Source organism: Petromyzon marinus, chromosome 79 (genome assembly GCF_048934315.1).
Source record: "Petromyzon marinus isolate PM22_M1 ecotype Great Lakes invasive population chromosome 79, UKy_Petmar_22M1.pri1.0, whole genome shotgun sequence".
NCBI classification, from domain to species: domain Eukaryota; kingdom Metazoa; phylum Chordata; class Hyperoartia; order Petromyzontiformes; family Petromyzontidae; genus Petromyzon; species Petromyzon marinus.
This window is the reverse complement of record NC_133745.1, coordinates 24,722,052-24,794,140: the sequence shown is the minus strand read 5'-3', so window position 1 is coordinate 24,794,140 and position 72,089 is coordinate 24,722,052. Positions and strand designations below refer to the sequence as shown.

The 72,089-nt window shown below is 45.9% G+C and overlaps 2 protein-coding genes across 5 annotated transcripts; both read right to left on the bottom strand.

Moving 5' to 3' along the window:
- Nucleotides 1-23,977: 23,977 nt before the first annotated feature.
- On the bottom strand, nucleotides 23,978-30,573 carry LOC142907502 (uncharacterized). The gene is made up of 2 exons (XM_076057087.1): nucleotides 30,341-30,573; nucleotides 23,978-27,293 (listed from the first exon to the last, which is right to left on the bottom strand). The coding sequence occupies exons 1-2, from the start codon at nucleotides 30,522-30,524 to the stop codon at nucleotides 26,638-26,640; spliced, it is 840 nt and encodes a 279-aa protein (XP_075913202.1). The 5' UTR covers nucleotides 30,525-30,573; the 3' UTR covers nucleotides 23,978-26,637.
- A 6,815-nt stretch (nucleotides 30,574-37,388) lies between these two features.
- LOC142907501 (NACHT, LRR and PYD domains-containing protein 3-like) lies at nucleotides 37,389-69,820 on the bottom strand. Of its 4 annotated transcripts, none has more exons than XM_076057084.1 (11): nucleotides 69,722-69,820; nucleotides 67,752-67,876; nucleotides 66,403-66,535; nucleotides 57,247-57,632; nucleotides 55,633-55,695; nucleotides 53,737-55,417; nucleotides 46,546-46,632; nucleotides 42,396-42,479; nucleotides 41,742-41,828; nucleotides 40,107-40,190; nucleotides 37,389-39,503 (listed from the first exon to the last, which is right to left on the bottom strand). In XM_076057084.1, the coding sequence occupies exons 4-11, from the start codon at nucleotides 57,608-57,610 to the stop codon at nucleotides 39,422-39,424; spliced, it is 2,532 nt and encodes an 843-aa protein (XP_075913199.1). In that variant the 5' UTR covers nucleotides 57,611-57,632; nucleotides 66,403-66,535; nucleotides 67,752-67,876; nucleotides 69,722-69,820; the 3' UTR covers nucleotides 37,389-39,421. The 4 variants fall into 4 exon arrangements, with proteins under 4 accessions (XP_075913199.1, XP_075913200.1, XP_075913198.1 ...); XM_076057085.1 differs by having other exon boundaries at nucleotides 66,403-66,508; nucleotides 69,722-69,819; XM_076057083.1 differs by lacking the exons at nucleotides 66,403-66,535; nucleotides 67,752-67,876; nucleotides 69,722-69,820 and adding an exon at nucleotides 58,093-59,713.
- Between the last annotated feature and the right edge of the window lie 2,269 nt (nucleotides 69,821-72,089).

Here is a 72,089-nt window from a genome sequence, read left to right as displayed (position 1 = left end):
TGTATGCTTTGACTTCAACGTAACTATTTCTGTAGCAGTTACAAGCGAATGCCTTCATTTAGCTATTTCAATGCTAAATTCTATGCTAATTCCTTTTAACAATGGGTGCCTCTGCGGATGTGTATGCTTTAACTTTTAACATAGCTATTTCTGTGACCAGTCACAAGCTAATCATTCAGCCTTTTCAATGCTAAATTTTATGCTAATTCCTTCGTCAAGGCTCTTTGTTCCTCTCACACAGCTTAAAAGCCGTGATCTGAACGTGGCTCTCTCACTCCAGCGCTGTCCTACCAGACAGTCTCGCTCCCTTCACCTGATGAAGGCCGCTTGTGTTGTGGCCGAAACGTCGTGAGAATATTATTGTTATTTTATTTTATCAATTTATTATTTTATTCTCATTCTACGTGACTTTACCGAAAGAACCAAAGAAGATAAATCAGGATTACTTGTTTTACAGATGAAAAAATAGATCAGTAGACAGGGGCTGTATGCGTTTCTACGTTGTAATTTATATTCTGCACAAAGGCGACTCCACAGCAGCTGTGGCGAGGCAAGGCCGGCGATCACGAGAGCCAGATGACAGCAGATAACTCGAGAGAAGCACGCGTTATCGTCTAGCTGTGGGTGTGCTCAACTGCGCGTGTGTTTGTGGCTAAATGCGAGAATGTGGATCGGTGTGTTATTAAATTACGAGGCTGCAATAAGATCCTTGTATGTATGTCGACCTTCTGTTGCACCGTGCTTAGCCAACCGTGATAATCGGACATTACTCAATTGTATTTTACATCGAGCAATCAGCACCCCTACGTGCAGAGCAAAGCCGCTTGCAGGTGAAATGCTGAGTCGCCTTCTTATTGTGCAAAAAAAAAAGTTGCCACTGGGGGTGCCCTTTAGAAGTTCAAAGGGGATTGCATTCCTCGCAAACCACGTGGCCCAGCTTTGCCCTTGAGAGGCAGTCGCGCCGTCCAGGCATCCCAGTGTCAGCGCTGTCACCACCGTCACTATCATCATCACCGTCATTATCGTCACCATCGTCACCACCGTGACTATCGTCATCACCGTCACTATCATCACCACCAACACCATCGTTACCACCGTCACCACTTTCACCATCGTTACCACCGTCACCAACGTCACCACCCACACCATCGTTACCACCATCACCCTCCACGTGTAGGATTCACGGCATTTAAAGGGACAGGGAGTCATCTTAGATGAAAAACCATACATAGGTGTGCAGCATGCATGCACCCACCCTCTCCAACTTATCTAGACCAACAGCTCAGAAAAACTGAATTTGTGACCAAGTTGTCGTGTAGACCGGCGGTCCCCAACCTTTTTGGCACCAGGGACCAATTTCGTGGAAGACATTTTTTTCACGGAGTGGGGGGGGGTCATCATTGGGCCTTTCCCCCTTTTCAAAGAAGCTCTCCAGCGACGTTTCTTTTTTGCTCATTTTGGCGAGGGTTAGCTTGTGGGCTTTATACCAAAACTGTGACTGAGACAAGTGCGCAGTGCGGGAGAGAGGCGTGGACGGAAGTGGTAAATACAATAATGGGCAGGCCACGCGCAGACTATAATAAGTTACGGATTCCGACTTCTCATAAGGAGCGCGCAACCGAGATCCCTGGCATGCGCAGTTGACAGTAGGGTTCGCGCTCCTATGAGAATCTAATGCCGCCGCTGATCTGACAGGAGGCGGATCTCAGACGGTAATGCAAGCGATGGGGAGCGGCTGTAAATACAGATGAAGCTTCGCTCGCTCGCCCACCGCTCGCCTCCTGCTGTGCAGCCCGGTTCCTAACAGGCCACGGACCGGTACCGGTCCGCGGCCCGGGGGTTGGGGACCCCTGGTTTAAACCACAGACTCAAAGCGTTGAGAACACGTGGCTGTCCCAGCAACAGGCAGCAGTGAGACAAAGACAACTGTGGACCGGTTTCGTCTAATTAGGACTCATTAGTGCAGGACGGTAATCAATACTTTCTCTTGCCATATGCCTCTGGCAGCCCCATATATGGAGATGACCTTTACACTATGGTGACCCCATAGACAGTTGTCTAAAGGTAACAGTAATCAAATCTGTAAATGATGAGAAAACCAATCACAACAAATATAAATTATGCAGGCTGGAAACAATAGATTTCACAATGGTATCAGTGAAAATAGTATACTTGTTTTTTTACGGTAAAGTCACGTTTACACGTTCAGATACAAAAACACTCTGCATGTACCCTCCCCGAGCGAATCTAAGTAATTAAATATAAAACAAAAACAGCACCATGCATTACTGCTCTACTTTGTAGTCGCGAAAGTCTAGTGTGACAAGTCTTGATCAAATCGTGTTTATGCATATACACGTGCCTGAGTAAACATTTTAACGATGATAATCCTCTACAATTAAAAAAAACATCGCATTAATAAGATCTGTGTGTGGGAATATTTACAAGGCCTAAAAGTTGCACAGCGCATACGACTTAGGGGTCTACAGCTGTATGCACTGCCGTGCAGTTGAAATCCTTTAAATTGTGAGAAAAAATCACACGCGGGCAGAGTTATTTGTGGTTGGCGCACTGCTTTATGAACCACATATGTATTAGACAGTCACCCACAGAAGTGGATATAACAGAGCTACCTCTAATTACAAATGTAATTTTCTTCTTGATTTCCCTGCATCTGCCCTCATTCCCCTCCACCAAATAAAAAATTCTTCTGCACGAGTTATTTTCAATCTCCCCTTTAATTCTCACACTTTGCCTCTCCTCCTTCAACTCCAATGGCTTCTCGTTCACTACCGCTGTCTTTTAAAATACCTGTCGCTGGTCTTTAAACCTCTCCATGGACTTGCCCTACATAATTTTGCCTCTTTCATCTCCTTCCATGTCCTCTCTCGTCCTCTTTGATCCCAATTTTCTATCTCTGTCCCTCCTCTTTGTGCCAAATCTCATTTATGGTCCCTCTACTTAACCTTCTTCCATTCCTCCCTTAAAGCCCCACCTCTTCTCCATTGCCCATTATCTACCTCTTCTCTCCCCTTAAGCCTCCACTCCTTCTCGTCCCTACTCTTCTCCGATCCCATTACTGTCTATCGCTGTCACTTATTCCTCAAACTTTATACACCCCTGCCATCTAAATCATTCCATTCTGTCACTGCCTTGTGCTTGTTATGTCAAGAGAGAAGGCACTCTATAAATATACACCAAAGCCACCACCGCCACCACCGTCACCCACCGCCACCAAGAAAAGGAACAGATTTATTTGTTGGGTCTGGAAGCGGCCAAAGTGCAAGTCGGCCATGAAAAATTTTTACATTTAAAATTACACCGCTACCAATTAAAACATTAAACACAAACACAAAGGTTGTCTGTATAACCTCAACGGACTCCTGAGGCAAGTGCTTTTAGCGAGCAACTATGAAAGCCAGCATGGTACACAATGGGGAGGGTGGCCAGCACCATGCCTGGCCGCCTATATCTCCTGAGTAGTGATGTTTACACACCGCACCAGGTACTCATTGGAGGCTGAGTCGACCTCGGGTTAGCCCAAAACCACTTTAGTTCATCGGTACTGGTGTTGCCAAGTTCATAGCGCAATACGCGAAACACTATACAATTACCGGATAATACGCATACCCACACAGGCTTGTGCACACAGGCTTGTGCATGTGTGGGTGGGTTATTTATACAGCAGTATGCAGCATGGCAGTCAGTCGGCACCTTCCGCAATGCACGTTTGTTATTCATGAGGGTGCACATCCTGATGTATTCATTGGCTGATCACCCGAAGCCACCGTGTGAGCTGAGAGTTTCTCGATCTTACCGGGTACTCGATAGAGCTGAGAAATGCACTGCGGTCAATACTCAGTCATCATTTAGAGGTAGAGACCCAGAGATGAAGAGAATCCTTAGCAGCCCGTACATATTAATGGATAGCAGTGATGGTCCCAGCTGCTGACTTGTACACCAGGGGTGAAGAATTGAGACAAGGCTGTGGTCCCAAGATAATTTCACTCCTTCCATTTGTTTTGTATTGAGTGGCATCCTGACGGACACGACACGGTTCAGACGCGGCCACCAGCTCAAAAAACACGTACAGAACAAACCCTGCGCAGAGAAGCATGCAGAGACGCGTGCTCGAAATCACACCAAGACAGAGGAACGCGCAGATGAGAGAACATACACAGAGGTAAGATCCCTCCTCATGTTGACCATGAGAAGGAAAGAGCAACACGCAGATGAAAACGTTTCTGGAAGTGACGATGGCTGATGATCAAGAGTAACTTGGAGGGGAGGAGGAGGTGGGAAGCTCATGCACAGGAGGTGCTGGGGCCGATTGTCACAGCGCAGGCGTCACGAGAAGTGACGTTGGTTTGGGGAGGCCTTCATCAAACAGTGGATTTACCACTGGTGATGATGCCCATAATGATGATGAATGCATGGGCAGTCCACTCACATTCGTGCATAATCAGGTGCACGTCCACTCCCCTAGTCACCCCTCCACTAATCTCACTCCCCGAGTCACCCCTCCACTCACCTCACCCCCATTCCCCGAGTCACTCTCACCTCGACTTCTCCACTCTATCGCCAGTCGCCCTGAAGAGGCCCAACTCCGGAGCCTGCCCCAGTGCCACGTTCACTCTCAGCACGAACATCGTGCGGTGCCAATGGACTCGTGTCCTTTGTTGATGAAGGCCATTTAATAAAATAATGATAATTAATTATGCACACACACAGGTCACCAAAGTAGCCTCAATAGACATGTTAGGGCAAGTTGTGGAGCCTTGTGCTGTGGAACACACGAGGGGGTGGTATGTATTTTGTATGTTGAACTTCTTTTGCACGGTACATAGCCAACCGTGCTAATCGGAGGTGCAGGGGAAGGGCAACAAAGTAAGCACAAAAAGTAGTTCTAAAGAAATGAGTTTTCAATCTAGATGTAAAAGTGCACAGCTCCAGTGGCTTCTAATATCAGAAGGAAGAGCGTTCGAGACAGAAGCAGAAGCGCTGTTGAAAGCGTGATGCAGCGACCGCCTTTGTTCGATGGTTCGCCAAAATCCGCTGTGGGGATGTGACGTGGCCAACACCATGCACGCGGCCACCTTTGTATCTCCCAATTGCTGATGTTTATTATAGACACTGCACCAGGTACTCTTTAGAGGGTGAGTCGACCGAGGGAAGGTCCAGGACTGGGTCACACAGACACACACACACAGAAAAAGATGCCCTATGTCAAATCCAGAGGCTTCTAAGAAAATGGAGGTGTAAGATGGACACAGCTATTACATGGATGAAGGTGTAATACAGATATTTGTGTTAAGGTGGTGCTGCTCACCTGAAAACAATAACAAAAATCCCACCACTCATTCATCTGTTTAATCTTTGATTGGAAAACGCTGGGCGAGACCTGCGACATTCGAGTGAGCTCACCTACTCGCTCACAAACACACAACACTCAACCCAGTCAATCAACATGTTACACACCCTAAATATGACCCGCCTTGTCCTGGGGAAGACCTGCAACATGCTACTGAGCTCACCTCTTCACTCACCTACTCACCCACTATTGCTATGTCATCCACACACCCACACACTCGCTTATCTTAACAGACCTCAATAATTGACATTTAGCTCCTGAAGATATTGCTACATGCAATAAAACGCGAGTGTGTGAGTGATTGAGTGATTGATTGAATGTGTAAGTGAGCGTCTGGTTGCGTAAATGAGTGAGCATGTGAGTGCGTGTGTGAGTGTGTAAGGTGAACGGTAGTGTATCGGCGAATGTGCTGTGCTACAAATCTGGTGATCCGAGTTCAAACCTCGCTCACCAGTCTATGGGTCTCTGTATAAGTCTTTACCTCTCTGTAAGTCTATGGGTCTCTGTGTAAGTCTATACCTCTCTCTAAGTCTATGCGTGTCTGTGAGTCTACAGGTCAGGTAAGTTTACTGGTCTCTGTGTGAGTCCATGGGTCTCAATGTGAGTTCATGGGTATCTGTTATCATCATCTGTGTTTGAATGAGTCGATGGCTCTGTGTGATTGACTCCAAGTCTCTCTGTTCGAGTGAGTTTATGGCTTTCTGTGCGAGTCTATGTCTACGTGACTTTACCGAAATAACCAAAGAGTAATTCCTGCAGTCACGAAAGTGCCAAATCAAGTTGGAGTCTATGTCTCTCTGTGTAAGTGAGTACAACATATCCTTGCTTAACGCGGGGGTTGCGTTGTCGAAAATTGCTGCTTAAAGCTATTTTACGTCAAGCAGAAAACTTTTCTACAAGGAAAAACGGTAAAGGGGGAGACTCCATTTTAGCACAATATAACTTTTATAATTATTTTTAATTGAGAGTACAGTACACTGTTTTCTATGTTTATTTTAAATGTGTTGTGTATATGTAGAAGATCTATATTATAATCTTTATTTATACTGGAGGAATCTAAAAAGCCCTTTTTCACAGATTTCCAGTTGGGATGGTACAGAAAGTTACAAGAACAAACGATGCAACAACACAATCGAAGTGAAAAGTATAGGAAAGGTAAGCAAATCACAAAAAAATAAAAATAAACTATTTTTATCTTACCTAGTAAAGCCCTCTAAGCTATTAGCTTCTATTTCAGAAGCGAACTGGCCACAAATTATAGATGAATGAAGTAGCTTATGACGTGGAAATTTATAGCAGCCAAATAATAATAAAAAATTGTGTTACATTCATCAATATACATACAAAGGACGTGAAAGGGAGATATGATGAGTGAAAACTATAAGGGAGTGAGTGAGATGACACTACACACAGATGCTGGAACAAAGGCTGAGGAAGAGGATGACACGCCACGTAACAAAGTGCACACCGGTACAGCATCAGCTCCCAGCAATACAGAACAACGCTGCCAACACCCACACCACTCATAAGAGCAGCCCGTCATGTGCTACTCGAGTTATAGTGGGTGTGGTGTGCGCTAAGCGAAACACATTACATAAAAGACGAGGATGTACTGCATATAGTCCTCTACGTGAGTGAGTCTATGTCTCTCTGTGTGAGTCTGTGCGAGTGACTCTATGGTTCTCTGTGTGGGTTAATCAATGGTTCTCTGTTTGAGTGAGTCTATGTGTCTCCATGTGAGTGAGTCTATGGCTCTGTGTCAGTGAGACTTTGGCTCTCTGTGTGAGTGCTCTCTCTGAGTGAGTCTATGGCTCTCTGTGGGAGTAAGTGGGTCTCTAAGGCCACCACCATCTTGCTCCCTGCCCAGTGCGTCCACCTGGTTGAGCTGCAGGAGTCTATTGTCCACCGCTCCAGACCGCACAGATATCCAGACGTCCACCTCCAGCACAGACACCGGCAGATTCTTAAAATTGGTTGTGGAAGTAAGGACACGAGAGGGGTAATAGTCAACCACCATTACCACCATCAATACCACCATTACAACCACCAAAATCACCGCTATCGTTAACACAACCATCAATATCACCACCTCCACCACAACGATCACAATCAAAATTACAATCACAATACTCTTTGGTTCTTTCGGTAAAGTCATGTCGGTAGAAAAAATAATAGATCACGACGTTTCGATCGCAACACAAGCAACCATCATCAGGTGAAAAAATATAGCGAGAAAGCTGCTGAAACACGAAGTTATATTGGCTTGAGATAAGCTCAGCCCAAGGGTAAGTGGGCGGGGCTAGAGGTAGAATTTGCATGTAAATACAACACCACATCGTGGAAAAGGAAAGAGAGACACAGACACCGAGAGGCATCCACACACAGAGAGAGGCACACACAAAGAGACACACGAGAGACACATATAGAGAAAAACACACCGGCAGAGAGAGATACCCACACAGACAGATGCAGAGAGAGATAGACACAGAGAGAATTACATAATTGCCCATGAATTACTATGGTGTGACAATGCCAATTACCAATGTCAAAGGGAACATCAATGAATGGTAAATGTGGGGTAATATCCCCAGAGGAGCATGTAGACTACATAAAAAATTAAAATAATCAGGCAATATAATATCACATATGGGTTCAGTTTAAAGTTTACTTATGACAAATAATACTGAAATAATTGTGCTCCATAGATTATCTTAATGGTTAAGTTACATAAACATCACGGAATCACTTAAGCTGACCATTTAAAAAGACATTAATTCCAAGATGTTGAGCAAAGGAAATTGTATGGAAGTTCATCTCACACCAAGTACATGTTACTATAAAGCTAAATCTGCATAGTTCTCGATCAGCAAAGTCGCAAACATGTTTTACCACAAGCAAGGAGTTCGGTGTAAAGCTGTTAAGCAAATTAACCACTGCACACGGTTGTAAAGCTCTCTGCCTCAAAGACAGCACTTTACCAAGTGTCACGACGCAGCTGCACACGCCACATGACAATAGGCGGAGTGAGTGAATCTAAGGAGACACTGACCCTGTCAAAGGGGATTCATGTCTAAAGCATTTGTGGCTGGTGCTACACATTTCTAACGTGATTAGCCATTTAGCTGATCTATCATTTGTGGACAGGTCGCTTCTGGAAAACAGCCACATAGCTCAGTGGGTCTCACCTGGTAAAATAAAAAATAGTTTATAGAGTTCGTTCTACCTTAACGCGTGTTTTCATAACGCCATTTGGATATGGCACGATGGATGTATTAGGGAACACGTTTTATAACACGGATGCTAAGTGGTTGAGTCAACAGAACCACGTCGCGCGAGTAGGAATGTGCGGTTGTACGGCTGCCTGGGCACAGCGTCACACGAGGCATTGGGATGCTGCTGGATGCTTCCTGATGCTCCCCACGCGCCTCAGTCTTTGTTCAGCCGACACACGCATCTCACGCTGTTATCACGGACTGTGCTTTACCCTGTATTAGTCATTGTAACGAGGGAGTTTACACAACGCGGTGTTATTCAGCAACGCAACTATCGCGTTATAGAACACTGCAGTAAATATTGTCGCGGTGTGGAAGGAGCAATGAACGTCATCTTGTGGCATGGAAAGGCATCGCAGCCCTAGCGAGCAGCCAGAGACAAAGCCTGCACGCACGGCAAAGTTGTGATTGACCCGGGGACTATTAGCAAGTGACACGTATGGACTAATGGTTACTCTAAATGACGATGTTGACGTTGGTTATAACGTGCTACAAATATGCTGAACGCAACATCGCATTAGCTCTGACAAATAGCGGACTTTTTTTAAGTTATCGTTTACAATGGTTAATTTGTATATCATGCCAAGTGAGTAATTTGCGTGTGGACCCTGACAGCGGCACTCAATGTCCAACTCTTGCGAATGCTCTCAGGGGATCTTTACCGTGCGCTGCGTTCACTCACTCAGCCCCAATCTCCCTGTCGTGAACTCACCACTCACCCACTCACTCACCTCACCCTTCAACTCACTCACCCTCCTCACCTATTAATTCTCCTCATTAACTCACTCACCCTGCAATCCACTCCCTCACCCCCCCCTCCATCACCCGGCACTCACCGCCTGTCCGTGACCACCTCTCCCGTGCCTACAACCACAAACACCACCACCACCTCTCCCGTGCCTACAACCACAAACACCACCACCACCTCTCCCGTGCCTACAACCACAAACACCACCACCACCTCTCCCGTGCCTACAACCACAAACACCACCACCACCTCTCCCGTGCCTACAACCACAAACACCACCACCACCTCTCCCGTGCCTACAACCACAAACACCACCACCACCTCTCCCGTGCCTACAACCACAAACACCACCACCACCACCTCCTGCTCCTGCTGCTGTCGCGGTCTCCGCGTGGCGCCGCGGGCCCAGGGGGAGGCCTCGCGGCCCAAGAGCGGCGCCACGGCTCCCCCCCTCCCGCTCCTGGCCCCTCCCCCTCGTCCCTCCTGGCCCCTCCCTCTCGTCCCTCCTGGCCCCTCCCCCCCTCCCGCTCCTGGCCCCTCCCCCTCGTCCCTCCTGGCCCCTCCCCCTCGTCCCTCCTGGCCCCTCCCCCTCGTCCCTCCTGGCCCCTCCCCCTCGTCCCCCCTGGCCCCTCCCCCTCGTTCCTCCTGGCCCCTCCCCCTCGTCCAGCCTGGCCCCTCCCCCTCGTCCCTCCTGGCCCCTCCCCCTCGTCCCTCCTCCTTCCGCTCGCGACGTGGAGTGATCTCGCCCCCCCACCGCCCATTGTAAGAATGGCGGGAAGCGGTCGCGGGGCCGACCGTGCGCCGCCTCTCGCGTGATTGGCTCGCTTCGCGTCACGTGGGGCAGGCGGAAGAAGAGTATGGGGGAGGATTTTATTTTTCAATTTAAAGCTTTCGTGACTGCAATGATTCATCTTCTTTGGTTCTTTCGGTAAAGTCACGTAGAATGAGAATAAAATAATAAATTGATAAAATAAAATAACACAATAATATTCTCACGACGTTTCGGCCACAACACAAGCGGCCTTCATCAGGTGAAGGGAGCGAGACTGTCTGGTAGGACAGCGCTGGAGTGAGAGAGCCACGTTCAGATCACGGCTTTTAAGCTGTGTGAGAGGAACAAAGAGCCTTTACGAAGGAATTAGCATAAAATTTAGCATTGAAAAGGCTGAATGATTAGCTTGTGACTGGTCACAGAAATAGCTATGTTAAAAGTTAAAGCATACACCTCCGCAGAGGCACCCATTGTTAAAAGGAATTAGCATAGAATTTAGCATTGAAATAGCTAAATTAAGGCATTCGCTTGTAACTGCTACAGAAATAGTTACGTTGAAGTCAGAGCATACACATTCACCGAGGCACTTAGTACAAATCAAAACAGGAGAATTTAGCATTGAAATAACTAGGCGAATTTAGCATTGAGCTATTCACAGTACTATATAGTGAACCAATAAAAACTAAAATATAAATTACCTTCATGTTATCAATAAACTCTATATTCTCCAATCAGCTAAGCTACCAACCATAAGTCGTTATATATCACAGTGCTATATGGCGAAAAAATGGGTGGATTCTTACCCTCAAATTTCCGTACCACGGATAGCTACGGGCCCCGTTCAGATGGACGAGTTCGTCCATGGTCGGAACAGAGGAGGGGGAGAGAGACAGCTGCGAAACCCTAGTATACTCCATGTTGTAAACCATACCATTAACCGTGGTGTGAGAGGTATTAAGAGGCAATGCTGGCGAAAGAGCTGCGGTCTGAAGGTCATCGTAAAATTACAATTAATTAAGAACAGAAATGATTTAACACATCTTTCCAGTGGTTACTAAGCCTGAATCCATCTTCTCGGTTGAAATTGTCTCTGTGCTTGTATATGTGAATGGCCTCATGAACGAATCTCTCATGGTAGCCAGTTGGTTTGCAAAGAACCTCCGTCTTGGAGAAGTCAATGTCATGTGAGCCCACTGAATTGTAACAGTGATCTGCCACGGCAGAGGAGTTCGTCTTACCGTGTTTCAAGTCTGCTTTATGTTCGCGGATGCGGTCCGAGATATGTCTTTTGGTTTCTCCAATGTAGCTACTACCACAGAGGCACTTTAGTTTGTAAACGCCCGGGTACTGTATGTCTGGAAGAGCATCTTTTACAGATGGAACTAAATCACGGATTTTGTGTACTGTGTTGAATCGGACCTGGATCTTGTGTTTATTCAGGATTTTGGAGATCTTTTTAGTAACCCCTGCAATGTAGGGTAAGGTGATGGTTTTGAGTGGCTCCACAAGAGGATCCTTCTTCATGACTGGAGTGATGGCTTTGCGGATTGTGTAGTCGGAGTAGCCATTAGCCCTGAGAGCCTGGTGTACGTGCTTGAGTTCACTGGTAATGTGTTCCTGGTCGGAAATGCATTGGGCTCTATGGTATAGAGTCTTGATGAGGCAGTTCTTCTGGGATGGATGGTGGTGGGAATCCGGTTTCAAGTAAGCATCTGTATGGGTAGCTTTCCTGTAGACAGAGTGGCTCATTGAACCATCATGTCTCCTTTTAATTAAGACATCCAGAAAGGGTAGTTTGCCATCTTTTTCGACCTCCATGGTAAATCTGATGGCTGGGTGTATGGAATTGATGTGGTCGCGGAATTGGTCTAGAGCAGGCTGGCCATGTGGCCAGATGACAAAGGTGTCATCAACGTACCTCTTCCATAAGGTCGGGCGTAGAGTGGCAGTCTGGATGGCGTCAGTTTCAAATTTTTCCATGAATACGTTGGCTACAACCGGAGATAGGGGGGAGCCCATTGGGGTGCCCTCAGTTTGTTTGTAGAAAGTTCCATTCCAGGTGAAGTATGTGTTGGTTAAGCAATGTCTCACCAGGGGGGGTACATCAGTATGCAGTCCTTGATGAACCAGGTCTTCAATGATAGTGATGGTGTCAGGTACCGGGACTTTGGTGAACAAGGACACCACATCAAAACTGACAAGCAGGTCGTTTGGGGACAGGGAAATGTCTTTGATTGTCGATACCAGGTGAGTAGAATTTAGTACCGCAGAGGTGGTTTTTCCAGTGAAAGGTCGCAGTATATCAGCCAGAAAACGTGCCAGTTTGTAGGTGGGGGAGCTGATAGTAGAGACGATGGGACGAAGGGGTGTATCTTCTTTGTGTATCTTTGGAAGGCCATATAATCTTGGTGGTCTGGCAGCAGAGGGTTTCAACAAGAACTGTTTGTTCTCATCAATTAATGCTGTTGAATCAGAGATAATTTTGTTCGTTTTGGTGACCAGGCTGTTGGTGGGATCTCTTTTTATTTTTGTATAGCTGCCATCGTTGAGTAGTTCTTGAATTGGGGGAGGAGCTGCGCGGTTAGGGGCGGGGCCGTGGAGTCACGTGGTTGGCAATGATTGACAATAAGTGGGCAGGGATGACTGTTACGTCATAGTGTACGTCACATCCGGTATAGACGTTAGTATAAATAACGCCCCTTCGTGACGTGCATCACACTTGCCTCTGTCCCGCGTGCCGTCAACACGAGCTGAGCATGGCGCTGCTGATCGTTGGCGTTCTGCTCTTGGCCCTGCTTGGGATGGGGATCTTCATTTATCTTCGTTTTACGCTTTCCATCTCAGACTTTCACCGCGAGACCACGACGCTGCAAAGGGAGATGATGGGCCAGCAGAATGTGGAGCTCTGTCAGAAGAACAAGACGATCCATCTGAAGCTACAGCAGCAGTAGGAGGAGTTAATGGATAACCGAGAGACTCTCCAGAGAGAGAACAGGGGCCTGGTTCAACAGCTTAAAGAGCACCAGTTGGAGCTGGAGTCCACGAGAGTGCCTTGCTGCGAGCGTGCGTCTCTCCGTGCGGATTTTCTCCGAGACTGCAATGCAGCACAGCGGCAAATGTCGCTGCGCTGTAAAAAGGAAGGTCTCCGTAGGTCGCTGCGCATCCACCTGAGGGAGTTGAACTTCCTGAATCCACAGAGAGGGCAGAAGCAGTTTAGGCTGCGCGGGAAGCTGGCGCGTCACGAGGAAAAGTGGCACGGCGAAGAGAAGATGCGCAAAGAGTGCCGGCATCTCAGTAGACAGCTGAAAGAGCTGAAATGCGCCAATTCTCAAATGTACAAAGATGCCACCACCACCAACGCCACTGCCACCGCCGCTGCCACAGCTGCCACCACCGCCACCAAGCTCAAGAAATGAAGAGATGTATTAATTGGGTCCGAAAATGGCTGAAACGCAAGTCGACCATTTAAAAACATTGGGGCAATTTTGAAAATGACACCGCCCCAATTAAAACATTATTCACAAAGACAAACGTTCCCCGTATAGAATCATGAGACTATTTGGGCAAGTTGCTATTAGCAAGGAGCAGCACCTAAGAAGGCCTCCACAATACAATCACAAGCACAAACACAAAGGTCCCCCATGTAGCCTCAACACACTGTTGGGGAAAGTGTTGTACAATATATATTTATCTATGTTTAACTTATTTTGCATCACATGTAGTCAACCATACCAATGGGAGGTGTTGTTAATGAATAGTACAACTTTTGGATTCCATTACAGAGAATCGTTAGTAAGTCGAACAGTTCATAAGTCTGAATAAAATAGTGTACTGTATTTAAAGTCACATACTGGAAGTGTTGTAAAATGTATTACGGTTTAACCAAAAATTGGAAGCATTGTTAAAGTCATAACACGGAATATTATACATTTGCAAATAATACTGTAATAAATACTGTATGGTAAACAAAAAATAAAGTTACGTAAATAGAAAAAAATGTTTTTATTGTCACTTACCTTGAGTCTGGATGTGGGCCCGTTTGTCGGGAGGGGGCATAATGAGTCCCCATAACTGCACACGGGGGGGTTGGGGGTGAACGCCCGCAAGCACACAAACACACAACAGCGACAGTCATCCCCCGAATAGCCTAACCAGAATGTTGGGGCAAGTGCTGTTAGCCAGCAGCGCCTATGAAGGCTGGAATGTCGCACGAGGGGGTGCGTGGACAGCACCACGCCCGGCTGCCTTTGTCTCCCCAGTGGTGATATTTACACACCACACCAGGCACTTATTTGAGGCTGAGTCGATCGACGGAAAGCCCAGCAACCATTAATATAATCGTTAAAGGTGTTGGTCGTGAGTGGGAATCGAACTGGGATCGGTGGGATGGTAGACAGTGTTCACCATTGCACTATCTCTCTCCACACACACACTCACAGGGGTATATGCGTCCGTCCACACACGCACAACAACAAGACAATAATCGCCGTTTGCCCCTAAGTGGCAGTAACATCACCACAGCGCTTGTGCGGTGCTTGGTGCATTTTGAGGTCACTTGAAGTGTCGAAGGCTGGCTGGCAGGAAGTCATGAATAGACACAGGTACCATGGGTTGACTTAAGGTGATGACGGGCAGATGCAAAAGCCATGCTCCCCACTGTGCCAACTTTCAGTGTTTCAGTCGTATAAGCGCTCTGCTCATTGTTATGAGTGTCGCTCCGCTGCCCTACGCTATTGCTGGAGGGCAACTGCCTCCACCTCCCCAGTAGAGTCTTTCATGAACCTCCTCCACATAGGCCTATCGCGACACTGCTGCTACCAGTCATCAGCAAGTTCAATCAGCTCCACATCCTTCTGTACCACATCAGTCCATCTCTTCTGTAGCCCATGCCGCGCCTGTTTAGCATGATCTATCCGCCCAAATTGAAGCTGCTTGGGGATGCGGTGACAGTGCAAATAGACTTCATGACCCAGCCAATGGAGCCTGACTTGTCGGAAGGGCCCACTGATGAGCCTTTGTCCAGATATTTCAGGAAATTTTGGCCTCCTCACACAGTCCAGTCTGGTTAAACCCTGGATAGATCGTAGGCAGGCTATGGACCGAATGTTTCAAATCATTGCAGATAATCCTATAGAGAGAAATAAGGGAAGGCATAACTGTGGTCCGGAAGACATGAAGGTTTGTATGGAGTAACAGATCAGGTAGCTTCCATACAATGTTATGCAGCTGATGAAAATATAATGCTGCTCGAATTATTTTAAATGAGACCTCGGCTCCCAAAACGGACTTGATCATCAGCACACTGCCCAAGTACGGAAATATCTCCACTGTCTCCACAACTGCCTCAAAATACATGGGGAATTGAGGGAGGGGAGCATTTTGATGATGTAAAATACCCAGGGAGGTGATTTGTTTTTGTGGGGCTGATGGTAACGGCCCATATTTTAGTAGCATGTTCCGTGTTTAGATGGAGTGTCTCCAACTCCTCCTTAGAGTGGGCAGTAATCACCAGATCATCCGCATTCATAAAATGGTTTAACAATAGAGAGCCATACCATGACCGGACTCGTGCATCGATCAGCCTCCCATTATATCTATACCAGATTTAAATTCTACTGGTACATCCATGGAAATCGTCTCATTACTAAGTAGTCAACGAAATATGTTAAGTCGTGTTGGGGCCAGAGGACATCCATGTCGCACATTACTCACATATTCTATCATCCCTTAACTCCATTATATCGATTTCCCATGAGACACAGCAGTTGTTTTTCTATTGTTTATATATGCTTTTCATTACAGTAACTCTGTTTTTATTTAGCTTTTGTTATTTTGGTGATCCAGGTCTCTCTTGCAAATGAGAATCATCCTAGTCTCTTTAGTTCTCGCCTGTTTTAACTAAATAAATTACTACTTACTCACTCCATTATGAACTCACCCACTTCCCTTACTTTATGACTCACATAAATACGTCCTCTCCTTCCTCATGAGTCATATATTGACCTGATAACCTAGGCAATCACCTGATCATTCACTGTGCCAACATCACTCATGCACTGTTCTCACAATCTCACCAATGACCTACTCATCCCATCACTCACTGCCTTACTCACCATCCGCTTCCCTCATTGACCCACTGGTAAAATGGAAATACGCAGTCTAACACTCACGTGTTTAAAGAAGCTCCTTCGCACGTTAGCTTTTCTAGATGATTTATTTCACGATAACGTATTTACAACGCAAAAGTACGACTCACATGAACCTTACCTCGTACAGTACCCTGCATCTGTTTCCACCCATCAACACTGACACCACTATAACCTTTGCCATTTAAGAGAAAGGAAGTAGAAGACGGTTGAGTCTGCTGGAAGAATGTACCAGGGAAACTGCTGGAAGCTGCCAGGGCGAGGCTGAGTGGGTAGAAAAGGGAGAGCGAGGCCCGCAATTGGGGCGCTAGCTCGGAGACTGAAGGACGACTGCAGGTGGATGACATAGGGGCCGACTGTTGGATATCTACATGGTGGAAACCATTAAGAAAGACTGTTCGAGATGAATGTAGTGGAAAACACTGGGGCTGCAGATAGTCATACCCTTGTGAAGCGTGTGAGTTGCACTCTCTTCTCAAAAATGGAACCTGCAAAGAAGCTTCTGGTGGCAGTGGTGGGATACAGTCTACAAGTTCAAGAAGGAAGACCCGCCGAAGAGCTCCTGCAGAGGACGAGTCATCAACCCTAAGCGCTCCGGGTTTTTGAGACTCGGCAAATGGCGCGAGTGAGAGCCGGACCCCGTTGGCAGCCAAGTTCCCGATGGAAGTGGATGCTCCGCTAAAGACCCAAGAACCAGCATCGCCGAACAAAGAAAATTGGCGGCAGCTGTTGGACAGGTTGGACCACCTTACCTCAGTGGTGGATCGACTGATAATTTCGATGATGAAGAAAAGAGAAAAGGAAGGAACAGGTAGTGCACGGCTTAAGCCAGATCAATCTCCACCATGGACCGCAATGGCGAGGAGAAAGTGCCATAGGGCAGCAGCCATCGCTTCCCCCCGTCGAGCAGCAGGCGGGAACCAATCAAATGACTCAACCACAACTAGAAGCTGTTCAACAGACCTTAACCACCATGCAGAAAAATACGGGAGGCGATTGGATTGCATTCATCAAAAGATTTGAAGCAGCTGTCAGAGTCAGCCGATTGATTGACGACGAAGTGCTACGATTGCTTCCTACGGTGTTGGATGACAGAGCACTATTGGCCTTCTTTATGATCCCGGAAAATCAACCTGCCACAACCCAACACGGTTGTCAAGGGATGGCCGATGTTTTCTGTCCTGCGTCCAGCACAAGGCAGCAATGTTCGGCCTGGAGAAGAGGAGAGAGCGAGCCACTGATGGCTTATAGAAGTACCTTGCAAGCGGTTGCAGATGTGGCATTTTCAACGATGGACATGACAACCTGAAACGTGCTAGTGGTGGAGCGGCTACAAACTCTTCTCTATCAAAGTGGCATTACATTGCCGATTGTGCCAGAGAGGGAGCAAACTTCAATGTAGTTTGCTAAATGCCTCTGGGCACACACAGATCCCAGGGCACCATGTGAAGTAGCAGCCCATGTGACAAGGGTGATGGAGAATGGAGGAGCAGGAGGACCAACGGAGCCAACAGGGACAGCAACAACAGGGACCGCCGCAATGCCCAGCATGGAGGGTGATCTGCAGGCGACCTTGAAAGAGATGGCTGTTGCCATCCAGGGGTTCAACGATTCAAGGTGTCAACTACAGCATCAGCGACCATGGCACAACCACGGAGGAATCCAGGACCATGCGGTGATATATTGCTACAACTGCGGGAGGTCGGGCCACATCGCGAGCGGTTGCCGAGGGGAAGTCATCCCGAGACAACCAAGAAACACCCAGGGGTGTCGCCTGTACACCCAGCCAGATCACACGTGCACCTCATTTCCAAAACCCTCATCACCAACATCACTAGCACACCACTCGATCACATCGACCTGGAGTGAAACAACAGGGAAAATTGGGCCAACATCTCGGGATAAGTGGAAAAAGTTAGTGAGATCGGTCGTAGCAGCAGCGACAGGAGCAGCATGGTGTAAACCGACCCTCCCTGACTCGCCGAGACAGGTGATGTCAATAAACACAGCAATGATAGAAAATGATGTACCACCCGCAGATCATGATCTTGGGCTGATAAGGACCGAATGAATCCGATTGCAAAAATAGGATGAAATTATAGTCATTGGCTGCACAGGCAGCTGAATGTGCTCAAACTGGTCAAAAGGGGGAGCCATTCATCCCATGGCGAGGTCTCCTGATGAGGTGGGACATGAAGATGCAGCGTTGTTGCCTAGTGGTGCAAAAACCCTTGCAAAACAGTTGCTACTAGAAGTGCACGCCAAACAACAAATGCACTTGGTCCACCGAAACACATTGCTCACACTGCAGGCTCGATATTTTTGGCCAGTGATGTCAAAAGATGTACGCGAGCGGGTAATCATTGTCAGGAGTGTGCAAAAAGGAAACCTGCTCCCCATCCTATACAGCCTCCAATGCAGTCGATCGCAGTGGTGAGGGTAAACGAACTAGTAACGTTGGATATCCTGGGTGCATTTCCTAAAACAGCAAGGATAAAAAAAAAATATTTGCTCGAGGGGATGGAGTATTGCACACACTGGCTCGTTGCATGGCCAATACATGACCAAACGGCTGCAATAATAGCAGAAGCCTTTCTCCATGGCTATGTATTGGACAAGGGCCCCACTGAGAAACGTCTAACAGGCCAGGGTCAGAATTTTTCTACTAATCTGTTGCGAGAGGTTTGTAATATCGTGGGTACTAAGAAAATTCGAACGCCACCGTACCACCTGCAGTGTGATGGACAAGTAGATAGGCTTAACCGCACGCTGTCTGCAATGTTGTGCCATGTTGTAAATGGTGATCAGATGGACTGGGACTTGCACATCCCAGGGGTCCTAGGGGCATATTGTAGAGTGCCACATGCATCGGCCGGGCTCTTCCCCTTCGTTTGGATGTAGGGGAGAGACCCTGAGCCACCTATTGAGGACCAACTGGTGGCTTTCCCTGATAAAGTTGTGTCGTCGCCAACCTCCCTCAGACTGCCACTAAAAAAGCTATGTGAAGCTCGTGAAGCCGCGATAGCAGAGTCAGGCAGATCGCAAATAGCAAACAAACGGTTGCGGAAAAGAACGGAGACGCCTGTACCCTTTGAACAGGTTGATCGGGCCTGGTTACACTGTCCTGAGGTCCGGGTTAGAAAATCCGCCAAACTACACCATCCTTTGCAAAGCCCAGTGGAATTGTTAAAATCCTCTGCCCGCAAAGTGTTCGCATCCAAATCGGACGCCAGAGATGGGTGGTTAATCCGAGTCACCCTAAACCAGGGGTCGGGAACCTATGGCTCGCGAGCCAGATGTGGCTCTTTTGATGATTGCATATGGCTCGCAGATAAAACAAAATATTCTCACTTGTTTTAATCCATCCATCGATTTTTCACTGCGCATGTCCTGTTCAGGGCTGCAGGAGCAATTGTCCATTATTTTAATTGGATGATACTGGCCTACGTTTGCCGTTGCTGGGTAAAACAGGTAAACGCCCCCTTTTGAATCAGTCTGAGACTGCGTCTGCTCGGTCATTAGCTCAAAGCTAACCCTTCGACGAAGAAGATGGCGAAAAGAAAAAAAGACGACGAGTATCGTACATTTCAGGACGAATGGACCGAAGAATTCGCCTTTGTGGAGAGAGCGGGTTCTGCGGTGTGTCTAATTTGCAATGACAAAATTACATCGTTGAAACGGTCGAATGTAAAGCGGCACTTCGACACGCGCCACGCTACCTTTGCATCAAAATACCCTGCGGGAGACAGCAGAAAGAAAGCGTGCCAAGAGCTTCTGAGCAGGGTGCAAGCTAGCCAGCAGCAACTCCGCGTATGGACCCGGCAAGGTGACTATAATTCGGCTAGCTTTGCTGGTTCTTTAGCAATAGTGAGGAACGGAAAACCATTCACAGATGGCGAGTATGCTAAAACGTTCATGCTGGATGTAGCCAATGAACTTTTTGATGATCTTCCGAACAAAGACAAGATAATCAAACGGATACAAGACATGCCTCTGTCGGCAAGAACTGTTCATGATCGTACCATCGTGATGGCAAACAAAGTGGAGGAAACGCAAGTGAAGGACATAAATGCAGCGCCGTTCTTTTCTCTGGCTTTGGATGAGTCAACAGACGTGATCCATTTGTCGCAGTTCAGCGTGATTGCAAGATATGCTGTTGGTGACACACTGCGCGAAGAAAGTCTTGCTGTTCTGCCATTAAAAGGGTCCACAAGAGGTGAGGATTTATTCAAGTCTTTCATGGAGTTTGCTCAAGAAAAAAGTCTACCTATGGATAAACTTCTCTCAGTGTGTACTGATGGTGCTCCGTGTATGGTGGGGAAAAACAAAAGATTTGTGGCACTTCTCCGTGAACATGAAAATAGACCCATCCTAAGTTTCCATTGCATTATACACCAGGAGGCACTTTGTGCTCAGATGTGTGACAGGCAGTTTGGCGAAGTGATGTCGCTGGTCATTCGTGTGATCAACTTTATTGTTGCCCAAGCCTTAAATGATCGCCAGTTTAAAACACTGCTGGATGAAGTTGTAAATAACTATCCTGGTCTGCTTTTGCACAGCAATGTGCGTTGGTTGTCAAGAGGGAAGGTGCTTAGCCGTTTTGCGGCTTGCCTGAACGAAATCCGGACTTTCCTTGAAATGAAAGGCGTCGGGCATCCTGAGCTAGCCGACACCGAGTGGCTCCTCAAGTTTTACTATCTCGTAGATCTGACTGAACATCTGAACCAGCTCAACGTGAAAATGCAAGGCATTGGAAATACAGTGTTATCCCTTCAACAAGCTGTATTTGCTTTTGAAAACAAGCTGGAGCTTTTTATCACGGATCTTGAAACAGGTCGTTTACTACATTTTGAAAAACTGAGCCAATTTAAAGATGCATGCACAGCAAGTGAGCCCATTCAAAACCTTGATCTCCACCAGCTAGCTGGCTGCACATCCAGTCTCCTACAGTCCTTCAAAGCACGCTTTGGAGAATTTCGTGAGCACACTCGTCTTTTTAAGTTCATCACCCATCCAAACGAGTGTTCACTGAACACAGCCGACCTGAATTACATCCCTGGTGTCTCCGTCAGAGATTTTGAAGCAGAAGTGGCTGACCTGAAGGCCTCAGACATGTGGGTGAATAAGTTCAAGTCACTGAATGAAGATTTGGAAAGAATCACACGACAGAAAGCGGAGTTGGCGAGCAAGCACATGTGGACAGAAATGAAAAAACTCCAACCCGAAGACCAGCTGATTCTCAAAACTTGGAACGCGCTTCCTGTCACATACCACACACTGCAGCGTGTGAGTATTGCTGTATTGACCATGTTTGGATCTACGTATGCATGTGAGCAGTCATTCTCACATCTTAAAAACATCAAGTCCAACCTACGATCACGTTTAACGGATGAAAGCCTCAACGCTTGCATGAAGCTTAACCTCACCAAGTACCAACCCGACTACAAAGTACCAACCCGACTACAAAGACATCAGCAAATCCATGCAGCACCAGAAGTCGCATTAATGGTGAGTGTTATAACAACATTATTTAAAAGAATAAATTCAGAGGCTTATTATACTGACATTTAGTTGAATTCACTTTTAAAATATATTATATGGCTCTCACTGAAATAAATTTCCAAATGTTTTGCTTTCATGGCTCTCTTAGTCAAAAAGGTTCCCGACCCCTGCCCTAAACCATATAGAGAACTGACGTCACAAGGGATCGTTCAGGCTCAAAAAGGCCGTGTCCAGGGGCGTCATGACGAATGCCAGGGAGGGGAGCATCCTCCTCACAGAAAGTGCCCCCGCACTCTCCTCTCAGGATCGACCGGAATGAAGATGGCCACGATGAGGGAGGCCGACGGACTAATTTCGAGAGGTGCCGAGGAGTGTCACCGGGTCGAATGTGCTGCTCGACCACACCTACAGTACATATTGATGGCTTGTTGTAAATGTAGGGCTAATGATGTTGCGTATTGTTTGCCTAAGAATGTACACCTTCAATAGGGCAGCCCACGTAAGAGTTTGGTGATGATACTGAATGGTCAAGTTGGGTTGTAATGTCTTCCCCCCTTTGATTCAAGCGCCTATGTTAAGCATTAACCCAGAGGTTAAATGTTTTGTACTCCATGCCCACATCATTGAATCCCGTGTGCGATCCCATTGATTGCCACATAGAGTTCCCTATTACTGGTAGGAACGAAGTTGTAAACTGAGTGTACCAGCCTGCAATAGATGAGTGTACCAGCTTGCAATAGATTAATGCGTCCGTCCGTCCGTCCCCTTTCAATACTTTAACGAAGTGAAATCTCGTGCTATTGGGGTGTAAAAATAAAATTGCGCAAAATTCCAATGTTCCTACCAGCCCACCCTGCAGGGACCTGTTAAATTAGAGTTTTAGCCGGGACAGATATTTTTATGGGCAGAAGAGGGTGGTGTAGGGTACTGTACATGGCAAAAGTTATAGTGGTGTCAGTGGAGATGGGTGGAAACAGGTGCATGGTACCGTACGAGGGAAGGTTCGAGGTACAAGACGGTAAAGTCTGCTGGAATAATCTTAAATTAAAGCTTTCATGAATGCAGGGATTCATACTCTTTGGTGGAGACGATAGCACAGAGTGGTGTTCCTTCTTTATGACTCTGATATTTCCATCCTACCTGCCTATATCAGCTGTTATTTCCGACTCTTTGTGTCTCTCTCTATGCCTCTCTCTTAGATCTCTCATGCTCACATGTCCTTTGGATTGCACTCTCATGCCTTTGGATTCCACCACTCTTCGATATTACTTTAACATGCTAATCTCTCACATTAACATAGCCACTTTGATTCCCTCTACGAGGAGGCCGCTCTCCGTTATTACATTTACATGCTAACTTCTCACATTAACATCACTGGCCCCGCCCACTTATTTATGGCCCTTGGGCTACACCCATTTCAAACTCTTTTAAACATTCTACCTCAACAGCAGATCATGCTTTGCCATCTCATGACGGACGCTTGTGTTGCACCCGAAACGTCGTGATTTATTTTATTTTATACCTACGTGACTTTACCGAAAGAACCAAAGAGTATGGAAGATACCAAGTCAGCTTCATCCCAATGGTGGTGTTTAGGCGAAAGTTTATCTATGAGTATATATAGGCTGGCTAACAGGTATGAAGTTACTCCTTTGGTGGTAATATACAACAAAAACAATAATAAATGTATAACCATTGTCATGAGTGAAGTCTTCCCATACGGGATCAGTCATGGAGATTGTTTCACCATACGCCATCATGCTTCTCAACGTGGGTTGATAACGAAAAGGCTCATGGCCAGTTTGTTTGATGTTAACTATAACCGAGAATCAAACTCAAGTGGCCTGATTCATAGTGCAATGCACAAACCATTGTGCCACCGTTCCACTCGTATGTACAAGTTAACAGGGAAATTAAAAACTATGCCATGTTTTTTGTTTACTGTCAATAAAATGAGAAAATAACATTGCCACGTTGGTCAAGTTTTAGGTATAATGCAGACAAGGGTTTTGGTAGTTGGACGATTTCAGAATGGGTTGAAGGTGACAATCCTAATCAAATGCCATTTTCAGGATGCGTGCATAGGTCTGTTGTAGACAAAAAACAACAGCCTGCTGATAAAGCATGTCCTGCATTCTTACATGTGTAAAGAAGCTCCTTCGCAGGTTTCATTTTCTAGATGATTTATTCCCGACGATAACATATTTACAAGGTGAGAGTGCGACTCACACGCTGCACAAGGCTATGACTATCTGCAGTCCCGGTGGTTTCTAATAGAGTAGATTAATCTCGAACAGTCTTTCTTGATGGTTTCCACCATGTTGGTTTCCAACAGTCGGCCCCGATGTCGTCCACCTGCAGTTGTTCTTCAGTCCCAAGGCATCACCCCATTTGTGGGCCACGCTCCCCCTTATATACCCGCACGGCCACGCCCTGGTAACTTCCAGCAGTTTTCCCCGGTAGATTCTCTCAGCAGACTCTACCGTCTTCTACTTCACTTCTCTTGGATGGCAAAGTTTATAGTGGGGGCAGTGGAGATGGGTTGAAACAGGTACAGGTTACTGTACGGGGGAAGGTTCGTGTGAGTCGTACTCTTGCGTTGTAAATACGTCATCGTGAAATAAATCATCTATCAAATGGAACCTGCAAAGGAGCTTCTTTACACATGTGAGTGTAAGCCTGAGTACAATCTCACGTGTTGTTGCTGTCGAGTATTTTAATTTTACCAGTGGGTCAATGAGGGAAGGGGATGATGATTATTGTAGTGATAGAATGGGTGGGTCATTCTTGAGAGCATGAAAAAGTGCGTGAGTGAGGTTGACAGTGAATGATCGGGTGATTGTGTGATCAGGTAAATATATGACTCATGAGGAGAGAGAGGGAGTATTTACGTGAGTCATAGATTTAAGGAGTTGGGTGAGTTCATAATGGAGTGAGTACCAGTTAATTGAGTTGAACAAGGCGAGAACTAAAGCGACCAGGATGAGTCTCATTTGCAAGAGAGACCTGGATCACCCAAATTACCAAAGCTAAATAAAACACAGAGTTACAGTAATTAAAGCAAATATACTATTTTCTTCTTTCGATAAAACATATATAAACAATAGAAAGACAACTGCTGTCTCATGAAAAATCGATGTAATGGAGCTAAGGGATGATAGAATGTGTGAGTAATGTGCGACATGGATGTCCTCTAGCCCCTACACGACTGAACATTTTCTTTGACTACGTAGTTTGAGACGATTTCCATGGATGTACCAGTAGAATTTATCTGGTATAGATATAATGGGAGGCTGATCGATGCCTGAGCCGGTCATGGTATGGCTCTCTATTGTTAAACCATATTATGAATGCGGATGATCTGGTGATTACTGCCCACTCTGAGGAGAAGTTGGAGACACTACAGCTAAACATGAAGCATGCTACTAAAATATGGGCCGTTACCATCAGCCCCACGAAAACAAATCACCTCCCTGGGTATTTTACATCATAAAAATGCTCCCTTCCTCAATTCCTCATGTATTTGGGGCACCTGAGGAGAGAGTGGAGTGGGCAGTGTGCTGATGATCAAGTCCGTTTTGGGAGCCGAGGTCTCATTTAAAATAATTCGAGCAGCATTATATTTTCATCAGCTGCTCAACAGTGTGGAAGCTACCTGGCATGTCACTCCATAAAAATCTTCATGTCTTCTCGGCCAGTTATACCCTCCCTTATCTCTCTCGAAAGGAACATTAAGGTTAGCTTGCCCACGATCTATTCAGGGTTTAACCAGACTGGACTTTGTAAGCTCACAGATTCCTAGAATATCTGGACAAATGCCCATCTGTGGGCTCCTCCAGCAAGCGAGGCTGCGTTGATTGTGTCATGCAGTCCGTATGCAGTCACGGCATCCCCAAGCAGATTCAATTTGGCTGGATAGATGGTGCTAAATGGGCGTGGTACGGGGTAGAGAAGAGATGGACTGATGTGGTGCAGAAGGATGTGGAGCTGATTGGACTTATTGATGACTGGTATCAGCAGTGTCACGATCGGCTTCTGTGGAGGAGGTTCATGAAAGGCGCTGCTGGGAAGGTGGAGGCAGTTGCCCTCCAGCAACAGCATAGGGCAGAGGAGCGAGGCTCAAAACAACGAGCAGAGCGCCAAACAACTGACACAAATAAAGTTGGCACAGTGGGGAGCACGGCTGTTGCATCTGCCCATCATCTTCCTAAGTCAATCCATGGCACCTGCGTCTATTACATGACCTCCTGCCAGCCAGCCTTCGACACTTCACGTGGTCTCAAAATGCACCGAGCATGGCACAAGTGCTGTGGTGATGTCACCGCCACTTAGGGGTGAACGACGGTTGTTGCGTTGTTGTTGTGCGTGTGTGCACGGACGCATGTACGCCTGTGAGTCTCGTGTATGGAGAGATAAAGAGAGGCAGCCGGGCGGGGTGCTGGCCATTCACCCCGTGTGCCATTCAGAGCTTCACAGGCGCTTGCCCCAACATTCTGGTAAGGCTATACAGCGGATGATTGTCGCTGTTGTGTGTGTGTATGGACGTTCACCCCCCTCCCACCGCCCCCGTGTGTGCAGGGACTCATTACGCCCCCTCCTGACAAGCAGACCGGCATCCGGACTAAAGGTAAGTGACAATAACAGATTTTTTTTCCATTTAAGTAACTTTATGTTTTGCTCACAATACAGTATTTATTAGAGTGTTGCATGCAAATGTACGATATTTTGTCTTATATATGACTTTGTTGATGTTCTATTGGGTATGTTTGTCTTTCTGAGTAATGTTTTAATTAGGGTGGTGTCATTTTCACAATTTCCCCAATATTTTAAATGGCCGACTTGCGCTTCAGCAATTTTCGGAACCAATGGCTAAATCTCTTCATCTTCTTGGGCTTGGTGGTGGTGGCAGAAGTGGTGGTGGAAACGGTTGTGGTGGTGGAAGCTGTGGCAGCGGCGGTGGAAGTGGCGTCGGTGGTGGTGGCATCATTGTACATTTGAGACACGGTCCATATTAGCTCTTTCAGCTGGCTACGGAGATGCAGGTTCTCTTCTTGCAGCCTCTTTTCCCCATGCCACATGTCCTCGTGACGCACCAGCTTCCCGCGCAGCCTAAACTGTTCCTGCCCTCTCTGCGGATTCAGGAAGTTCAACTTCCTCAGGTGGGCGTGCAGCGACCTCCGGAGATCTTCGTTTTCACAGCGCAGCGACATTTGCCGCTGTGCTGCATTGCAGTCTCGGAGAAAATCCGCATGCAGAGACTTGCTCTCCCTGCAAGGCACTCTCGTGGGCTCCAGCTCCAACTGGCGCTCTTTAAGCTGTTGAACCAGGCTCCTGATCTCTCTCTGGAGAGTCTCTCGGTTCTCCATGAACTCCTCCAGCTGATGCTGTAGCTCCAGACGGAGCATCTTGCTCTTCTGACAGAGCTCCACATTCTGCAGGCCCATCCTCTCCGTAGACAGCGTCGTGGTCTCATGGTCAAAGTCTGAAATGGAAAGCGTAAAAAGAAGATATATGAAGATCCCCATCCCAAGCATGGCCAAGACCAGAACGCCAACGATCAGCAGCACCATGCTCAGCTCGAGTTGACGGCACGCGGGACAGAAGCAAGTGTGAGACACGTCACGAAGGGGCGTGTTATTTATCGTGACGTCATTACCGGATGTGACGTACACTATGACGTAACAGCCATCCCTGCCCACTTATTGTCAATCATTGCCCACCACGTGACTCCACGGCCCTGCCCCTAACCACGCAGCTCCTCCCCCATACTCTTCTTCCGCCTTCCCCACGTGACGCGAAGTGAGCCAATCACGCGAGAGGCGGCGCGCGGTCGGCCCCGCGTCCGCTTCCCGCCATTCTTGCAATGGGCGGCGGGGCCGCTCAGGGTGGGGCGCGGGGCGCGGGGGCGAGTTCACTCCACGTCGCGAGTCGGGAGGAGGGACGAGGGAGAGGGGCCAGGAGGGATGAGGGGGAGGGGCCAGGATGGACGAGGGGGAGGGGCCAGGAGCGGGAGGGGGGTGGAGCTGAGAGCTGCGAAAGTTTGGGGTACCACTACTTGAAAAATATACTGTACCACAGAAATTAGTTTATGTTTAGTTCGATTTAGAACATCTTTCCAATGGTTGCTTAATTTGAAACCAACTTCTCGGTTGAAATTGTGTCTGTGTTTGTAGATCTGAATTGCCTCGTGAACAAATCTCTGATAAAAACCCGTGGGTTTGCAAAGAACCTTGGTATCGGAGAAAATTATATCGTGATCACCCACAGCGTTGTAACAGTGATCAGCAAAGAATTCGTTTTGCTGTGTTTCAAATCTGATTTGTGCTCGCGAATTCGGTCAGAGACATGTCGCTTTGTCTCCCCGATATAGCAATCACCGCAGGTACAACTCAATTTGTAAACCCCGGGGTACTGTAAGTCAGGAATGCCATCCTTCACGGATGGGATCAGATCACGAATTTTGTGTACTGTATTGAACCGGACCTGGATCTTGTGTTTGTTTAGAATTTTTGAAATCTTTTTAGTAACGCCTGCTATATATGGTAGTGTGATGGTTTTGGCCGGAGTATCAAGTGGTTGTTTCTGTATGGAGGGAGAAACAGCTTGGCGGATGGTACGGTCAGAGTAACCATTCCTTTTGAGGGCCAGGTGTACATGTTTTAATTCACTGGTCAGGTGGTGTTGGTCCGAAATGCAATGAGCCCTATGGTATGAAGTTTTGATGAGAATTATTTTGGGCTGGGTGGTGGTGGGAATCAGGTTTCAAGTAGGAATCTGTGTGGGTGGGTTTCCTGTAGACAGAATGCCCCAATGAGCCATCAGGTCTCCTCTCAAACAGAACATCTAAGAATGGTAGCTTAAATTTCGATTTAAAGTTTTCGTGACTGCAAGGATTCATCTTCTTTGGTTCTTTCGGTAAAGTCACGTAGAATGAGAATAAAATAATAAATTGATAAAATAAAATAACACAATAATATTCTCACGACGTTTCGGCCACAACACAAGCGGCCTTCATCAGGTGAAGGGGACGAGACTGTCTGGAGGACAGCGCTGGAGTGAGAAAGCCACGCTGAGATCACGACCTTTAAGCTGTGTGAGAAGAAACAAAGCGCCTTGACAAAGGAATTAGCATTTAATTTAGCATTGAAATGGCTGAGTGATTAGCTTGTGACTGGTCACAGAAAAGGCTATATTAAAGTTAAAGCATACACATCCGCAAAGGCACCCCTTGACAAAGGAATTAGCATAGAATTTAGCATTGAAATAGCTAAGTTAAAGTATACACATCCGCAGAGGCACTCCTTGACAAAGGAATTAGCATAGAATTTAGCATTGAAATAGCTGAATGATTAGCTTGTAACTGGTCACAGAAATAGCTATGTTAAAGTCAGAGCATATACATTCACCGAGGCACCTAGTACAAATCAAACAGGAGAATTTAGCATTGAAATAACTAGGCGAATTTAGCATTGAAATAACTGAGTGATTAGCTTGTGACTGGTCACAGAAATGGCTGTTGAAGTTAAGGCCTACACATCTGAGCTATTCACTGTAACTGGGTATACAATACAATATATAATGAATACTATATCATGAACCAAAAAAAATACTAAAATATAAATTACCTCAATGTTATCAATACTCTATATTCTCCAATCAGCTAAGCTACCAACAATAAGTCGTTATATATCACAATGCTATATGGCGAAAAATGGGTGGATTCTTACCCTCAACTTTAGCAACACGGATAGCTTAACCGTGGTTAATGGTATGGTTTACAACATGGAGTATAACAGCGCCTCGCAGCTGTCTCTCTCCCCCTCCTCTGTTCCGACCATCGATGAACTCGTCCGTCTCAACGGGACCCGTAGCTATCCGTGGTGCTAAAGTTGAGGGTAAGAATCCACCCATTTTTCGCCATATAGCATTGTGATATATAACGACTTATTGTTGGTAGCTTAGCTGATTGGAGAATATAGAGTTTATTGATAACATTGAGGTAATTTAAATTTTTGTATTTTTTATTGGTTCAGTATATAGTATTCATTATATATTGTATTGTATACCCAGTTACTGTGAATAGCTCAGATGTGTAGGCCTTAACTTCAACATAGCCATTTCTGTGACCAGTCACAAGCTAATCACTCAGTTATTTCAATGCTAAATTCGCCTAGTTATTTCAATGCTAAATTCTCCTGTTTGATTTGTACTAGGTGCCTCGGTGAATGTATATGCTCTGACTTTAACATAGCTATTTCTGTGACCAGTTACAAGCTAATCACTCAGCTATTTCAATGCTAAATTCTATGCTAATTCCTTTGTCAAGGGGTGCCTTTGCGATCTCAGCGTGGCTTTCTCACTCCAGCGCTGTCCTCCAGACAGTCTCGTCCCCTTCACCTGATGAAGGCCGCTTGTATTGTGGCCGAAACGTCGTGAGAATATTATTGTGTTATTTTATTTTATCAATTTATTATTTTATTCTCATTCTACGTGACTTTACCGAAAGAACCAAAGAAAATGGTAGCTTACCATCTTTCTCCACTTCCATGGTCTTGTTCTTCTGACAGAGCTCCACATTCTGCAGGCCCATCCTCTCCGTTTGCAGCGTCGTGGTCTCGCGGTAAAAGTCTGAGATGGAAAGCTTAAAACGAAGATAAATGAAGATCTCCATCCCAAGCATGGCTAACAGAACGCCAACGGTCAGCAGCGCCATGATCAGCTCGTGTTGACGGCACGCGGGACGGAAGGAAGTGTGAGGCACGTCACGAAGGGGCGTGTCCTATATCACCGGATGTGACGTACGGCCATCCCTGCCCACTTATTGGCAATCATTGCCCACCACGTGACTCCACGGCCCCGCCCCTAACCGCGCAGCTCCTCCCCCATACTCTTCTTCCGCCTTCCCCACGTGACGCGAAGCGAGCCATTCTTGCAATGGGCAGCGGGGCCGCGCAGGGGTGGGGGCGGTGGGGGCGGGGGGGGCGGGGCTGAGTTCACTCCACGTCGCGAGCGGGAGGAGGATTGACGAGGGGGAGGGGCCAGGAGGGACGAGGGGGAGGGGCCAGGAAGGACGAGGGGGAGGGGCCAGGAGGGACGAGGGGGAGGAGCCAGGAGGGATGAGGGGGAGGAGCCAGGAGGGTCGAGGGGGAGGGGCCAGGAGCGGGAGGGGGGGAGCCGTGGCGCCGCTCTTGGGCCGCGAGGCCTCCCCCTGGGCCCGCGGCGCCACGCGGAGACCGCGACAGCAGCAGCAGCAGGAGGTGGTGGTGGTGTTTGTGGTTGTAGGCACGGGAGAGGTGGTGGTGTTTGTGGTTGTAGGCACGGGAGAGGTGGTGGTTGTGTTTGTAGGCACGGGAGAGGTGGTGGTGGTGTTTGTGTTTGTAGGCACGGGAGAGGTGGTGGTGGTGTTTGTGGTTGTAGGCACGGGAGAGGTGGTGGTGGTGTTTGTGGTTGTAGGCACGGGAGAGGTGGTCACGGACAGGCGGTGAGTGCCGGGTGATGAAGGGGGGGTGAGGGAGTGGATTGCAGGGTGAGTGAGTTAATGAGGAGAATTAATAGGTGAGGAGGGTGAGTGAGTTGAAGGGTGAGGTGAGTGAGTGGGTGAGTGGTGAGTTCACGATAGGGAGATTGGGGCTGAGTGAGTGAACGCAGCGCACGGTAAAGATCCCCTGAGAGCATTCGCAAGAGTTGGACATTGAGTGCCGCTGTCAGGGTCCACACGCAAATTACTCACTTGGCATGATATACAAATTAACCAATCGTAAACGATAACTTTAAAAAGTACCCTATTTGTCAGAGCTAATGCGATGTGCGTTCAGCATATTTGTAGCACGTTATAACCAACGTCAACATCGTCATTTAGAGTAACCATTAGTCCATACGTGTCACTTGCTAATAGTCCCCGGGTCAATCACAACTTTGCCGTGCGTGCAGGCTTTGTCTCTGGCTGCTCGCTAGGGCTGCGATGCCTTTCCATGCCACAAGATGACGTTCATTGCTCCTTCCACACCGCGACAATATTTACTGCAGTGTTCTATAACGCGGTAATTGCGTTGCTGAATAACACCGCGTTGTGTAAACTCCCTCGTTATAATGACTAATACAGAGTAAAGCACAGTCCGTGATAACAGCGTGAGATGCGTGTGTCGGCTGAACAAAGACCGAGGCGCGTGGGGAGCATCAGGAAGCATCCAGCAGCATCCCAATGCCTCGTGTGACGCTGTGCCCAGGCAGCCGTACAACCGCACATTCCTACTCGCGCGACGTGGTTCTGTTGACTCAATCGCGTTATATCCACTTAGCATCCGTGTCATAAAACGTGTTCCCTAATACATCCATCGTGCTATATCCAATTGGCGTTATGAAAACACGCGTTGAGGCAGAACGAACTCTATAAACTATTTTTATTTTACCAGGTGAGACCCACTGAGCTATGTGGCTGTTTTCCAGAAGCGACCTGTCCACAAATGATAGATCAGCTAAATGGCTAATCACGTTAGAAATGTGTAGCACCAGCCACAAATACTCTAGACATGGATCCCCTTTGACAGGGTCAGTGTCTACTTAGATTCACTCACTCCGCCTATTATGTGGCGTGTGCAGCTGCGTCGTGACACTTGGTAGAGTGCTGTCTTTGAGGCAGAGAACTTTAAAATCGTGTGCAGTGGTTAATTTGCTTAACAGCTTTACACTGAACTTCTTGCTTGTGGTAAAACATGTTTGCGACTTTGCTGATCGAGAACTATGCAGATTTATATTCATAGTAACATGTACTTGGTGTGAGATGAACTTCCAAACAATTTCCTTTGCTCAACATCTTGCAATTAATGTATTTTTAAATGGTCAGCTTAAGTGATTCCGTGATGTTTATGTAACTTGACCATTAAGATAATCTATGGAGCACAATTATTTCAATATTATTTGTCATAAGTAAACTTTAAAATGAACCCATATGTGATATTATATTGCCTGATTATTTTAATTTTTAATGTAGTCTACATGCTCTTCTGGGGATATTACCCCACATTTACCATTCATTGATGTTCCCTTTGACATTGGTAACTGGCATTGTCACACCATAGTAATTCATGGGCAATTATGTAATTCTCTCTGTGTCTATCTCTCTCTGCATCTACCTGTGTGGGTGTCTCTCTCTGCCGGTGTGTTTTTCTCTATATGCGTCTCTCGTGTGTCTCTTTGTGTGTGCCTCTCTCTGTGTGTGGATGTCTCTCGGTGTCTGTCTCTCTCTTTCCTTTTCCACGATGTGGTGTTGTTTTTACATGCAAATTCTACCTCTAGCCCCGCCCACTTACCCTTGGGCTGAGCTTATCTCAAGCCAATATAACTTCGTGTTTCAGCAGCTTTCTCGCTATATTTTTCACCTGATGATGGTTGCTCGTGTTGCGATCGAAACGTCGTGATCTATTATTTTGTTCTACCTACGTGACTTTACCGAAAGAACCAAAGAGTATTGTGATTGTAATTTTGATAGTGATCGTTGTGGTGGAGGTGGTGATATTGATGGTGGTGTTAACGATAGCGGTGATTTTGGTGGTTGTAATGGTGGTATTGATGGTGGTAATGGTGGTTGACTATTACCCCTCTCGTGTCCTTACTTCCACCACCAGGTTTAAGAATCTGCCGGTGTCTGTGCTGGAGGTGGACGTCTGGATATCTGTGCGGTCTGGAGCGGTGGACAATAGACTCCTGCAGCTCAACCAGGTGGACGCACTGGGCAGGGAGCAAGATGGTGGTGGCCTTAGAGACCCACTTACTCCCACAGAGCCATAGACTCACTCAGAGAGAGCACTCACACAGAGAGCCAAAGTCTCACTGACACAGAGCCATAGACTCACTCACATGGAGACACATAGACTCACTCAAACAGAGAACCATTGATTAACCCACACAGAGAACCACAGACTCACTCGCACAGACTCACACAGAGAGACATAGACTCACTGACGTAGAGGACTATATGCAGTACATCCTCGTCTTTTATGTAATGTGTTTCGCTTAGCGCACACCACACCCACTATGACTCGAGTAGCACATGACGGACTGCTCTTATGAGTGGTGTGGGTGTTGGCAGCGTTGTTCTGTATTGCTGGGAGCTGATGCTGTACCGGTGTGCACTGTGTTACGTGGCGTGTCATCCTCTTCCTCAGCCTTTGTTCCAGCATCTGTGTGTAGTGTCATCTCACTCACTCCCTTATAGTTTTCACTCATCATATCTCCATTTCATGTCCTTTGTATGTATATTGATGAATGTAACATTTTTTTATTATTATTTGGCTGCTATAAATTTCCACGTCATAAGCTACTTCATTCATCTATAATTTGTGGCCAGTTCGCTTCTGAAATAGAAGCTAATAGCTTAGAGGGCTTTACTAGGTAAGATAAAAATAGTTTATTTTTATTTTTTTGTGATTTGCTTACCTTTCCTATACTTTTCACTTCGATTGTGTTTTTGCATCGTTTGTTCTTGTAACTTTCTGTACCACCCCAACTGGAAATCTGTGAAAAAGGGCTTTTTAGATTCCTCCAGTATAAATAAAGATTATAATATAGATCTTCTACATATACACAACACATTTAAAAGAAACATAGAAAACAGTGTACTGTACTCTCAATTAAAAATAATAATAAAAGTTATATTGTGCTAAAACGGAGTCTCCCCCTTTACCGTTTTTCCTTGTAGAAAAGTTTTCTGCTTGACGTAAAATAGCTTTAAGCAGCAATTTTCGACAACGCAACCCCCGCGTTAAGCAAATATATGTTGTACTCACTTACACAGAGAGACATAGACTCAAACTTGATTTGGCACTTTCGTGACTGCAGGAATTACTCTTTGGTTATTTCGGTAAAGTCACGTAGACATAGACTCGCACAGAAAGCCATAAACTCACTCGAACAGAGAGACTTGGAGTCAATCACACAGAGCCATCGACTCATTCAAACACAGATGATGATAACAGATACCCATGAAATCACATTGAGACCCATGGACTCACACAGAGACCAGTAAACTTACCAGACCCGTAGACTCACAGAGACGCATAGACTTACAGAGAGGTATAGACTTACACAGAGACCCATAGACTTACAGAGAGGTAAAGACTTACACAGAGACCCATAGACTGGTGAGCGAGATTTGAACTCGGATCACCAGATTTGTAGCACAGCACATTCGCCGATACACTACCGTTCACCTTACACACTCACACGCACTCACATGCTCACTCATTCACGCAACCAGACGCTCACTTACACATTCAATCAATCACTCAATCACTCACACACTCGCGTTTTATTGCATGTAGCAATATCTTCAGGAGCTAAATGTCAATTATTGAGGTCTGTTAAGATAAGCGAGTGTGTGGGTGAGTAGGTGAGTGAAGAGGTGAGCTCAGTAGCATGTTGCAGGTCTTCCCCAGGACAAGGCGGGTCATATTTAGGGTGTGTAACATTGACTGGGTTGAGTGTTGTGTGTTTGTGAGCGAGTAGGTGAGCTCACTCGAATGTCGCAGGTCTCGCCCAGCGTTTTCCAATCAAAGATTAAACAGATGAATGAGTGGTGGGATTTTTGTTATTGTTTTCAGGTGAGCAGCACCACCTTAACACAAATATCTGTATTACACCTTCATCCATGTAATAGCTGTGTCCGTCTTACACCTCCATTTTCTTAGAAGCCTCTGGATTTGACATAGGGCATCTTTTTCTGTGTGTGTGTCTGTGTGACCCAGTCCTGGACCTTCCCTCGGTCGACTCACCCTCTAAAGAGTACCTGGTGCAGTGTCTATAATAAACATCAGCAATTGGGAGAGACAAAGGTGGCCGCGTGCATGGTGTTGGCCACATCACATCCCCACAGCAGATTTTGGTGAACCATCGAACAAAGACGGTCGCTGCATCGCACTTTCAGAAGCGCTTCTGCGGCCATCTCGAACGCTCTTCCTTCTGATAGAAGCTACTGGAGCTGTGCACTTTTACATCTAGATTGAAAACTCATTTCTTTAGAACTACTTTTTGTGCTTACTTTGTTGCCCTTCCCCTGCACCTCCGATTAGCACGGTTGGCTACGTACCGTGCAAAAGAAGTTCAACATACAAAATACATACCACCCCCTCGTGTGTTCCACAGCACAAGGCTCCACAACTTGCCCTAACATGTCTATTGAGGCTACTTTGGTGACCTGTGTGCGTGCATAATTAATTATCATTATATTATTAAATGGCCTTCATCAACAAAGGACACGAGTCCATTGAGGGATGGGGACAGCGTGGGACCCTTCGTGGAGCCGATTCTCACAATGGCGGAGGAAGAGTTGGAGGGATGCAGCAGAGGAGGGGGTGGCACCGCACAATGTTCTTGCTGAGAGTGAACGTGGCACTGGGGGAGGCTCCGGAGTTGGGCCTCTTCAGGGCGACTGGCGATAGAGTGGAGAAGTCGAGGTGAGAGTGACTCGGGGAATGGGGGTGACGTGAGTGGAGGGGTGACTCGGGGAGTGAGATTAGTGGAGGGTGACTAGGGGAGTGGACGTGCACCTGATTATGCACGAATGTGAGTGGACTGCCCATGCATTCATCATCATTATGGGCATCATCACCAGTGGTAAATCCACTGTTTGATGAAGGCCTCCCCAAACCAACGTCACTTCTTGTGATGCCTGCTCTGTGACAATCAGCCCCAGCACCTCCTGTGCATGAGCTTCCCACCTCCTCCTCCCCTCCAAGTTACTCTTGATCATCAGCCATCGTCACTTCCAGAAACGTTTTCATCTGCGTATTGCTCTTTCCTTCTCATCATGGTCAACATGAGGAGGGATCTTACCTCTGTGTGTGTTCTCTCATCTGCGCGTTCCTCTGTCTTGGTGTGATTTCGAGCACGTGTCTCTGCATGCTTCTCTGCGCAGGGTTTGTTCTGTACGTGTTTTTTGAGCTGGTGGCCGCGTCTGAACCGTGTCGTACCCGTCAGGATGCCACTCAATACAAAACAAATGGAAGGAGTGAAATTATCTTGGGACTACAGCCTTGTCTCAATTCTTCACCCCTGGTGTACAAGTCAGCAGCTGGGACCATCACTGCTATCCATTAATATGTACGGGCTGCTAAGGATTCTCTTCATCTCTGGGTCTCTACCTCTAAATGATGACTCTGAGTATTGACCGCAGTGCATTTCTCAGCTCTATCGAGTACCCGGTAAGATCGAGAAACTCTCAGCTCACACGGTGGCTTCGGGTGATCATCCAATGAATACATCAGGATGTGCACCCTCATGAATAACAAACGTGCATTGCGGAAGGTGCCGACTGACTGCCATGCTGCATACTGCTGTATAAATATCCCACCCACACATGCACAAGCCTCTGTGGGTATGCGTATTATCCGGTAATTGTATAGTGTTTCGCGTATTGCGCGATAAACTTGGCAACACCAGTACCGATGAACTAAAGTGGTTTTGGGCTAACCCGAGGTCGCCTCTGCCTCAAATGAGAACCTGGTGCAGTGTGTAGTGAACATCGCCACTGGGGAGACAATGGCGGCCGGGCGTGTTGGTGCTGGGCACCCACCCCCTCGTGTGCCACAGTGGCGGCCCTCATAGGCACTGCTCGCTAGCAGCACTTGCCCCTACAGTCTTTTACAGGCTATACGGGAGATCTTTGTCTTTGCAGAGTCTACGTGAGTCTAACTCTAAGTGTGTATCTATTCATACGCAGACACAAAGGCTCCCCACAGGCTATACACACTCACTCACATACTCACTCACTCACACACTCACACACTCACACGCTCACTCGCCCACACACTCACATACTCACTTACACACTCAGTCACTCACACACTCACTCGCCCACATACACTCACAAATTCACACACTCACTCAATCACACACTCACTCACTCAATCACACACTCGCCCACAGACACACATTCACCCACTCACACACACTCACACACACATTCGCACTCACACACACATTAACTCACACAAAGTGATTTAGTCACACATTCATTCACCCAACAACAACCGCCATTCGCCACTACGTGACGGTGATGTCACCACGACGCTTGTTCCAGGCTATGTGCACGTTAAGGTCACGTGAAGTGGCGAAAGCCTGCTGGGCAGGAGGTCACGGGGCAGACCCAGGTGCCACGGGTCGACTGACTGAGATGAGTGGCCGAAACACCACCTGTGCCCCCTACTGTGCCAACTTATTCTGCTTTAGCCACCCGGCGCTCTGCTCGTTGTTGTGAGCGTCGCTCCTCCCCCTCTCCGTTATTATTGGAGGGCGACTGCCTCCAACTGCCCAGTATCGTCATTCAAGAGCCTCTGCCACAGAGGCTGATCTTGACACCGCTGGTACCAGTCATCGGCAAGTCCACTCAGCTCCACATCCTCCTGTACCATCTCTTCTCTACGTTTTGAAAGCATAGAAAATTGGGCAAATGAATGTGGCCGAGAAGACCTCAGAATTCGTTCAGAGCGACAGACCAGGTAGCTTCCACACAGCATTATGCAACCGATGAAAGATAATGCTGCACGAATGATTCGGAGTGAGACTTCTGCTGGTTAACCGGAGCCAATCATGAATACACTGCCCAGGTATGGGAAACTCTCCACTCTCTCCACAACTGCCCTATCACCAATTGGGAGTGTCCGATGGTACAAAATACCCAGGCAGGTGCTTAGTTTTGGTGGGGCTGATGGTAAGGCCTCACCTCTTAGCGGAAAACTGAAGGCTCAGCAGCAGCGCCTTCAACTCCTCCTCTGAGTAAGCAGCAATTACCAGATCATCGGCAATAGGGAGCCATCCCTTGACCACACCTGGGCATTCCTCAGCCTCCCATTGTAGCTGTAGCAGATAGAAGGCTTCAGGAAGTACGTGGTAAAAATAGATGTAAATTAATGTGGGAGCCAGAGGACATGCCTGTCGCACCCGAAGGTGTAGAGGGAATGGCTCCGACTCCCGGCCATGCAGTTTTACCCGGGTGGCAAATAATATGAAATCCTGCAGTCACAAACGCTGTAAGTGAAAATAAGTAATGTAATAATAGGAAGGTGATATTTTAAAAAAATGGTGTATTTGAACGTGAGTTCACACAATAACAAAGAAGATATTTAAAGTGAGTTGACACAAGAATGAAGATGAAAGCAATGGGCAAGTTATGAGCAAAACATATTAGGTGTACGATTTGTATGGTGTGTATGGCATTGTGACAAATGCAACATTTATGAAAATGTTTGTAGCTACGTGACATAACAGGTGAGCTGCCAGACCATTGAAAATCACCCCCTGCCTCGCAACCCTCCGCATTTCCCCTGCCACCCCTCCCCCACAAGCCCCAACATCGATTCCCTACACAACATTCATAAATACAGTTACACATCATCGGAATCACCACGCTCATCAGAATCTCGGAGCCACGTTCACCCTTGGCTTTGTGTGGGGTTCACAGAGAGAGAAAGCTCCCCGCTCATTGTCGTCTCAGTCAGGCTCAGAGTCGGTGCCGGTGATAGGAGCTGTTGAGGTGAAATGCGCCGGGCTGCTGTGCGAGTTGCACGTGGGGCAGCTCCGTCTGTTGCAGGGCCAGCGTCGCTTCTCCGCTTAAATCTACAAATGCAGGCTTCCTCTGTGAATCCATTTGCTCCTCAGCTCCTTCTTCCCCTCCTCACTGAAGTCATTGACATCCACCCTGCAACAGAGAGAGGTTCACGCTAACATGGGTTCACACGGAGACTCAGGCAGCTCCTCACAGTTCAAGACCCATGCAGCCCCCACAACAACCATTCTGGATGAAGGTCTCCCCATGCCATGAGAGCTGCTTTACAATACTTCACCATGCAGGTCATGGCAAGTCTGTGATGGCAGGTACTGCAGATCTAGGATCGTAGTACTGTCCAATGGTGGATTGTGCTGCACACTGCAGTCTGTTGCCCGCAACTTAGCTCTGCTGCCTATAACGCCTGTGGTTATGTGCGGTGGTCACCCATCTAAGCACTATACAGCCTTTAACATGCTTATCTTGCAGATTTAAGATCAGGCACATTCCCAGTCGTTTGGTCATGCTCCTTGGTCTGATAATGAATATTAAATGCACTGGAGTACACTCCACTACTAATCCCACTTCTGGCAATGGCTCATGTTGATAGCACACAAACGTGCTGTCAAGGTCCTTTGCACAAAACGTTGCCTTTTCCATGTTTTATTCTGCTAAGGCCACAGTGTTACTGACGAATATAAGTTGTTTTGTCTGTAGCAGTCAGAGCGCGTATGAGACACGAGCAGCTTAACTTACCTGAGCTCCCTCAATGCTTTGTTGGTGATTATGATGTCATGAAGAGCTGGGATCGATTTGTCCGTAAGTGAGCAGTACTGCAGACTACAGGGAGAGAAGAGGCACTGAGTGAGGTGAAACTGGAAAATAAAAAGTGTACACACACAAGATATTGAGAGCAACTCAACATCTTTTAGTACAATAAGGGTGGAAATCTCATAGAATCAGCTAAACAGAGGGAGTAATAATTTCGGACCCAGGAACGCAACCCTATTTGTCTATTTGTTTAATGCGGCTTTGTCCAAAATGGCATTTTACAGGAATGTAACCCACCGCATTTGGCGAGGTCTGCAATATGTTGTATTAAAAATCGCGTTTGTCCATGAAAGGGCACTAGATATAGGCAGAGGAGCCAAAATCTGAATATTAAGAATGGAGAATCCGAAAAGCTGAAAAGCTCTTTTTCACAGATGTCCACGCTACGCATCACGAGGCAAAGGCTGGTTTAAACTGTATATTTGGTAAGGTTAAAATAATGTTCAAATGTATAGGGCTGGCATATAAGAGCCATTGGTGATTTATGGCTTTAATAAGAGTTAGGTTGTGGTGTTATTAATGTAAACGTGTGGGTGGGCAATTATGTCAAGATTGCAGCCATTATATAAAATTCTTAATTGTAATCTATGCCGTTAAATACAGATAATCATTGATTATATCCAGAGCATGCCGATCTGGCTTCCAACATCCGGTGAAACCGCTCCAAAGGCTGTACCAGTCCGGCGATCGGCACCATGTGCGTGACAAAACAAGTAGCTATGCTTTATTTCCGTGTCAAATAATATATACAGTACATTAAACACTACATACAACAACTTAAATAATTAAAATAATGCACATATATAAATGTTTCATGACTAACAACTACAATCATAGAAACAGAAAATATAAAGTGCGATCTGGCGAAAATTGAGTGCAATTCGGCATTCACCAGAGCACCGGTCTGAAGGCTGAATCAGTCCAACGATTGACAAACACAAGTTATTGTCAAACACAAGTTGTTGTCAAACACAAGTTGTTTAACAAGAGCGTAGTATGCACATCACCCCATGCAGAGTCTTCGATATTGGAGTGGTGAGTGCGGTACAGTAAATAGTCACTTTTTACAGCAGGATATTCATTTTGTTTTTGTATATTTATTGAAGCGATTTTTACATCGCAAACTATTTAATGACACTAAATATATACAGAACACCTAAAAATATAATCTTATTCAAGAATATGCAAAAATAATCCATTTTTAATAATGTGATTATCTGGTGTTTTTTAAAAAACGGCTGCCAGATAATCGATGATCTGCTGTCTTAACATAATATTGTATTAACATAATATTAGCATAATTTGAAACAATATCATTGGTTAGAGTAGGTAATGTGACAATTGTAATTGTATTGTTATTTAATAGTGGTTAAAAGTGCTGTAATACGTGTGGTTAATAACTTAATTGACGAGTGCATAAAAACAGCAAGTTATAATAGACGTTAAAATAAAACATTATTATGCTGTACTGAGTATCTTTGTGTTTTGTGTCTATATGTGTGTATATATTTGTTTAGGTGTACTTATATATAAGTGTGGGTGCATCAGGACATTACTCACTCTAACGTCTCCAAACTCCCTTCTCTCCCCAACATCCCGTCCGCCAAAAGTCGGAGGCCGCTGTCTCCGATCTTGTTGCCACTCAGCCTAAACCCGGGTGGACGGGAGAAGGGACAGCGCTGACTTAATGAGCCCATGGTAACCACGGAGTCAAACACGCGGCGAGTGAGGGACACTCAGAATGGCGGTGCACGTGACCAGAGCACACACGTTCATGAGCAAAGATGCTCATTGTTTCATGCTTCTGTGTTAAACATTTTATATATAATAGGTGGCATTCACAAACATCAGTTTACTCACGATCATCCATTCAATTATACTGCACTGTACCTTTTAATATGAAAAGTGTTTGTGTTTATAGAAACACAAAGTTACAACAGAGGATCACACAAGTACATTTTCATCGAGGAACACAGGGAGATGTTTACAATTAATTAATGTATCTGCTAACAGTATGAAAATTGCTTTAGCCTATGTGTTAAATTAAACAAATGTGTTAAGATTACAGTAAAACATTTTGAAAGTGGACTCGATTAAGCAGGACAGCAAGATAAAATGTGTTCACATTTAAATGTTTACTTCACGACGTGTTGCACCAATAATCGGCACAGTTTGTGAACAGAACACATGTGAGAAACGAACAGCAAAGCTTACTCGAGAATCTTCAATCCTGTGTTCGCCTTGAGGATGACACTGAGAGAGGAACCCGACTTGTCCGTCAGTGAACACTGATACAGACTGCAGGAAGAGAAGAGGTGGTTAGTCGGGGCAGAGGGGATGGGTGGAATGTCTGGGTACAGAGTGGGGGATGGTGAGGGGTGGTGGTGGTGGTTGATGGGACAGTGGTTGAGGGTCGTGTTTGTGGAGGCTGTGCACAAATTCACCTCATGTCAAGTTTAATAGGAGCTTGCAAATAGCAACTGCTGTTTAGGTTTTTGGGTTTAACGTGATGTGTGTGAATGTCTACTATGTGTATATTTGCGTTAGTCCATATCTGCGCATGTTGGTACTTGTGTATCATAGTGCATGCATATTTGTGTGCATGCGCATGGGAAGTAGTGGTGCAGTGGTTAGCACAGTGAGCCACAAACCTGGTTCGATTGCCGCTCATGGCTAACTTCATTGATGAATATCTAAAACGGCCGTGGACCTCACCTAGGTCGACTCAGCCTTAAATTACTACCTGGTGTAGTAAGTAAACATCAGTTGGCTGAGTGTGGTGCTGGCCTCCCAACCCCTCATGTGCCGTTCTGGTCTTAATTAGGTGTTCCCGAACAGGTTATGACCGAAAAGTCTGCTAAAGGCTCTCTGTAGAATCTCTGTGTATGTATATATAGATCAAATACTCATGATTTATTTTCGATATTGCATCATCCTATAAGCGGTTACATCTGAAAGCGTTTAATTGATCATCTCATCACAATGTAATTGAAAGGACACCCCCAGTGGCAACGGTCTGAGCACAAGGTAACTTAGCACATGGCCTGCATATCGGCATTTCCACTACAACTCTTCCCATATCCTCTCATTCCTAATTTCCTCAGAAGATCCTCCCATTTCCACGTCAAATAATATATACAGTACATTATACACTACATACAACAACTTAAACAATGAAAATACTGCACTTATATACATTTTTCATGACTAATAACTAGTCATAGAAACAGAAAATATACAGCGCGATCCGCCGAAAATTGCGTGCAATTCGGCGTTCGCCAGAGCACCGATCTGAATCAGTCTGACGATTGTCAAACACAAGTTGTTGTTGTCAAACACAAGTTGTTGTTGTCAAACACAAGTTGTTGTTGTCAAACACAAGTTGTTCTCAAAAACAAGTTGTCAAACACAAGTTGTTGTCAAAGACAGGTTGTTGAACAATATCCTAGTACGCACATCACCCCATGCAGAGTCTTCGATTTTGGAGTGGTGAGTGCGGTACAGTAAATAGTAACTTTTTACAGCAGAATATTCATTTTGTCTTTGTATATTTAGTTAAGCGATTTTTATTTCGCAAACTATTTAATAACACTAAATATACAGAGCACCTAAAAATATAATCTTATTTAAGAATATGCAAAAATAAGCCATTTTAAATAATGATGCGATTATCTGGTGCTTTTGAAATTCTGACTGCCGGATAATCGACGATCTACTGTATTACCATAATATAATTTGAAACAATATCATTGGTTATAGTAGGTAATGTGATAATTGTAATTGTATTGTTAATAGTGGTTAAAAGTGCTGTAATAAGTGTGGCTAATAACTTATTTGACGAGTGCATAAAAACAAAGTTATAATAGACGTTAAAATACAACATTATTATGTTATACTGAGTATCTTTGTGTTTTGTGTCTGTATGTGTGTGTATGTTTAACACGTAGGCTTTCGCGACCAATATTATTCATAATAAAGGTTTTTGGGTTAGATCGTGTTTATTTATAAATGTGTCGTAACCCTCCACCACCCGACACGGCCAATCAGCAAAAAAAGTGTCACGTTGACAAAGACAAATAATTCACTACTTTAGCCCACCGGTGTGTTGAAGAGTGAATCCACATTTACAGTTTGAGTACGACGTTTCGCTGGTAAATACATCCAGCATCATCGGGCAATTCGCCAGAATGGTAAAGCCCTCGCTTGCTCCCGGTTTTATATAGAGCAGCAGGGTGACGTCATCACTTAACTCATATCAGGTGCAGTGATTAGAGGCGGAGGGGGGGGTATTGTAATTATATAATCGATTAGTAATCAGTCATTGGTTATGATTAGTAATGAGTTGTAGATTAGTAATTCTTTAAATCAAAATGTAATGTGTATTATTTAATAGATCCAACTAATACTTTAGAACGTAAGACCACTGCAATAATTGCAAATTCATTAATCCCTAAAAATGAGCAATACCTAATTAAGCCAAGGGCCTCAAAACCACCTAGACTCTATGGGCTACCAAAGATTCATAAAATCGGCATCCCATTACGACCCATAGTCAGTACAATTGGCTCTGCCACATATCAATTAGCAAAATATATAACCAAACAAATACAGCCCTACATCGGTAAGACATCTTCATTCATAAAAAATTCAGAACATCTTGTGAATGTGATTAACGATATTAAACTTACTCCTGATGATATTCTGGTAAGTTTTGATGTGATTTCTCTATTCACTAAGGTTCCAGTGGACGAATCGCTTAAATTACTTGATACACTAGTAAAGAATACCGGTTTACCAAAAGATATTCCGAAACTTGCTGGCCATTGTTTAAATAACACTTACTTCTTATGGAGAGGGGATTTCTTTAAACAAAAGGAAGGAGCAGCAATGGGTTCTCCTTTATCCCCTGCTATAGCAAATTTGTACATGGAAAACTTTGAAATAAGAGCACTTGCCTCGAGCACATTAAAACCATCCTTTTGGTTTAGGTATGTGGATGACACTTTGGTTGTCTGGCCACATGGTAAAGATACACTTAATGATTTTCTAAATCATCTCAATGCACAAAACCCGGCCATCCAGTTCACCATGGAAATGGAGGTGAATAACACACTCCCATTCCTAGATATTTTGCTTGGACATGGCCTAAACGGTAAAATAACACAGCGTTTACAGAAAGCAAACGCACACTGGTGCCTATCTGAATGCAGAATCACATCATCATCCAGCTCAGAAATCCTCTCTTATCAAGACGCTCATACATCGGGCTAAACAGTGTCAGATGGTGAGAGTCTAGTGAGAGAGATTAAACACGTTAAAGACGCACTACGACAGAATGGCTACAATAATGCTCAAATTAACAGAACACTGAATGCCAAATCACGATCACAAAGCAATACTGCTGAAAGCGACCAGATTGTTAAAACAATAAAAAGTCCATATATCTCAGGAGTAACTGACAAATTAGCTCGTGTTTTGCAAAAGCAAAACATTACAGTAAGATTTGGTACAGTACACAAAATTCAAAAATTAGTATCTTGCACTAAAGACGCATTACCTAAACTATCAATAGAAGGTGTATATCGGATTAATTGTTCATGTGGCAGCTACTACATTGGGCAGACGGGACGTAACATCAGCGTAAGACTAAAAGAACATCAGAGAAATATTAAATTATCTCAAACACAACTGTCGGCAGTGGCAGAACATGCTTGTCAACAAGGACACGCAATTGATTTTGACAATGTTGCAGTGGTGTGTAGAACTAATTATTACTGGCAAAGACTAATTAGAGAATCCATTGAAATTGAGAGGAACAAGAATAACTTTAATCGCTCTGACAGCTACCGGCTTAGTGCAGCCTGGAAGCGTATTATTAAATAATACACATTACATTTTGATTTAAAGAATTACTAATCTACAACTCATTACTAATCATAACCAATGACTGATTACTAATCGATTATATAATTACAATACCCCCCCCCTCTGCCTCTAATCACTGCACCTGATATGAGTTAAGTGATGACGTCACCCTGCTGCTCTATATAAAACCGGGAGCAAGCGAGGGCTTTACCATTCTGGCGAATTGCCCGATGATGCTGGATGTATTTACCAGCGAAACGTCGTACTCAAACTGTAAATGTGGATTCACTCTTCAACACACCGGTGGGCTAAATTAGTGAATTATTTGTCTTTTGTCAACGTGACACTTTTTTTGCTGATTGGCCGTGTCGGGTGGTGGAGGGTTACGACACATTTATAAATAAACGCGATCTAACCCAAAAACCTTTATTATGAATATGTGTGTGTATATTTGTTTAGGTGTGCTTATATGTGTGTGTGTGTGCATCAGGACACTCACGCTAACGTCTCCAAACTCCCTTCTCTTCCCAACATCCCGTCCGCTAAAAGTCGGAGGCCGCTGTCTCTGATCTCGTTGAGACTCAACCTAAACCCGGGTGGACGGGAGAAGGGACAGCGCTGACTCACTGAGCCCACGGGAACCGCGGAGTCAAACACGCGGTGAGTGAGGGACACTCACAATGGCGGTGCACGTGACCACAGCACACACGTTCATGAGCAAAGCTGCTCATTGTTTCATGTATAACACAGAAGCATATGATATTTGTGGCATTCACAAATATTTACTCACAATCATCCATTCATTTATACTGCACTGTACCTTTATAATCTGAAACGTGTTTGTGTTTACAAGGGTCTTGTTTTGCAAGACCTCCTCTACAAAAAAAACAAAGATCCCCCGTGTAGCCTTAACAGACTGTAGGGGCAAGTGCTGTTAGCGAGCACCTACTGTATGAAGGCCAGAACGGCACACGAGGGGGTGGGTGGCCAGCACCACGCCCGACCGCCTTTGTCTCCCCAGTGATGTTTACACACCGCACCAGGTACTCATTTGAGGCCGAGTCGATCTAGAGGGAGGCCCAGGTCCGGTTCAGATAATTGGCACCGGTGTTGGCCGTGAGCGGGAATCGAGCCCAGGACGCCGGGTTCATAGCGCAGCGTCGCGCTAATCACGACACTACCACTCCTCGTCTACAAACCTACACACACACAGGAACTAAAGTAAATAACTCATGAAATAAACTTAAAATTCAAACCAGCAATATAAACATGGGGATGTATAGTTCTAAGCATAGACAACAAGCAATTACGTAATGCTACCTAAGGAAAATAATTACGTAATGATATAAAAAAAATACCTTAATCCTGTGAAGCTCGGGCTCGGTGAAGGCGGCGTTTTGGTTGAGGCGGGGCTTAAGCCTCGCTCCGCAGGAGACGACCGCAACCTCAACGTGCTGTACTAGTTGTACTTATGTAACTACCGCTAACATTTCCACACGTTGAGTTTTATTACACGATTCATGGGAGCATTTCTGTAAATTCGGATTTCCGTAAACCTGGGACTCCCTGCACATGCGTATATTAACTAATTTGTCCATGGTGCACTCAGATCACTGGCCGAATTGCGCTTCATGAATGTGAATCCTTATTATATGACGATTGCTTGCATTCATTTTAATGTAAAAAAATACTGTCACATTAAAACTGCAGACTCAAACAGGGGTGTGTATAAGTGTGTGTGAGTGTGTAGTAATGTGCAAGTATTCGTGTATATGGATATTAGTGTATATGTACATGTGCAAGTCACTTTAAGATGTTTTCTTGTTCATGTTTTTGTTTTTTGTTTTGTTGCGGTTGCACCCGATTTAAGAGCCAAACGGCTCACAGGGCTATACCAAATAAATTAAACTGAAAAATGAAACTGAAACTAAGTGTGTGTATATTAATATTTGAGAGTGTACATGTAGGATCTAAAAAAAAATCTGAAAATCTAAATAGGCTCGAGCCTGGATGGTGCTTCTACCCAAGACTAACATGCATAAGAACAGGTGTTGTAGCCTGCAGAGCTGCGTTATGGCAATGGAACAACATTCATCTCTATGCTCTACCCCAACCCACACTGACAAGAGTGGTGATGTCTGGTCAAATAACCCCCAAGACCTGCATGGTGTGGAAGTGCTTTATCCAGCAGTGGAGTGACCAAAGGCTGTACTTGTACATGTGTAGGAGTACGTGAGTTTATATGTACATTGTGTACGTTTGTGTGTGTACATGTCTGTGTGTGTATATGAGTGTCTTTCATCGCATCTTTTTATGCCTTTATGGGAATGGTGGGAAAGTCGTTGGCACATTCCACTACGAACGAAGTGATCTGGGTTCAATATCTGGTAACATAATCAGTGGTGAGTGATAAAAATCTGCTCCTGGAACTCCCCTAGGGTGACTCAGCCTTAAATGAGTACCTGGTATGGTGTGTAAACATCAGCAATGGGGAGAGAAAGACAGCCAAGGACGGTGCTAGTCAGGGAATTGCGATCAGCACTTGCCTCAAAAGTGTATGCAGGTTCCACGGGGAGATTGTTTTTGTGTTCTAAAGTGCAGTGTAGTTGTGTGTGTTTGTTCTCTGTCACTGGCTTCCTTTTCCCCAACAGTTTGTATGGGCCACTTGAGGGATCTTTGTCTCTTTTATGCTTTACAACTAAGATTAACACCCATTACCTATCACCTGTCTCTGTAGCTGCTGTGGTGGGTGGCGCCGATGATGGCAGCCTCGGCCGGTTGGTGCGCCCTGTTTTGTCCAGTTTTGTCTTGTTTTGCTTGATCACCTGTGCTGGTGAGAGGGGCCTGCTGTTCATCACACCCGTGCTGGTGAGAGGGGCCTGTTGTTCAGCACACCTGTGCTGGTGAGAGGGGCCTGTTGTTCATCACACCCGTGCTGGTGAGAGGGGCCTGCTGTTCAGCACACCCGTGCTGGTGAGAGAGGCCTGCTGTTCAACACACCCGTGCTGGTGAGAGAGGCCTGCTGTTCATCACACCCGTGCTGGTGAGAGGGGCCTGCTGCTCAACACACCCGTGCTGGTGAGAGGGGCCTGCTGTTCAGCACACCCGTGCTGGTGAGAGAGGCCTGCTGTTCAACACACCCGTGCTGGTGAGAGAGGCCTGCTGTTCATCACATCCGTGCTGGTGAGAGGGGCCTGCTGTTCAACACACCCGTGCTGGTGAGAGAGGCCTGCTGTTCATCACACCCGTGCTGGTGAGAGGGGCCTGCTGTTCAACACACCCGTGCTGGTGAGAGGGGCCTGCTGTTCAGCACACCCGTGCTGGTGAGAGAGGCCTGCTGTTCATCACACCTGTGCTGGTGAGAGAGGCCTGCTGTTCAGCACACCAGTGCTGGTGAGAGGGGCCTGCTGTTCAGCACACCCGTGCTGGTGAGAGGGGCCTGCTGTTCATCACACCCGTGCTGGTGAGAATATGGCGCCGATGATGGTAGCCTCAGCCGGTCGGCGCGCCCTGTTTTGTCTTGTTTTGTCTGTCAATTCAGTGTTTTGCCAAGATTTTCTGAGTTCTCTAACAAGAGACGAACTTTTAAATATCAGGGAAACAACTCCTGTGGATTTAATTCCTACGTTTCTGCTTCCAGCGGCAGAATTAGTAGGCATTCTAGTCAATGCCGCGCTAGGCTTTGCTCAAGCAGCGAAACGCCGCCCAAGGGGTAAACGGTCGGGGGCTCTTGTACGGCTACGCAGATGCGGGATCCGAACAGTGCTTCCGAGCTTTTTCCTCTCCAACGTGTGTTCACTGTACAACAAAATGGATGAACTTCAGCTACTGATGGTAAAAAACAAAGACTTTCTTTCATCTTCTGTTTAGTGCTTCACGGAGACATGGCTGTGTGATTTGATTCCGGACACTTCGCTACAACTAGCAGGATTCCATCTTGTAAGATCGGATCGTGACATAGCACTCTCCGGCAAGACGAAAGGCGGTGGTATTTGTTTTTACATTAACAGTGGCTGGTGTGTAGATGTCACAGTGATTCTGCAACATTGTTCTTCACTCCTTGAATCCATTTTTATAACCTGTAAACCGTTTTACTCGCCTCGCGAGTTCGCGTCGCTCATTTTAGTCGGAGTTTATTTGCCGCCGTGTCCTCAGGTTAAAGAGGCCCAACGCATGCTCGCCGATCAGATTCTGAGTGTGGAGCGAGCAAATCCAGATTAGTTGGTTATCGTACTTGGCGACTTTAACAAAGGTCATCTCAGCCACGAACTCCCCAAATACATACAATTCATTAAATGCCTAACCAGAGAAGGGAACACTCTGGATCACTGCTACACTACAGTCAGTAGAGCCTACCACGCCATCCCCCGAGCAGCACTAGGACACTCTGACCATGCCATGGTCCACCTGATTCCTGCATACAGGTAGAAACTAAAACTCTGTAAACCTGTTGTGAGGACATCTAAACAGTGGACCAGTGAGGCTGTGGAAGATTTGCGGGCGTGCTTAGACTGTACTGACTGGGATATGTTCACGACTGCTACCAATAGTCTGGATGAACTCACAGAGGCTGTGACGTCCTTCATCAGCTTCTGTGAGGACTGCTGTATCCCAACACGTACCAGGGTGAACTTTAACAACAACAAGCCCTGGTTCTCAGCAAAGCTCAGACGCTTGAGGTTGGAGAAGGAGGAAGCGTTTAGGAGTGGGGATAGAGACAGATTCAAGGAGTCGAAGAACAGGTTTAGCAAAGTGATGAGAGAGGCTAAACGACTGTACTCAGAGAGACTAAAACACCAGTTCTCTACTAACGACTCTGCTTCTGTCTGGAGAGGGCTCAGGCAGATCATAAACTACAAACCCAGAGCCCCCCACACCACTAACGACTCCGGCCTAGCCAACGACTTGAACGAGTTCTACTGCAGATTTGAAAGACAATTGGACTGTCCTGAACCACCCCTTCCCACCCAAGAGGCCCCATCCCCCACCCATACTACAGAGACGACTCTCTCCTTTCAGGAGGGAGAAGTTAATAGACTTTTCAAGAGGCAGAATCCACGCAAAGCAGCCGGGCCAGACTCTGTCTCTCCAGCCACCCTCAGGCACTGCGCTGACCAGCTGTCTCCGGTGTTCACCAACATCTTTAACACCTCCCTGGAGACATGCCATGTACCAGCATGTCTCAAGTCCTCCACCATCATCCCTGTGCCCAAAAAGCTAAGGCCAACAGGACTAAATGATTACAGACCGGTCGCCCTTACATCTGTGGTAATGAAGTATTTTGAGCGCCTGGTCCTGGCACACCTCAAAGCCATCACAGACTCTCTCCTGGACCCCCTTCAGTTTGCCTACAGAGCCAACAGGTCTGTGGACGACGCAGTTAACATGGCCCTCCACTTCACCCTACAGCATCTTGACGCCCCAGCATCCTACGCTAGGATCCTGTTTGTGGACTTCAGCTCTGCCTTTAACACCATCATCCCTGCCCTGCTTCAGGACAAGCTCTTCCAGATGAACGTGCCCTACTCTACCTGCAGATGGTTCACAGACTTCCTGTCTGACAGGAAGCAGTGCGTTAAGCTGGGAACACAAGTCTCTGACTTCAGGTCCTTCAGCACCGGAACTCCTCAGGGCTGCGTCCTTTCCCCACTGCTCTTCTCCCTGTATACCAACACCTGCACCTCCAATCATCTGTCCGTCAAACTCTTGAAATTGGCGGACGACACCACCCTCATTGGGCTGATCTCTGGTGGGGATGAGTCTGACTATAGGTGGGAAGCTGACAACCTGGTGACCTGGTGTAGCCAGAACAACTTAGAGCTAAATGCTCTAAAGACAGTTGAGATGGTTGTGGACTTCAGGAAGAATACAGTCCCACTCACCCCCATCATCCTGTTAGACTCCCCAGTCAAAATTGTAGAGTCCTTCTGCTTCCTGGGTACTATTCTCTCCCGGGACCTCAAGTGGGAACTGAACATCAGCTCCCTCACCAAGAGAGCTCAACAGAGGATGTACTTTCAATGGCAGCTGAAGAAATTCAACCTGCCAAAGACAATGATGGTGCAATTCTATACAGCAATCATTGAATCCATCCTCACCTCCTCCATAACCGTCTGGTACGCTGCTGCCACTGCCAAGGACAAGAGCAGACTGCAGCGTATCATCCACACTGCTGAGAAGGTAATTGCCTGCAATCTACCAACCCTCGAGGACCTGCACACGACAAGGACCATGAGGCGAGCGAGGAAGATTGTGTCCGATTCCTCCCACCCTGGACACTCTCTGTTTTAGCGACTCCCTACTGGCAGAAGGCTTCGGTCCATCAGGACCAAAACCTCACGCCATAAAAACAGTTTCTTCCCATCTGCTGCTGGCCTGTTAAACAAGGCCAAGGGCTTACACTGATGTTAACATTTTATCAACATAATGACACCTTGCCGATATTAACTATGTTAACCTATTTGTATTTTTTCTTTTTATATTATATCTTAAAGCTATTTTATATTAGATATTTATTCAATTTTATATACTTCAGCCCCTTGGTGTTAGTTAGACTTTTAACCCTTATTATAGTAAGATTTTAGATTCCTATATGTTGAATGTATGCACCATCCTGCCAAAGTAAATTCCATGTCGGTGTGAACTTTCATGGCGAATAAAACCCTTTCTGATTCTGATTCTGTAGTGGGGGGCACCATCACTTGCCATGATCCACTGTGAACCAGGGGCTTGAATTGGCCACGTGGATCAAAACGGTACCCTCACTCTCCATTGCAGAGTCGTTATCAAGGCTCCATTTTCTCAGTGTGGCCTACGGTCACCTCACTTTCTGCACCTAGTGTGAGGTCTATCATTATCGATAATTAAATGTTGCTGAAGATGATGGAAAGCTTAAAAGCAACCATGCATATGCATACCTTTTCTTCCTTTAATACTTTAATGTACAGCGACTGCAGCATTCACTGTGGAACCACCTACTCACTACACATTTACTCAACCACTCGCACTATTTCACTCATTCACCAACGCACTCACACACTACTGACCCACCAACTCACTCACATCCTTACGTAACTCAACATACCCACTCATCGATCCACCCACCAACTCAAGTAGGCATGCACTCACTCACCAAACATTACCCCCCCTCAGTGGATGAGTGGGCATGGGTATGGGGGGAGAAGAGTTAAGGGATGAGCAAGGGTGGGGGAGGGATTATGGGAAAAGTGAAGGCAGGAGCAGATCGGGGGGTTAATGGGAGGCATAAGGGGAGGGGTGAGCGTGGTGTGCGGGGAGAGGAGTGAGGAGAATGATGGCAGTGGCTAGGGGAAGACTTTTGTCAAAAGTTGTATTCATGTGTGGGCTATGCAAGACCGAGTGTTACGTGAATATGAGGTTACATTCTACTCTTTGTGTGCACCGTTACTAAGTGAGGATTCTTAGAGACAAAGATCTGCCGTATAGCCTTAACAGACTCCTGGGGAAAGTGCTGTTAGGGAGCACCTATGAAGGCGGGCATGGCATATGATGGGGTGGGTGGCCAGCATCACGCCCGGCCGCCGTTATCTCCCGAGTAGCGATGTTTTACACGCTGCACCTGGTACTCATTTGAAGATGAGTTGATATCACACAAACACATATATGTACGCACAATTTGTGAAGGAGTGAATGCGAGGTGTGCAAGTCTTACAGTAGCCTTTTACATCTGTCCAGTTCAGGCTGAAGCCTCTTCATTTCCTCGGTGCCGATGCCGCAGCCCGACAGGTTGAGTGTCTTCACAGGTTCTTCTCGTTGCAGCAGGATCCAGGAGATGGCAGCGCAGTCTGGCAGGGACAGCCTTGTCCTTGACAGGTCTATCTCAGTCATGGACCGAGTGGCATCACTCAGGGACTTGCGGTCATGCAGCTCGTGCACGCAGTGCAGGAGACTGATGAACCTGTGTTTGTCAACCTTCTGAGTCTTCATGCTGCGATTGAGCCACTCGATTATTTCCTTTTGAGAATCTGCAGATGGAGGATCCAAGATACCCTCAAAGACCTTCCATGGAGTGCTTGATGCTAGTCCACAAAAAAACCTCTGAAACACATCAAACCTCCCATCTTTGCTGTCCTCAATAGCTTTGATGATGTCACTCACTGGCCGTGTTGAATGTGACAGATGCACAGCTATAGCTGCAAAGAATTCCTGCATTGTCAAGTGTGAAAATGAATAGCAACTCCCTTGTTTAATGCCCTCACATGTGAACACTTTGTTGATGAATGTACTTCCAAGTTCATAAGAACTAACAACACACTCTTCTAGATCTTTTTGGCTGAATATCTGGATATTTTGCTGAACCCCCTTCAGAGCAATATTGGCAAGAGACGATACAATTTCCTTGGCTCCGCGGCTGCCACGTCCATGGTGTTCTATGAGCCCAAACACGTATTGTGTGAAGAGGTCGGTCATTGATTTGAGGATAATCTCAGAATGATCCGACTTTTGTAAATGTTCCTTCAGTGTAATGGCTGCTATATGGCAGAATGAAGGGTTCTGGCACAATGTATTCACTGTTTCATTTTCCTGCAGGAGCTTGAGTGCCCTTTCTGCTAGACTCCTATCTTGGTCAAATTTGTTAAAGAATGCTATTTTATCTTCGTTGGAAAACCCAGTGATTTCAACAGCTCGATCAACATTCACTTCCCTCAGCTGCTGCATGGCAATGGGTCTGGTCGTTATCAAGACCGAGGCCTTGGGCAAGAGATTTCCATTCACTAGGGCAGCAATGATGGCTTCTACTGTTGCCGTCTTACGTGGATCAGTGCAAGCATTGGCATAGTGAAGGGACTTTCCAAACTCGTCCAACCCATCCATAACAAAAAGGGTTCTCTTTTGGTTTGTGAAAACCTCATCTGCTTTCTTTCCCAAACATGAGTGCATCACAGAAAACAGCTCTGCGAGTGACACCTCTCCAACATCCTTTATCTCCCTGAACGTTATGAGCACAATGTGCTTAAAGCGGCGTGCAAACACTTTCTCACCTGACAGCAAGCTGTGCACAATGAATTTGCTCAACATGGTTTTACCGCTGCTTGGAATCCCCACTACAATAACCAGTCTGGGGTGTTTTTTTTCTCCAATGTAACCAATGGGATCAAAGAGATTATTGCAAGTCATCCCTTCTCTCTGTGCTCTCTTCATCAGCTCCTCGTGTTTCTTGCCTCTCGCTAGTAACTCGTGCTCCTTGGTTTCTTGCTGGTGGTAGTAGGGAATCAGAATTGGCGTCACCATCCTCTCCAGCAAAAACACTGCAGGTTCTCCAGGTCGTGCGTTGTAGTCTTGTGTTAATGATGTCAGCTTCAGCAAAAATTCTCTGTATACACCAGAGTTATCTAAATAAAACAGAAATAATTTAACAAATTAGTTTCATATACACAAAAAACATTCCTATAGCAGACAAATATGTTTAAAAGGAACTACATCATTAAAAAAGCGTAGCGAATTCGTTCACCTTCGATAATTCAGCAGCATCATGTATATCACGAATTATTGTATGGAAGTTTTCCAGATATGTATGCGAGACATGCAATTTTTGGAAATACTGTACCTTTGTAAAATATATTTTTTATCTTGATAAAAATATCCTCACCACCTGTCTTGTATGTTTTGCCTGTGAAAAAGATAGTACCACCACATTTATCATTACGGTGTACATCATCATTATCAAAAATTAATTCCATCAATTTGGGTGTAAATTTCAATCCTGCCTTGTCCTACAATTATTTATTTTTGTTGTTTAGGATGTTGAATTTAACTTTTTATATTTCACTGGTATTGGGGCTGTGTTTCCTCTCCCATGTCAAGCTGGCCTACATCACATAGCAATGGGACTACACTGGTGGAGTGCAGTACACAAGGCACGGTCCCCTCTGCAGGCAGAGAATATGCAGTGCTTGCACCGCCACAACAACAGCCACATGAATCACAGAACTCGTAGCATCCCACGTGATGCATCGCAGGTTCACTTGAACTTCAACTAATCTGGCTACTGCATCATCAGCAACCACTGTGGCATCCACTACTTTGGGGAGAGTGGCGATTTCCTATGACAAATTTGCTCAACAACTTCCATCAGCTTTCCAAGGAAACATTGAACCCAGTGGATCACCACTTGGGCAATGTTAAATACCGTGATCCCTCTGTATCTGATGTTATTTAAACTCTCAGGAATCAAATGCTCGGGGTCATTAATTCACGTGGACTTTTTTTCAAAATGACGAGGGCTACAAATTTTACATTTAATCTGCAGGAAATTATAACCAATCCGAGTCAGGGTGTGGAGGAGAGAGTAGGTTCAGTTTTATGATTCAATACCAATAAAAGGCTGGGTGTCATTTGAAATAGCAGTGATAGTCGATAATAAAAATTAGGATAATTTTTCTACAGGGAGGAGACATTGTGCCAAGAGCAGATAGCCACGGATGGAGTCATGTGGAACACCATAGAATTGGGGCTTCTGAATGGAAGGCAGTCCTTAATTGGAAAAATAGTGAAGCAGAAGCAATAGGGATGTGTGTGAGAGATGCCTGCGTAGCCATGCCGATTCAAGAGGATGGAGTGGTGTGTGGTATCCAAAGCAGCCGAAAGATCAATAACTAGAAGCAGCTTCCATAGTTTAAGAGAGGTGGTCATTCACCCTGCATAGGGGAACAGTTTCAATGATATGGCCTTGGTGGAATACAAATTGTACCAAGTCATGGAGACCATGGCAGCAGATGGGTTTGCTGCCATGGCCAACTATCTTGGGCTTGGCACTTGAAAGAGAGCTTCATAGCTCATTACATTCTTCCAACTCAAACACGATGTGTCTGTGTCTGAAGAGGTGGGAGAAAGTCACCATGTTCAAGTCTTTTACTAGGAAATGGAGCTGTGGGTTATGGCGAATTAATTAATGTTGGGGTCCAATGTGGATGTAAGGTTTTGATATTTTCACACATTTTCATTATCCATCCATCCATCCTATCCTCCCGATTGCTGATCAATTGTACTTTTCCTGCTATGGAATGGAATATAAATGTCTTCCTTCTGAGAGGAATGTTGTCATGCAAGGGTGGTGCAGTTTGCTAAATTTAAATAATAATTCATCTCAGATCAAAGGAATTTCTTCACCTAAACTTGCCCAAGACATGCGAATGGCTATGTGAAGTTTAGCATCACTCACGAAAAGCTGCTCCAGGGATGGCTTTACCCACAGTTCTGCTCAGATCGACACCCATCACGTTGAGCTGCTGCTCATGCTGTGATATCCACTGATCCAAGAGAGGGATCTCGGATCTCAGCGGCACCAGCACGGCTTCAATGAATCTCATGCACACTTCTTCTCCCTTGTCGAGCACCAGGTCAACCAGGTGCCGTGTTCGTGCAATGGGGTTATTCTCGCTTCTGAGGGACGCGTATTCACTGCGCAGGACTATCCCTGTTTGACAGGAATGGTCAAGCACTTCTGAAGACTTCGCCTGGAGGTATTCCTGCAGTTTCACTTTGTTGGTTCTAATAATCTCATATGCAGGATCATTTGATGCCATCACGACAAATGCATCGAGTCACCTGAAGAAAATGAAAACAAACCACGTGTAACCTGTAATCATAGTCGTGTAATTTTAGCCATGTACGGGAAATAAGAATAATTATTAAAATAAAATGCTGCTACTAAAATCGGAAAGGTCTTGGTTAGGTAAAATTGTGACTTTAGGTATTTGATTGTGAATACATTGAGTTATGTAAATTGTAATGTAAGCTTAAAATTGTTATTTTAATATATGTAAATATATGAAATAGCATCGAAACACCTTAGGCATCTCAAAACACTCTTCAGTGCAAGCATATGAACATTTATATGAACACAACACTACGACAAAAAAAGTAAAATGTAAACCTAATTCAGAACACCACACAGGTTTAGCAGATTAAGCAGCTGCGTGACACCACGTGCTCACTGCCTCGACCACCGTGATGCCACGCAGACGGCGAATTGCGCTATAATGTGCAATGATCGGGATAGCGTCACCTCTCGTTGAGTGACGATTAGGATGGAGGTGGAACGGCAGAGGGTTGGAGCCAGGTTTGATCTTGGGTGGTCTGAGGTTGTCTATCCGTGGTATGACGTCACATACGCTTCACGGAAATTAGTGAACATGATCTTTGTAGAGGTAGTGTGTTTTTGTTTGGAACCCAAAACTTAAAGTACACACATAAGGCAGCGTCAATGTTACTGTGATGTTCATTATGTTAAATTAATCACTTATCCAGGACAGCAGTGGTCCAGGTGTCTGTGCAGCCTCCTTCCTATGCCTTTGAATCTCCACCTACACTCTCTTAGGAGTCCTTAAAAATGGGCGGCACGTTACATCATCATCATCAGCCATTGTCACTACCGCTGGATTAATGCCTCCCGATATGTTTTACGTTAGAAATTAATGAAAAAAATCCTTAATTTAACATTTAAAATTAGTAGAAATAATAATGAAGCCTCTCCATAACAGAATTTTGTCAGTGAGTATGCACCACATGCATTTACAAAAGCATGCAGAGCATGAGACTATAACGAGTTTTGTACATCATGTTCGCAAACCCAAGTGACCCATTCTTTATTTGAGATATTTATACATACAGTGAGGGAAAAAAGTATTTGATCCCCTGCTGATTTTGTACGTTTGCCCACTGACAAAGAAATGATCAGTCTATAATTTTAATGGTAGGTTTATTTGAACAGTGAGAGACAGAATAACAACAACAAAATCCAGAAAAACACATGTCAAAAATGTTATAAATTGATTTGCATTTTAATGAGGGAAATAAGTATTTGGCCCCCTCTCAATCAGAAAGATTTCTGGCTCCCAGGTGTCTTTTATACAGGTAATGAGCTGAGATTGGGAGCACACTCTTAAAGGGAGTGCTCCTAATCTCAGCTTGTTACCTGTATAAAAGACACCTGTCCACAGAAGCAATCAATCAATCACATTCCAAACTCTCCACCATGGCTAAGACGAAAGAGCTCTCCAAGGATGTCAGGGACAAGATTGTAGACCTACACAAGGCTGGAATGTGTTACAAGACCATTGCCAAGCAGCTTGGTGAGGTGACAACAGTTGGTGCGATTATTCGCAAATGGAAGAAACACAAAAGAACTGTCATTCTCCCTCGGCCTGGGGTTCCATGCAAGATCTCACCTCGTGGAGTTGCAATGATCATGAGAACGGTGAGGAATCAGCCCAGAACTACACGGGAGGATCTTGTCAATGATCTCAAGGCAGCTGGGACCATAGTCACCAAAGAAAACAATTGGTAACACACTACGCCGTGAAGGACTGAAATCCTGCAGCGCCCGCAAGATCCCCCTGCTCAAGAAAGCACATATACATGCCCGTCTGAAGTTTGCCAATGAACATCTGAATGATTCAGAGGACAACTGGGTGAAAGTGTTGTGGGTCAGATGAGACCAAAATGGAGCTCTTTGGCATCAACTCAACTCGCCGTGTTTGAAGGAGGAGGAGGAATGCTGCCTATGACCCCAAGAACACCATCCCCACCGTCAAACATGGAGGTGGAAACATTATGCTTTAGGGGATTTTTTCTGCTAAGGGGACAGGACAACTTCACCGCATCAAAGGGACGATGGACGGGGCCATGTACCATCAAATCTTGGGTGAGAACCTCCTTCACTTAGCCAGGGCATTGAAAATGGGTCGTGGATGGGTATTCGAGCATGACAATGACCCAAAACACACGGCCAAGGCAACAAAGGAGTGGCTTAAGAAGAAGCACATTAAGGTCCTGGAGTGGCCTAGCCAGTCTCCATACCTTAATCCCATAGAACATCTGTGGAGGGAGCTGAAGGTTCGAGTTGCCAAACGTCAGCCTTGAAACCTTAATGACTTGGAGAAGATCTGCAAAGAGGAGTGGGACAAAATCTCTCCTGAGATGTGTGCAAACCTGGTGGCCAACTACAAGAAACGTCTGACCTCTGTGATTGCCAACAGGGGTTTTGCCACCAAGTACTAAGTCATGTTTTGCAGAGGGGTCAAATACATAATTCCCTCATTAAAATGCAAATAAATTTATACCATTTTTGACATGCGGTTTTCTGGATTTTTTTGTTGTTACTCTGTCTCTCACTGTTCAAATAAACCTACCATTAAAATTATAGACTGATCATTTCTTTGTCAGTGGGCAAACGTACAAAATCAGCAGGGGATCAAATACTTTTTTCCCTCACTGTATAACTGTGTATTGAGCTGTGTGTATTGCACTACTGCAAACAAAATATCTATACTGTACATATACAGGCCAGTCTGACTTAACCAACGTTCTTTCTACGAGAATGTGCTATAACAAACAATATTAATTTTAACCCATTTTTTGCAAAATTAGAAATTGTTCAAGTAACGAGACAAATTGTGTTCTTTGGCAGCAGGAAAAACACAGTGGCCTGCAGTTTTCATCGCGCGCTTTCAGATGCGCTTTTTCTGCCATCTGATATTCTCTTCTTTCTGATATTAGGAAGCCACTGGGGTGATGCACTTGATTGAAAACTCATCTCTTTAGAACTGCATTTGCATTTAGTTTGTTGTCCTTCCTCCTGACATACAATAACGTGTTGTACGTATGATTGCTGAGCAGTAAAATAGTACGAGGAGATACTGTAATGGGGGGGTGAGTGCGTGGGCTCAGTCGCTTTTTCTCCCATACAGCACACATCTCCACAAATTTTATTTAAAAATTGACACCTGGCAAATGGACATGCATTGATATTCACGCCCAAGGTGCAACAACTCCATTGGTTTCACTCTCATGCAGCTCCACGCTACACACAGCAGACGCACGCTCCCTACAGAGGATCAACGGCAATGCGTCTTCTACGCCTACAGCACGAGCTCCAACACAAACATCCCTGTTATTGAGCCCCTTTGAAGGCCGGCATGGCAAAGAGGGGTAGAAATGGCCAGGATCATACCTGGCCACGTTTGTCTCATAGGTTCTGCTGATTACTTATTGAACCAGGCACTTATTTAATGCAGACTCAACCTAGAGGACCCAAAACCAGTGTAGATATCATGTGCTATTGATAGCTGTGGCCGAGTTTGTTGTGCAGCATGGCTCGCCACAAACACACACATAGGCTATGTACACAAAGATACACATACAAACGAGAAAAATCTCCCATATAGTTTTTGACAGATATTTGAGATTAGTTCTGCTAATGAGCACCTAAGAAGGCTGATACGGCACATGAATGGGTGTATATATACACAATAACAGCCATACCTCACTAAAAATTGTGATGTCAACAAAGTGCTTGTGCCAGGCTAAGTGCACATTGAGGTCATGTGGACTGTCGAAGGCTCATGGGCAGGAAGTTACAGGATAGATAAAGGTGCCATGGGTTGAGTGACAGGGATGACTGGCAGATCTACCACCTGTGCTCCCTACTGTTCCAACTTGCTGAATTTTACTCGTCCAGCACTGTACTCGCCCTCCGTTATTGCTGGAGGAGGACATCCTTCACAAAACTCCTCCAGAGGCTGATCTTCACACCACTGGTACGAGCTGTCGGCAAGTCCAATCAGCTCCACATCCTTCTGTTACACAACAGTCAAACTCTTCTCTATCGCGTTTTGCCCCTTATATCTGCCCAAACAGAAGCTGCTTGGGTACGCAGTGACTGAGAAATTGGGCTACATGCCCCAGCCAATGCTGCCTCACCTGCCTTAGAAGCTCACTGATGGGAATTTGTCCAGATCTTTCAAGGATCTAAACTGCTCACACAATCCAGTTTGTAAGACCCACGCTGGATCGTAGACACTTGAATATGCAAAACCAGTGTAGATGTTCTTTTAAAAGGGATATTTTTTTATTAAATACAGAGAAGGGAGGGGATATCTGGCTGAGAAGACCCAGAGCTTTACATGGAGCGACAGGCAATGCAACTTTCACAGCGTGTTACGCGCTGATTTGGAGCATGACCTCTGCTGCCAAACTGGAGCTGGTCATAAGCACCCTTTCCAGGTATGGACAAAATTCCCACTCTGTCCTAAACTGCCCCACCACTCATGGAGAGTGGAGGGAGGGTAAAATACGATGACATAGAATACCCAGGTTGGTGCTTTGTTTTTTGTAGGGATGATCGTAAACCCCATCTCTTAGTAGTATTCTCTAAGTTCAACAAAAGATCATCCAGCTCATTTTGGATTTCATTTTGATGGTGGGAATGGTGGTAATGTGGAGGTGGGCAGTGGTGACGCATTCTCCTGACGAATGAGGAATCGACAGATTGGGACCAGTTTCAAGATTATGCAAACAACGCCACTAAGACCTGCCCAAAAACCCGTTGCAATATTCGGAAACAATTGATTAGTGATGAAACGTAGTGCTGAAATTGAAAAAAAAATGTGTAAAGCTGCTACAAGGGCCCATAGAAAACTACAAGGGCCTAAGAAGGAAATGCAAAACTCAAACGGTCAAATCAACTTCGCAAAGTTCAGTCAGCTCAGGGGTGCCTACTTCAATGTTTCCTGCGCAATTACAGATGCTGGTCAGCAGTTGAAGGCAGACCATATTATTCGAGAAATAATGACTCGCAATTGCAGAATTTATCTCCATTAAAACCCACTTAAGAGCTCATGCAAGCCACAGATTTAGTCATGTTAAACTTGCCATTTTAGATATACTTCATATAGAAGAGCCATAATATTAATTACAGTAAATGTAACTTCCATAGCCCTGTGTAAACATGAATAAGGATTTTTATTTTTCAGAATAGTTACTTGTTAGACATTAGCATGAGTGGTGACTATATATATGATAAGTATTATACTTGGGATGATATTGGTTATAATTCTAAATCACATTTACAAACACACACATTGAAATGTAACACGACATTTAGAATTATTCATTGTGGTTATAATTTTGATGACATTTATTATACTGTTGATGGTTGTGTTCAGGGACGGAGCCAGGATTTCAGGCCGGGGTGACATTCAACAAATTTTAATTTCAAGAATGATTAGAGATTCAGGCTGTTGAACTAGACGCCACTGGTTGGCGACACACTCTGACAATGCAGTTGCACGGAGTCCGCCAGACCGAGTGTCGTAGAATGTCACCCCTATTACCCCCCCCTGGCTTTGCCCCTGGTTGTGGTTGTCATTTTCCAAAGACATGCTGCATAGCAATGAACTAATTCCCAAAACAACAATAAGAATAAAGTATTTTCGAATGCACTACTGCAGGCAGTCCTCCCCATGCCGTGGCAGTCGTAGAGGTTATTAGACCATAATTCTCCAGTTGTCTGTATTTCACCAGCAAACATTCGCCCCGAGCAAGTCTTTATGTGCAGAAAGGGGCATGACTGAAATTTCCTGCTGATCTGCTGAGCAGTCAAATAGTATAAGGTGAGACTATAATGGGAGGAAGCAGGTGGGGGCGTAGGCTCAGTCGCGTGTTACCTCAAACAGCACACGTCTCTCCAAGAATTATGAAAAAAATTACACCTGGCAAATGGACATCCATTGATGTTTACGCCCAAGGTGAAACAACTCTGTTGACATCTCGCTCGGAATGTGACTCATCCAGCCTTGTCACATACAGGCAGTAGAAAGATCAGCGAGGAAAATAATACAATCGAGAGTGCATTTACAGAGCATCTCAAATATATCTGCATCTCAAAATTCAGTGCACAACAATCAGACAAGCATCATGGGGAACAAGGAGGCGTGTATAGACTGCATACATTCATACAGAGAGAACAGACAGTGATGGACACAGGAGAAGTGGGTGGATAGTGAGAGACAGGCTCAGAATTGTGCCAGAAGGGGGGAATAAGTGCCCTGCTAATGAGTCAAGTTTGACTAAGAACTCCCTTCGTTGCTGGGCAGACAGGACGGAGGGGAGTAGACAGCGATGAGAGGGGCGATAGAGGAGAAAGCAAGGCTAAAGGAGTGGAGTGACTTGTTTTTTTATATTCATCAGGTAAAGTCGACTGAGCTATTTCAGCTCTTTTTCAGAAGCTACTTGGCAACAAATGATAGCTCAACAAAGTGGCTTAACATGTGGAAATGTATAGCAACTAAATAATCTAAATGCATAATTCTAAACGTGGAGGGAAAAACCGGAAGATCCAAATATACAACAGGCGTCAGGGTTGGGACCAAACCCACGACCTCATGCATACCAGGCTAGGGAGATAACATCTCGCCCCCATGGCGCCCCATGAGAGGGAGAGGCAGGCAGGGGTGAGTCCATGGAGGATCTTGAAGACGGCGAGGGCGATCGTGTATTTGATCACCAAGACCTCAGCTTTACCAATGAAAAAAAGAGGTGAGACGGAATAAATTGAGTACTGTGCTATGAATGACAAGGCTCACGGTTACATGGTACCCTTGATAAATATCCAATTTTTACTGTCATTTAAACATGTACAGCGAGGTAGGTTTCATTCCCTTATATCTCATTGTGAACTCGGGCTTCTATGTGATGATGAGTCCCATAGGCAACACCATGGGGTGAAGGGGACAGTGGGGGATATTGCTTTCTCACTTGACTGACTGGGCACGAGTAATTGACCTCAGCCCTGATTGACAATATCTATGAACAGGGAAGTATGAGCCAATCGAATCAACAACAAAAACCGTGACTTTAAAGTTGACACTTTTCCTGTTAAATTACAATTGACCGTACATTACAGTGATGCAAAGGGCAGTAAAGTAAACAAGGCCACTAGGCACTGTACCAGTAAACCGCATCAGATTAACCTCGCAAGACAACCAACAACTCCAACCAACACACCTAGTGCAGAGATACATGGATAAAAGCAGTGAATGCACCAGAATCAAGTAGAAAACATCTCGCCAAGTTGTAAATGCAACACAGAGACAACTAAAGAAAAAGAATAAAATCCACAACCAGACCTGGATATAATAATAAAGCCCTGCTGGATAACGGGCACCCTAAGCGTTGTCAGTCGTGTGGTATCTTGCTTTGCTTTACTTCACCACGCTGGCGAGTGCAAGTTGGTGAAGCGAGGAGGGCAGGACTGATTCATACGTCACTTGCCTCTGATTTTAGTCCAAGGGTTCGTAGTGCAGTGCACCAAGCACTGGGCAACTGTTCCACCCCAGATGCCCTGGGCATCCTTGCGCATGAGACTTTCAATCTCAATAGAATTTGCAGATGAAATATTTTATAGAATGAAATAAAAATGTGCAATCAAGGATAACAGAGAAATAGAAAACTGCCGTGACATGGTCGATTAAAATGATGAATCACGACTGAAGATACAGGGTAAACACACCAAGGTGGTGCTCGATTCATCCACTCATCCTGACACATCAGCGCGATTACTTTCCAGCACGGGTCTCGTGACTCGCGAAGGGAATCACTGCGTCGGTGTTCGCTCGTGCAGCTCCACGCTACCCACAGCAGACGCGCGCTCCCCACAGAGGATCCATCGTCGCGCGTCTTCTATGCCTACAGCACAAGCTCCAACACAAACTTCCCCCATGTATACTCTTTGGTTTTATTCAGTAAAGTCACGTAGATAAAATAAAACAAAATAAAAGAAAATAATTAAATCACGACGTTTCGGAGGCAACACAAGCTTCCATCTTCAGGTGGAAAAGTCAACGCAGAATATCTGTGTTAGGAGCACAGTTCAGAGACAACCTTGGATTATATACAGGTTAAGGGAGGGGGAAGGAGTCAGTAAGGGGGCGTGGGTGGGCGGGATGGCTGGGCTAAGCAGCCTTTTGATAGAATGCTGCGAGTAACACCCGCCTTTGTCTCCCCAATGTGTGATATTTACACACCGCCCATGATACTCATTTTAGTTACACGCACACAGTGACACTTTGCTCGTGAGACACCGCACACAAACTCACACGTGCTACACTATCTTCCAGACACACAGAGAGATTCATGCACCAAAAATAAATCTGCCGTGTAGCCTACACAGGCAGTTTATAGTCTGGACCACACCGCACATCGCCCCCCATGCAACACAAACTCCCCACACTCACCCACGCTGTAAAGTGTCACACCACCCACCGTCCCCCATGCACTACAAACTCCCCACACCCACGCTGTGAAGTGTCACATCACCCACCGTCCCCCATGCACCACAAACTCCCCACACTCACCCACGATGTGAAGTGTCACACCACCCACCGTCCCCCATGCACCACAAACTCCCCACACCCACGCTGTGAAGTGTCACATCACCCACCGTCCCCCATGCACCACAAACTCCCCACACATACCCACGATGTGAAGTGTCACACCACCCACCATTCTCCACACACCACAAACTCCCCACACTCACCCACGCTGTGAAGTGTCGAGTCGCTCGCGTCTCTCGCCCCCTGACACGCGCAGACGCGGCCCCGCTCGCCGTGTCGCCTCCTCCGCCGCTCTCTCAGTCTCAGGCCCTGACGCAAGGAGTGGCATCAAGAAGTCTCTTCAAGTAGCAGCAGAAAGGAGAGGGGAGGAGTGAGTGGGGGAGATGGTAGGGGAGGGGTGGGGGGCGTGGGCTCAGTCACGAACTCTCTCATACAGCACACACATCTACAATATTTGAGAAAAAAATATTTAAAAATACTTTTTAAAAAAACACGCTTTAATGAAATGTACCCTACGAGTAATGGCAGAACTCCACGACTCCAAGAAGTGGCCCCGAAGCTTGCCATAACGAAAGGGACCGTGGTGAGCGTGGACAATTAGACCCGTAAAAAAGATTGTTTAAAAATATATATTTTTAATTTGTAATGATAGAATATAGTATTGTCATCAGTATGACATACATATGCAGTCGATACGACATTGGGAAGACGGTTGAAATTGAGTTACAAGATTTTTTGAGGATACGACAACAGACGGAGTGAGTTAAATAAAAGCGTGTAAAATGTAAAAAAGAAAAATGTTTGGATTTTTTATTATAGAATATAGTATTGTCATCAGTATGACATAAGTATATCAAGTTTGCAGTCGATATCACATTGGGAAGTGGGTAAAAATTGAGTTACAAGATTTTTAGAGGATACGACAACAGACGGAGGAGTGAGTTAAATAAAAGCGTGTAATAATAATAATAAAAAAGACAACTGGTAAATGGACACCCCTTGTCACACTCAGGCAGTAGAGGGAGCAGGGTGGAAAATAATACAATCGAGTGTGCATTTACAGAGCATCTCGAATATATCTGCATCTCAAAATTCAGTGCACAATAATCAGACAAGCATGGGGAACAAGGAGGCGTGTATAGACTGCATACATTCATACAGAGAGAACAGACAGTGATGGGCACAGGAGAAGTGGCTGGATGCTGAGAGACAGGCTCAGAGAATTGTGCCAGAATGGGGGAATAAGTGCCCTGCTAATGAGTCAAGTTTGACTAAAAGCGATGAGACAAGCGATAGAGGAGAGCAAGCCTAAAGGAGAGGAGTTACTTGTTTTTTTTTATTTATCGGTAAAGCCCACTGAACTATTTCAGCTATTTTAAGCTACCTGGCAACAAATGATAGCTCAACGAAGTGGCTTAACATATGGAAATTTATAGCAACTAAATCTAAATGCATAATTCAAAATGTGGCGGGAAAAACGGAAGATCCGAAGAAAAATCCCCATATACACCAGGCGTCAGGGTCGGGACCAAACCCACGACTTCATGCATACCAGGCTAGGGAGATAACATCTCGCCCCCATGGCGCCCCATGAGAGGGAGAGGCAGGCAGAGGCGAGTCCATGGAGGATCTTGAAGACGGCGGGGGCGATCGTGTATTTGATCACCAAGACCTCAGCTTTACCAAAGAACAAAACAGGCGAGACGGAATAAATTGAGTACTGTGCTATGAATGACAAGGCTCACAGTTACATGGTACCCTTGATAAAGATCCAATTTTTACTGTTATTTAAACATTTATAGTGATGTAGGTTTCACTCCATTTTATCTCATTGTGAACTCGGGCTTCTACGTGAGAATGAGTCCAATAGGCAACACTATGGGGTGAAGGGGACAGTGGGGGATATCGCTTTCTCACTTGACCTCAGCCATGACTGACAATATCCGTGAACAGGGAGGTATGAGCCAATCGAATCAACAACAAAACCGTGACTTTAAAGTCGACACTTTTCCTGTTAAATTACAATTGACCGTACATTACAGTGATGCAAAGGGCAGTAAAGTGACCAAGGCCACTAGGCACTGTACCAGTAAACCGCATCAGATTAACCTCGCAAGACAACCAACAACTCCAACCAACACACCTAGTGCAGAGATACATGGATAAAAGCAGTGAATGCACCAGAATCAAGTAGAAAACATCTCGCCAAATTGTAAATGCAACACAGAGACAACTAAAGAAAAATAATAAAATCCACAACCAGTCCTGGATATAATAATAAAGTAAAGCCCTGCTGGATAATTGACATCCTAAGCGCTGTCGGTCGTGTGGTATCTTGCTTTGTTTACTTCACGCTGGCGGGTGCAGGTTGGTGAAGCGAGGGGGGCAGGACTGATTCATGTCACTCGCCTCTGATTTTAGTCCAAGGGTTCGTAGTGCAGTGCACCAAGCACTGGGCAACTGTTCCACCCCAGATGCCCTGGGCATCCTTGCGCATGAGACTTTCTATCTCAATAGAATTTGCAGGTGAAATATTTTATGGAATTAAATAAAAATGTGCAATTAAGGATAACAGAGAAATAGAAACCTACCATGACATGGTGGATTAAAATTATGAATCACGACTGAACATACAAGGTAAACACACCAAGGTGGTGCTCGATTCATCCACTCATCCTCACACTTCAGCGCGATTGCTTTCCAGCGCCTGTCTCGTGACTCGCTATGGAAATCGCTGCGTCGGTGTCCGCTCGTGCAGCTCCACGCGACCCACAGCAGACGCGCGCTCCCCACAGAGGATCCATGGTCACGCGTCTTCTACGCCTACAGCACGAGCTCCAACACAAACTTCCCCCATGGAGCTCCACAGACTGGTGTGGCAGTACTCTTATTGAGCCCCTATAAAGGCCGGAATGACACACAATGGGGTGGGTGTTCAGAACCACGTGGGACCGCCTTTGTCTCCCCAATGTGTGATATTTACACACCGCCCATGATACTCATTTTAGTTACACGCACACAGTGACACTTTGCTCGTGAGACACCGCACACAAACTCACACATGCTACACCATCTTCCAGACACAGAGAGATTAATGCACCGAAAATAAATCTAACGTGTAGCCTACACAGGCAGTTTATAGTCTGGACCACACCGCACATCGCTCCCCACGCACCACAAACTCCCCACACTCACCCACACTGTGAAGTGTCACACCACCCACCGTCCTCCACGCACCACAAACTCCCCACACTCACCAATGCTGTGAAGTGTCACACCACCCACCGTCCCCCACGCACCACAAACCCCCACACTCACCAACGCTGTGAAGTGTCACACCACCCATCATCCCCCACGCACCACAAACTCCCCACACTCACCCACGCTGTGAAGTGTCACACCACCCACCATCCTCCACGCACCACAAACTCCCCACACTCACTCACGCCGTGAAGCGTCACACCACCCACCGTCATCCACACACCACAAACTCCCCACACACCACAAACTCCCCACACCCACGATGTGAAGTGTCGAGTCAACCGCGTCTCTTGCTCCTGACACGCGCAGACGCGGCCCGGCTCCCTGTGTCGCCTCCCCCACCGCTCTCTCAGTCTCAGGCCCTCACGCAAGGAGTGGCATCAAGAAGTCTCTTCAAGTAGCAGCAGAAAGGAGAGGGGAGGAGTGAGTGGGGGAAGAGGTTAGGGGAGGGGTGATGGGCGTGGGCTCAGTCACGAGCTCTCTCATACAGCACACACATCTACAATATTTGAGAAAAAAATATATAAAAATATATATTTTTTAAACACGCTTTAATGAAATGTACCGTACGAGTAATGGCAGAACTCCACGACTCCAGGAAGTGGCCCCGAAGCTTGCCATAACGAAAGGGACCATGGTGATTTACAGCCAACGTGAGTTGAGCGTGGACAATTAGACCAGTAAAAAAGATTGTTTAAAAATATATATTTTAATGTTTTAATAATAGAATATAGTATTGTCATCAGTATGACATACATATACAGTCGATACGACATTGGGAAGACGGTTGAAATTGACTTACAAGATTTGAGGATATGACAACAGTGAGTTAAATAAAAGCGTGTAATAATAAAGACAACTGACAAATGGACACCCATTGATGTTTAAGCCCAAGGCACAATAACTCAATTTGCGTCAAGCTCGGAATGTGGCCCTACCAGCCTTGTCACACCCAGGCAGTGGAGGGAGCAGGGTGGAAAATAATACAATGGAGAGTGCATTTACAGAGCATCTCGAATATATCTGCATCTCAAAATTCAGTGCAAAACAATCAGACAAGCATCATGGGGAACAAGGAGGCGTGTATAGACTGCATACATTTAAACAGAGAGAACAGACAGTGATGGGCACAGAAGTGGCTGGATGCTGAGAGACAGGCTCAGAGAATTGTGCCAGAAGGGGGGGAATAAGTGCCCTGCTAATGAGTCAAGTTTGACTAAAAGCGATGAGGCAAGGGGTAGAGGAGAGCAAGGCTAAAGGAGCGGAGTGACTTGTTTTTTTATATATCGGTAAAGCCCACTGAGCTATTTCAGCTCTTATTGAGAAGCTATCTGGCAACAAATGATAGAGGCAGGCAGGGGCGAGTGCATGGAGGATCAGCAGTGGTGGAAGGTTCGGGAAAGGGGGCGTGGCTAGAGCGGAGCAAGCCTCAGAGCAGGAGAAAAGGCCGGACCCCGAGTGGGTCCGGGCAGTGCTGCCAGCGAAGACAGAAGAACCAGTTGAAGACAGAAGACCAGCTAGCCAGGACCCTGGGACTCACCTGACCCACCGTCCTTGTCAGGGCCAGGACAGAGTAAGCCAGTGGTGCGATATTGGGAGCCTCGGAGCCCGACGTCCTTATCAGGGCCGGGTCTGTGTGGCCAGTGGTCGGGACCTGCGTCTTGGCTGGGCCAGGTCGAGCTAGCCTCCTCTAGACCCCGTGTAGCCAGAGGACCCCGTGACCCTAGCCCAGGAATAGGGCGAGATAGAGAGAGGGCATACCTCCCCAGGCAGCGGGTGAAGGGGCCGTTACCCCTTCGAGAAACATTGTACTGTTGTGTTAAGCCCTTGTAATAAATAAGCGTTGCCTCTACCCATCCGTCTACGACGTCTTACGTACCCACTACACTAATACCGTGGCATCTAGTGAGCGTTACTGCGAGAGCTTCTATTAGTGAGTCTCATGGAAATCTGTCCGGCAGGGGTTATGATTAACAACGTTAAAAGCATCACTCAGTGGCGTAAGTGCCCACTCGCTTCACTCATTTACACACACGCAAACATTCCCAAAAGATAAAGATAACCTGTATAGCTTGAACAGGATATTGGTGAAAGATTAGTTAGTATTTCTGTATATATGTTGAACTTCTTTTGCACTCTATGCATTCAATCGTGATAATCGGAAGTGTGGTGTAAGGAGAACAAACTAAACACAAAAAGCAGTTATAAAGAAATCAGAGTTCAATCTAAATTTAAAAGTGCAACGCTCCAAGTGGTTTCATAATATCGGACGGCTGCAGAAGCGCATCTAAAAGCGCGCGATGCAGTAAACTATCTTTGTTTGATGCCAAGTCAAAAACTGCTGCGATGATGACTGAGATTCGCGTGATAGTTTATGCTTTTGACGAGATCAGCAAGGTATTGTGGTTCATTTGTGGCAAGCACTTTGTGTGTAATGAGTGCGACCTTATCATCGATTCGTTCGGCAACAGGAAGCCAATGTGGCTTGGCGAGCACTGGACAGACATGGTCAGATCTTGCACTACCGGTCACGACACGTACCAAAGAGTTTTGTAAATGCTGCAGCTTCGTAATATTTTGCCAGACGTCCCATAGAGTAGTGAGTATATATGAAGGAGAGAATGGCGAA

Bases quoted from the DNA above. Each gene is read 5' to 3' on its own strand.
- LOC142907501 (XM_076057084.1), bottom strand. From the start codon at position 57,610: ATGGCATCAAATGATCCTGCATATGAGATTATTAGAACCAACAAAGTG. The intron at 41,829-42,395 runs GTAAGCTTTGCT...ACCCGGGTTTAG, and splicing joins ACAGGATTGAAGATTCTCGA to GCTGAGTGGCAACAAGATCG. The intron at 40,191-41,741 runs GTGAGTAATGTC...CTCTCCCTGTAG, and splicing joins GGGAGTTTGGAGACGTTAGA to TCTGCAGTACTGCTCACTTA.
- LOC142907502 (XM_076057087.1), bottom strand. From the start codon at position 30,524: ATGGCGCTGCTGACCGTTGGCGTTCTGTTAGCCATGCTTGGGATGGAG. The intron at 27,294-30,340 runs GTAAGCTACCAT...TTTCCATTTCAG, and splicing joins CATGGAAGTGGAGAAAGATG to ACTTTGACCATGAGACCACG.